Here is a 72089-nt window from a genome sequence, read left to right as displayed (position 1 = left end):
AGGAAGCCAGGCCAAGTCCTGAGGAAAGACTGTCCACACAGGGGGAACAGGCAGCAAGTGCAAAGGTCCTGAGGCAGGGCCAGGCTTGGTGTGTTGGAGGAACTGAAAGAAACAGGGAGGTGGTGCTTGGGAAGCCAGATGCAAGAGGAAACTGTAGGTAAAGGTAACACAAGTGCAATGGGAAGCTTTCAGAGGGTTAAGCAGGTTTTAAGCATGATCTGACATGATTTTAAAGGAGCAATGTGGGTGCTATGTTAAGAAATGACTGTGGGGGGCAGGGACAAAGGGAGTAGCAGGGAGCCAGTGAGGAGGCTTTCTTGGTTGTCCAGGTAAGAAGCAATGGTGGTTTGAGAAAGAGCAGTGGTGGCAGGAGTCGAAGGAAGTGTGGATTGGGATATAATTTGGAAGAGGAGGCGATAGGGCATTGCGAGCATACCAGGTAATCAAGCGGCCCCAGCTGCTCGAGTACTCGGGCCCGAGGGGTGGCTATTTTCTCTCCAGCTCTACCCCGGCTTGGCCCTGAGCTGCCCACGCTCTGAGGCCTGCTGCCAGTGTGTCCGCCGTTCACCCCGCAGCTGGCCACCAACAGTGGGCGGACACCTCCTGCCCTGGAACAGTCTTCCTCCCTTCCCCACCTGCTGTAGCTAACACCTGCTTGCACAGTTCTTTATCTCCATTCTCTTCCCTAAGGATTTCTGCCTCTGTCTGAAGACACCTTCTATTAATATAAAGGAAATAACAATGGCCAGCCCCAGCTCTGCCCAGTGTTCTGTCATCTGCAAAGAAACTTTGTGTGTCGTGTCTCCTATGAGGCTCAGAAGTCATAATGGCTAATATCGATTGAGCACTTACGAGGCACTGGACCAAGCTAAGTGCTTTCCTTACTGCTATGGGTTTAATTGTGTCCCCACAAAAGACATGTGGAACCCCCAGTACCTGTGAATGTGCCCTTATTGAGGGTCTTTGCAGGTGTCATCAAGTTAAGATGACGTCATTAGGGCGGTCCTAATCCAGTCTGACTGGTGACCTTATAATGAGAGAAGGGACAGAGAGACGTGCAGGATTTCAAGCCTCGTCCTCTCCGCCTCGCCCCAGAGCCCCGCCCCTGCCGTTTGAGGGTTGTCACCTTGTGGCAGAGCTCGGTGCCCACCTGGCTCTAGGAAGGGTGCACCGCTGGATTCCGTCCAGGTGTGCCGGCCTGCGGAGCTCTGCCCGTCACCACTTTCCCACCCCAGTCATACCCGCTCCCGTGTTGTTCTTGCCCCAGAGTGTGACACGGCTCATTCGGCAGCCCAGCACGACGCAGGGGATTGAGGACCGGCCACCGGTGATTGAAAAACCCATTTTCAGTATCACGGTATTCCAGATTTTGGAAAAATACAAAATTTGAATCATTTACATCTTGAGACATACCGGAAAGTTATACGCTGAATAAAAAAATCAAAATGAACCAAAGTGACTGCTTCAGAAAGCATTCCTATCCCATCCCTCCCTCATATAAAACAATTTCCAGGTTGTCATCTATATTCCCAGGACTTCCCTGGTGGTCCAGTGGTTAAGACTCCACGCTTCCACCTCAGGGGGCACGGGTTCGAGCCTTGGTTGGGGAACTAAGATCCCACATGCCGCGAGACGTGGCCAAAATAATAAATAAATAAAAAATTTTAAAATTAATTCTCATCTCCCGGGTTATTGATGAGATGTAGCCCTTCTCCTTATGTTAATAATCGTTTAGTAATCTTAAAATGTTAATAATAATCAATGCCATTTCCTCCAGAGTCTGTTTGAACCCCGAGACTATTTCCCAGAGTCTTCATGGAGGAGTCATGTTAGCCTAGGGTGGGGAGATTGGAGGGCGATGAGAAGGGAAACTGAGGAAGTTATCATATGGGGAATGAGGAAAGAGGGAGGGAGGGAGGCAAGGGAGGTCCCAAGTCCAGTGCAGCCTCTGAATCCTGACCACTTCCCTTCCTGTGGGGCGAATCCCTCTGCCCCCCTCTCCACCCCCATCACCACCACCATCAGGGCCCTGACTACCTGTGATTGTCTAGGTTGTACCTACACACGAACTCCAGCTGGGAGGGCTGGGAGACCCCAGCTCTCACTGTTTACCGGGTTCTACCCCCTCCCTCATCTGCCCCAAGGAGAGCATCTTCATAACTGGCCCCAGGCCCTGTACTGGCCGACAGCAGCTCTGGCACTACAGAGGATGGAGGGTGCAAGGGGGCCCAGATTTCCTTTCTTCAGCCAAAGACCCTACTCAATGCATCTAGACCAAAAGGATGCTGTTGACCCTCAACCATCTAGGGAGACGGAAGGGAGAGAAAGGAGGTCTCCCAGCCTACACACACTGACTATGAGATGTGTGTGGCCCCCCTCTCCAATGATTCCTGGATGTGCCAAAAATATCGTCCACTCCATCAGCCTCCAGGCCGGGAGGTGGCCGGCCGGAGCTGGGCAGAGGCCTGCGTGGGCTCAGGCACAGAGAGATGATCCTCTGCTTTATTTCCTATTAGCCTTGTAATACACTGAGTGTGACTGGTGCGTGAATCAATAGACACACTCCCTTTTATGTTCTCTGTGGAAACCGCCCTGTGTCCCTCTGCCTCACTCTGGCACTGTCCAGCCGGTCACCCTGACATTTCTGGAGCTGGCAGAGAAGATACTTTGTTGCAGCCCCTAAACTGGGGAGTGACACATTCTCAGGCTCTTGTAAGTGGCAGCTATCACATCATGGGAGGACCAGCCTCCCGTTTCATTCCTGGAGAAAGAGTTTGTTTCCAAATATAAGGAATTGGTGAGGCCAGATGGCAGCCAGTGGGAACCGATGCTGGTGAGCGGGCCCCGCCATGTTTGTCCAGGGCTACAGCTTCCTGCAAGCCCTGCTTCTCACTTCCTGCCACCACTGCCACCCTGGCTACCTCCCAGCCCAATTCTGCCAGCGATCCCCAAGGTCCCCCGCACAGCTAATCTTTCTGGACTAGCAAGGAGGCAGTGCCATGGGAAAAGTCTGGCTTTGGGAGACCCACAAACCCAAAATTGAATCCAGATCTGAGTATCCAGGCCAGGTGACTTCACCTCCCCGTGCCTCGGTTTCTTCATCTGTAAAATGGGCAGGTCGTACCTTTCTCCCTGGCTTTTGGGAAGGATTCATTAAATCTCCCAGAAGCTCTAGCACAGCATTGGTGTCCAACAAATGTTAGTCTGAAGCTCCCTTATATCCTGCCTCCAGTCCTGCCTCCCCTATCAGATTGTCATGAAGGGCTTTTCATTATGCCAAAGAAGGAATCCAGGAAATAGTGTGGGGAAGGCCCAGGCTCTTCACTCTAAACACACAGCTGCAGGTTTAATTATCCCTAGAGCAGTTCTCATGCAGTTCCTTCCGTGGCCAAACATAAACATCATCAATGAACTGGCCACTTATATACACATCCTTGCTTGAATGTCCCACCCCATTTTAACACCAGTGTCCCTGGTGGCTCATCACACCATCTGGTCAGTGGTGAGTCAACCTCACAGACTGACCTTGGCATCCCATGATGCTGTGCCCATGAAATTCAGATTAATTTCATTTGAAAATGCAAATCTCACAAACGAGGCAGGATTTCACGAGCTCAATGAAAGTGACATCAGAGCATGGTTCCAATCACACACAAAGCCTTTGACCAGTGAGCAGCTAAGAAGCAGCCTTGTGGAGTAAGCCCCTCCTCCTCCCCTTACTCAGTGCACACCCCCAAGCAAGTTGCTTAACCCCTCCACGTTTCAATTTCCCTGTAAAACACACCGAACATGTCCTACCATGTAGAGCTGCGGTAAAAATAAATCCATTAATATACACAAAGAGCCCGGCACATGGTAAGCACTCAGAAAATGCTGGTTATCAGTACAATGTAGAAGGGTGAGACCAGTTAATAATTAACAAGGAGGAAATCAATGAGGATAATGAATAAGTACGTCCAAAGAGAGTAATTTAAATATCAAAGTACTAAGAGAGGCCCTTAGGAAAACTTGGGAAGCCCTCAAGCATTTTTGCAAAAAAAGACCCTCTTTACAGTGGTGCTGTGAAAATCTAATAACAAGTGAAGGTTGTCCTAACACACAGTTAGACTGTCTTGTCAGAAAAATTCCACCAAAAGGAGAAAAATGTGATTCATTCTTTGTTCATTCTAAAAATTCGAGGGACTCGTTTAATTATAGTACAATAGTGTTTGACGTAACTTACAATTTACTTACTTTCATAAATTTTGCTTTATGTTTAGTGACAAGTTGGTCTCATCCAAAGAGATGGCACACGGGCTGACACTGGGCCGACATGACACTGATGCCCTTGCCCTTGTGTGACATAAATACTTGTGTGGCCGGAGAGAGGGTTCAAGCCAGAGGAAATGGAAACAGGAGATTGTCTTCCTTTCTTTGGATCAGTAAGTATTTACTGTGCCAGTTACTGTTCTAGATCCTTGGGATACAGTCATGAACAAATAGACAAAAGTCCCAGCCCTCAATTATAATCTAACTGGCAATCCCATTGGCAAGAGGGACAGAGAGTAAGCTCTGAGCCATAGACACACACTTACCTAAGTTACTTAAATAAGTAACTTATATAGCGCGTAAGTGCTGTAGAAAAGGAAAGGAGGATCGGGGTACCAGAGCGGGGGTAAGCAGGGAGGGCCTGGCTGAGAAGGTGGTGCTTGAGCAGAATAGAAGGAATGAAAGAGTGAGCCATGGGATTGCACAGGGAAAAGCATTTCAGGCAGAGGGAACAGCAAATACAAAGAGGCAAGCGTGTCTGGTGTGTTCAAAGGAGCTGCCAGGAGGTCTGTGTAACTGGAGCACACAGAGGCCACGGGTCAGATTTCACAAGGCCTCATAGGCTGTTGGTTCTCCTCCGGATTCAGGGAAGGGGCTTGAGCAGAAGAGGCCAGATATGTCAGCTGTATGGAGCAGAGACTAGAGGGGAAAGGAGAAAAACGGGGAACCAAATGCAGCTGTCCAAGGTGGGGACCCAGCTGGCTCACCCCAGGGGCAGGGGAGGTGGGGTGGGAAGTGGTGGGATTCCAGACACATCCGAAAGATGCAACCAACACGAGTTGCTGATGGATTAGATGTAGGATGAGAGGAAAAGGTGTGGGATAATTCCTAGGTTTTTGATTTTGGCCCATGTGGGCCTAGGCCTGGGACCTAGGTCAGCTCCCCATCCAGCAGTTCAAGGCTGCAGTGAGGGGTGGAGAGTCAGACACAGCATCCCACAATACAGCCACCGCCATGTGCAGCCTTGGAAATGATAATAACGGCACGCATCAAGTGGGGACTTACTGGGTGCAAGGCACGGTGCTCTGCTCCTATCGTCTCATTTAAGGCTCACAACAAGCCTGTGACATGGGCATCATTAGTTCCGCTTAAGAAATGAAGGGCCCTGAGCCCTGAGACGGCACTAAAGTTCACAAAGGTAGGAAGTGACACGACTGAGACATGAACCTGGGATTGTCTGACTTGATAGCTTGGTTCCCTAACCACTGTGTGACCCTGCCCCACCCCCAGGCCAGGCAGGTCATTTCCCCTCCCTGACCATCTCGCACATGGGAGGGATGACCTCTAGCGGTCTTCCAGCTCTGGTATATTTTGTGCTACAAAATCAGGAGTCAAGAGACCCACATGCCATCTGTCTTGGCTTTCCCACTAACCGAACCTGCGACCCTGGGAAAGTGGCTCCCCTGATGAGTCTCACCTGGGCTTGATGATCCCTCCAAACCTTTTCTGCTCAAAAACCCTCTGTCTATATGAATACCACCATTTCCAGAAAGTTCTGGTGGGCACCAGTGGACCTTTTTAGAATGAGTGATGGATTATACTGCCCTCTACACAGAAGGCTTCCCAGAGAAGCCCTGTCAAGCTGCCCATCACCCCGGCCTCGCCTGTCAGCATCCCCGCTCTGGCCGGCTGCCCCTCCGAGAAGGTGGCGGATGGAGCGGGCAGCTGGGGTCCTGCCCAGGCCCGGTCCCTCAGAGCTCCATCCACACCCGCCTTCCTCCTGAGCTCCCGACCTTCCACCTGTCCTCCCTTTCTCTCTTTCATTCCCTTGATCAAAACAAGAACTGTTCAAAGTCAGGGCTTCGTTTCAACTGAGATAAGGGCTCTAAATGCAAGTCAACATTCACTGCACCCCGGAGACACTGACGCTGTCAACAACCAGGGAGGGAGACAGTTTTATCCTCACCTGTGTTAGTGAGGCGGGGGCCTGACACAGGAGGGTGGGTCCTCGCCTCCCTCCACCCCGTCCCCTGCTCTGGGCAAACCCTGCCGCGACTCTTCTCTGGGCAAGTCCCACCCACTAGGTTAACATCCCCATCTCCACAGCACCTCCTCCTCCCCTTCCTCTCAGAGATGCCTCGAGTGCCACCTCCTTCAAGAAGTCCTCCGTGGTTCCCGCTGCCCACACCCCCCCACCCTCCGCCCTGGGTGTGTGGGTGATCAACCTGCCAGTGAAACTGCATAGACAGTTTCATCTTCTTTCTTCCATTTTATTTTTTAATTAAAATTGTATATATTCAAGGTGTACAACGTGATTTGATATACATATACACAGTGAAATGATTACTACAGTCAAGCTAATTAACATATCACCTCCTCACACAGTTACCGTGTGTGTGAGATGAGAGCACCTGAAATCTACTCTTAGCAGATTTCCAGTATTCATTACGCTGCCCCTAACCATGGTCCTCATGCTACATGTTAGATCCCTAGACTTCTTTATCCTCTATAACTGCAAGATTGTTCCCTCCACCAGCGAAACTCCACTTCCCCACCCCCCTGCCCCTGGTGACCACCATTCTACTCTCTGCTTCTACGGAGACAATTTTTGGAGATTCCATATAGAAGCGAGATCACGCAGTTTTTTCCTTTCTGTGTCTGTTGAACGTGACTTCTTGGTTATTAGGATGAGAGCTGGAAAATAAAGTGCTTTCTGAGTGTAGAGGCTCTAGGGGAGGACAGATCTGAGTTCAAATTCCACTCCTCCTGTTTCTTCCCTCGGCAGCCTTGGGCAAGATACTCTCTGGGCCCCCCTTTCCCCATGAGGCTTCTAGGATATTTCAACTGAATGATCAATTTTAGGCACAGGACTGATAGCAGTACTTTCTGCAGACCGGGCACTGTTCGAAGCCCTTTATGGTCAATTCTCACAGCAGCCCTGTGACATGGGTTCTATCAATAAACCCATTTTACAGAAGAGACTGAAGCACAGTGTTGAAGTAACTTTGCCCAAAGTTCCCTGGCTCCTCTCCTTCTCTGCTGTGTGGCTTTGGGCAAATCACTTCACCTCTCTCATCTTAGACAAGTTATTTTACTGCTTGTGTGCCCCGGTTACCTTCTCTGGAAAATGGGGTATCTGGCATGTATTAATACTCAAAGACAGATGGGGTGTTTTTTTAAAATCCTTACCACCTTCATCATCACTACTGATACAGTTACAGGTTTACCCAAAGAGATACTCAGGAAATATTCAACAAAGGGAGGAGGGAAGGCGGGCAAGAAGGAAGGAGTAAGTGAATGAACGTATGAATGAATGAATGTTATCACCCACCCAGAGAAAGCTCTGGAATGCAGAAGGGGGGCAAGAGGGTGTGAAGCATATTTAAGTGATACACCTGTGAATTGATGGACCCTGTGGGTGCAGAACAAACAAGGACCCACATCACTGTAGCTAAGTAACCCTCCACCCCTCAGCTGATATCTCCCTTCAACCCCCAGGGCACGAGTCGTGAAGCATTTGCACCCTGATGGATGGTGATACAGACGGAAACATCAATTGATCATAACTGGTCCATAAATAGACCCCACAACCCAAGTTATCGGTTTAAGACCCCAGGGATGCTTTATTAATATTTCTAATTTATAGGCTCATTTGAGAAGTCATTAGGGACGACAAACCTAATAAATCATGGGTTAAAAGGACTCCAGACAGCAGCATACAGGGTCTTCCACACCGCACATGGTGGGTGGTAGCCATTGAACTTTTGAGACAGTCATAGCAACTGTCACCAGGGAAACGGGCTGCCAAAGGGAGTCTGGAGCTGGCGGTGGTGACAGCTGGAAGCAGATTATCAAGAAGACAGCATTTTCTGGTCCAGCAGGGTAGGCAGGGGAAGAAACTGCTATCAATTGTTCAGCGCTTTGTGCAGGCACTGTATTTGCATTGCCTCGTTTAAGCCTCCTCGAGTCACATCTGTGTAATTGCTGCCCTGATTCCCACCTACAGGCGAAGAAACCGAGGCTCAGGGAGACTAGGTCACTGGCTCAGTTAAGAGTTAAGCTGGGATTTAAAGGCAGGAGGCACCCACCCAATGATCCATGCTCTTAATCACTGAACTTTTCTGGCCACCAGTCCAACGTCCCCATTCTACAGAGCTGGAGCCTGAGACCCAGGGATGTAGACACACACACAAGTCAACAGCAGAGCTGGGATGAGGACTCAAGCATCTCGACATCTATTGTCTCATTCTTTCTGGAGTTCTTCCCTGACTCTCTGTCATTCTCGTCTCCTTACTCTGCTGTTTTTTGTTTGTCTGTTTTCTTTCCTTCATAGTATTTATCACCTGCCATGTTATAGATTTATTTCTTTGGATCCCAGCATGCTCATTTGTGAGGGGAGGGTTTGGGCTGTTTAATCTTATAACAACTTGTACCCCAAGTGTTACAACTGGTTGCACACCCATCTCAAGCATAGGATCTTCCCGGTGGTACCAACATAACCAAAGTCCACTTTCTAAAGTTCTCCCTTTGGTTACACTCCGTGCTGCCAATGGTCAGGAAGAAATGGGGCCTCCTACGTCTGCCCCTTTGAGGGTTTTCTCTGTGCCCTGGGGAGTGGACCAGCCCCTTTCACATTGACACGTTTCTTCACAGGTTACAGCTTTTGTGTCTCCTTAAGTTGCCTTTACACTTCTCTGTTTCAGCGTTTTATTTGTTCATGATTAAGTTTGTCACCAAAAAGGCCATCTCACTTCCTTTTCTAAGTTTTTAAGGGATTTGTTCCTTGTAGCTCCAAACTACAAGCTGTAGTCAGGCAATATTCTTGCTTCCCTTCTTGTTAACAATAGAACCCCAATCTTATTCATGGTGGCAGTGTTCCCAGGTTCTAGATTACATTCCCTAGTCCCACCTTCAGCTAAGAGAGGAGGCTTAATGAGATGAAAGAGAAAGTCACTGGATGAGTTTCCTTCCAGAAAGCCTCTTGACAGGGGGCTGACCAAGCTAAGAGACTGGTCCTTCTTCCCTTCTACCTGGAATGTGAACTTGATGTCCGGAGCCCCAGCAGCCAGCTTGGACTGTGGGGCAAGCTCGAGGACGGAAGCTGACACTAAGGTAGGTAGACCCTAACGATAGTGAATCTGCCAGCCCAGCCCTGACCTGACACTCCTGGCTCCATTTACACGACAGAAAAAATAAATAAATATGCTATGATCCCTCTTGTGTGTGAAATTTGTGGTTATTTTTATCCAGGATTTCCACCGGTTGGAGCAGGAATGGGTTGCTTCCACAAAAGCTAAATTCTTCTTGTTAAACTCATGTGCCCAGATCATGGTCTGACAGGAGAACACCAGTGAGGCAGTCAGGAGACCTGGGATCCAGTCCTCAATACTCAGGAGTTGTTCTAGGATGACAGATGGATTGTTCCATCCTTCACACTAGTGTTTATTTACATCTCTGCCTCATTGTGGAAAAGAGTTGAGAAGGTTTATTTGAGGATGGAACAACCCAGCACATATTTTCAAGGAATGAATTGATGAAGAAACCAGGGTGAAGAAAAGGAAGTCCAACACACTCTAAGGTCCAAGAGGTCAAATGAGGTAACTTAGCTTCCTAGGAGCCACAGAGAAAACAGAAACACGGCTACCTACAAGTGGTCAGGATGACAGTGATTCTGAAAATTAGATAGCTGCTCAGGTGCTCGAGAGAAGCAGACTTTTCTCCTGGCTCGGTGGTCTGAGAAGAATGTAACTGTGTGTTCTCATTAAGGAAACATCATGTGAGCCTCAGCCAGAGCCAGTTCCTCCGGGGAATTCCCAGGACTTCTCCCTCCATCTCTGTAGAGATGAAATGTGGATAGCAGACAAGTTTGAAGTTACAATCTGGAGTAAGAACTGGCCTGTGGCACGGGCATACTGTGCTACCAGTTAAGGGAAGATCTATGTGCATTAACAATCAAGTGGACCTACCTCTACACGGAGAGAGGCCAAAGGAATACCTGTGGGAATACCTGAGAATACTTGTGGGAATACCTGTGGAAATACCTACAGAAATACCTGTGAGAGTACATGTGGGAATACCAATAAGAAAGTTTTGGGGGATGCCTGTGGGGATACCTATGGAAATACCTGTGGGAATATTTGTGGGACTACCTATGGGAATACATATGGGAACACTCTGGTAATCCCTGGGAGAGTACCCGTTGTAATACCTGTGGGAATACTTGTGGGAATACCTGGGAGAATACATGTGGGAATACCCAAAGGAAAGCTTGTGGGGATGCCTGTGGAAAGCTGTAATCCTTAGGAGAACAGCTCTGGATCTATTCCCACACCAAGAAATAATGTCCAAGTTCATCAAGTTGAGCCATAATAACTTTAGCTTAAGTTTTTTTTCAAAGTACATTTTACAAATCACCCAAGAAGGCATTAGAGAAATCCTAACACTGCACCCACAGACACCTAATGTTAAGCAAGTGTCACCTCCTGGTGAGTCCCGTACACGGCTGAGTACGAAAATGTAGCCCTCAGTGACTACATGAGTGAATGCAATTCACAGGTTGTTGAATAAAAGCCAACTCGATGTTGGAGGACATCTGCCAACAGTGACAATTGGGGGTTGGAGCAGTTCATCCCGAGCCAGTTTTTTCTGACAGTAATGAGGCCATTCCTGGTTTCTGACAATAAAACCATGTCATTTGCATAGAAAAGACTTTCAACTTTCTGTTCCTCATAGCAAAGGGCAACTCATTCAGCTCATCCAAAAATTCTTTCAAGTCATAAAGCACCCGTTAGAGGGAGCGGGGACCAGAGCACAGGGCTCTTGTGCTCTGTTTGAAATCGTGGTCTGCTTCGTCAGGACACGATTCCTCCCAACGCCAGCCCTCGGGCGGTGCTAAGGGGCACATTCTGTCTCAGTGCCCGTGGCAGGGTGGGGATGAATACCAGCACTTCTAGGTTAGCCCATAATTGGTTTCTCTCCACATAATTAGTTTCTCTCCACTGAGTCAAAGGTCAAAATCAGTCATTGCTCCTGCAATTCTTATATTGTTCCTGACAGATTTTTGCACCAGTGGCATAAAAAAAAGTCAATCGTGTGGAATAAATAGGCTGAAAACCCAAGGGCTTCTTCATACAAAGTATCAGCCAGAGAAACCCAGACTTGCCATTTCTAAAAGGGGAAATTGACAGGTGATTTTGTTAGAATAGCAAGTAAACCAATAGGTCTGTCATCTGGGGGGAAATAGAGGATGAGCCTTTACAAAGTGGGATAATCTACCCTCTGGGTCCATCCAGACAAGGCTACCTGAAGAATTAAGGAAAATAAGCGACACTCGGCTAATGAATGCTTGAAACAGGGCAAGTCCTAATAGAGATAAGCTGTAAATGTAAAGTATACATCAGAATTCAAACTTAGTATAAAAAAGAATGCAAAATAATTTTATATTGATATTATCATAATATTTGGATATGTTGGGCAAACAAAACGTATCATTAAAATTAATGCCACCTTTTCTTTTTTTAATTTTTTTTTGTGACTGCTAAAACGTTTTAAATTACTTGCACGCGCACTGTGGTAGCCGTCTGCAAGATGACCCCCAGTGATTCCCTCTTCCTGATAAGTCACACCCTCTTGTGACCCCCTCCCACACTGTATCAGGGCTGGTCTGTGTGACCCACAGAATATTTTTGTTTAAGTCCATTTATCATTATGATGTCAATGTTTATGTAACTTTTTGTGTGCATCTCTAAATGTGAACACCATATGATTGTCTATGACCAGTTTACAGAATGCGAGGCATCTTCTGGGTTCAAGTGATTCACAAGTTGGTGAATGTCACCTTACCACATGCCCTGTATGGCTTCCTTAAAGAAACACTACAGTATTATTTTAGTAGAATATATCAGAAGCAATGGTATGTCACTCAAAATTAGGTTACAAAAGACACTGCTGCTTCTGCCTTGGTCTCTTTCTCAATCTCTCCATCTCTCTCTCTCTCTCTTTCTCTCTCGTCACTTACTCTAAAGGAAGTTAGCTGCTAATGTGTGAGCAGCCTTATGGAGGATCCTGCATAGTGAGAAACCAAGGCCTCCAGGCAACACCCATGTGGATGAACCTCCTTAGAAGCAGGTCCTCTGGCCACAGTCCAACCTTCATATAACAGCAGCCAAATCGACATCTTGGCTACAGCCTCATGAAAGACCCTGTATTAGAATCACCCAGCTAAGCCACTCCTGGATTTCTGGTCCTCAGTAACCATGTGACATCATAAACATTGTCTAGGGTAACTTATTGCACAGCAATAGATAACTAACATGCACGCATTTTATTTCTATTAAGTGGCACCTCCCTGGTGGTCCTGTGGTTAAGACACCGTGCTTCCACTGTAAGGGGCACGGACTGAATCCCTGGTCGGGGAACTAAGATCCCGCATGCCGTGCACGGCCAAAAAAAAAAAAGAGAATCCTCTAGAGCAGAGGCTCCTACACCTAGCTGTACATTAAAATCACTTGGAAAACATTTAAAAATAGCTGATGCCCAGGCCCATCCCCCAACAGTTGAATGATTCTCTAGGGGAAGAGCCCCAGCATGGGTATTTTATAAAACTCACCCAGGTGACATGAATATTCAGCCAAGGTTGAGAGCCCTGCTCTAAGGAAATGCTTCTCCAGTGTCATGGTGCTTAATTCCACATATCATCGAGGGCTTGGCTACCCCAGGTGTGCATCCGAATCCACCTGGGAGCTGTTAGAAAGGCCAAGTCTTGGGCTCCAGCTCAGGTGGAACAAATCAGAATCTGCATTTTAATAAGATTCCCAGGGAATGTGGACGCACACTGAGCTTTGAGAAGCACTGATTTAGAGCATCAATTCAGAACTGGTCTTCAGAACCCACACTCCAGATCCCTGCTAAGGGGAACCGTATCCCAGCATCTCTTCTCCCATAAGCATTTATTAAGATTGAATTGTAGGGGCTTCCATGGTGGCCCAGTGGTTAAGAATCCACCTGCCAATGCAGGGAACACAGGTTCAAGCCCTGGTCCGGGAAGATCCCACATGCTGCGGAGCAACTAAGCCCGTGCGCCACAACTACTGAGCCTGCAAGCCACAACCACTGAAGCCCGTGCCTAGAGCCCATGCTCCACAACAAGAGAAGCCACCGCAATGAGAAGCCTGTGCACCGCAACGAAGAGTAACCCCTGCTCGCCACAACTAGAGAAAGCTTGCGCACAGCAACGAAGACCCAACACAGGCAAAAATAAATTAATAAATTAATAAATAAGATTGAGTTGTACACGATCTTCCTCGCCAAGGGATTCTGACATACTGGTGTGGGTGGGGCTGAGCCATGGAGAATTTTGTGAAAGCTCCCCCCAGGGCGTTCTAAGCTGTAGCCTGGGTGGTGAGATGGGTCTCAATCTGTCCCTTCCCTGAGTCTTTCATCTCACCACGACAGTGGGAGTCAAGAGTTTAAAGATGTCTTATTTCCATACAACATAAACCCTACAAGCCAACCGCCCCATCTAGAACTTACCTAAAGAAACAGTCATTTTGGGCTTCCCTGGTGGCGCAGTGGTTGAGAGTCCGCCTGCCGATGCAGGGGACATGGGTTCGTGCCCCAATCCGGGAAGATCCCGCCTGCCGCGGAGCGGCTGGGCCCATGAGCCATGGCCGCTGAGCCTGCGCTCCGCGGCACGAGAAGCCGCGGCAGTGAGAGGCCCGCGTACCGCCAAAAAAAAAAAAAAAAAAGAAACAGTCATTTCTTCCAATTCTAGAGAGGGAAAACTTGCCACATAGGATTTACCCAGTGCTAACATGTTCATCTCAATGCTGAGGACCAGTCATCATCCCCTGAATCACATCCTTGGGGACGAAGCCCCAGCAAGATGCACCACCATGGCATAGCAAGGTTTAAATTTTATTATAACTCTAATAAGCCTCCAAACTCCTCTTCATACATCAACTCACTTCTTTGGTCACAGTTTAAGAACTGTTTTTATTTCTTAGTTCATTTATTTTCTTTTTCCTTTCTGACAGCCTTTATCAAACCAAGAACTACAATGACAAAATCCACATTGAGCCAGCAAAGCCAGTTTTCATTTATCATTTATCACTCCGTTGATAATGGGTGAGGGGTAAAACCCGAGGCATGTCACGGCATTTCGAGAGATTCTCAGAAAAGCAACTTCAACCAATTTGAAAATTCCATTCCTCTGTTTGAAATGTCCCCATCCTTTGAGGTATAACCATGAGTTCTAACGGGCCTGGCCATACCTGTGGTTGAGGTGGGATGGATATTATCACTTTGTCCCTGTCTGAACATCACCTTCCTAAACATCGTAAAAAAATAACACCGGCTTACTGTAATACAATTGACAGCACTCTCTCCTTCAGACTGTTTACCATAATTTGCAATATCTATTTGGCTGCTTGCTTATTATGTCCCCTCTCTGATCATAACCCTATCTGGACAGGAGTCACGTTGGTCTTAATATATTCCTCCTCCTTAGCCTAGTATCTGACACATAGTAGGTACCAAATGAATGTTTGCTGAATGAAGCACTGAGTGGAAGAGTTCCCAGATCCATGCCATGCACTAATACTCAGAAACACTAGACCCTATAAATCCGTTGGTGACGAACTGCCTCTCGGCTTGATATAGCTGTCTACAGGAGATATGATCTATAGGTAATCAAGGTGGTTCAAGCTGACCCCTGCAAGCCCTGTGCCGATATTGATATACTGGTCTTCTGAGGTTGTGATGACTGATTCTATTTTTTCTTCAGTATAGAAAATTTATATTTTAATATATATGAACAACAAACACTTGGAAAATGAAATTAACAAAACAATTCCACTTACAGTGGAGGCTAAAAGTAACATAGACCACTTAGAAATAAATACAACAAAAGATGTGGGAAAACCTCTACCCTGAAAACTATAATACCTGACTAAAGGTAATGAAAGAAGATTTTTTTTAATTTTTATTTTATATTGGGATATAGTTGATTTACAGTGTTGTGTTAGTTTCAGGTGTACAGCAAAGGGATTCAGTTATACATATACAGGTATCTATTCTTTTTCAAATTCTTTTCCAATTTAGGTGATTACAGAACACTGAGCAGAGTTCTCTGTGCTATACAGTAGGTCCTTGTTGGTTATCTATTTTAAATATAGTAGTATGTATATGTCAATCCCAAACTCCCAATTTTTCCCTCCCCTCCACCTTTCCCCTTTGGTACCCATAAGCTTGTTTTCTGTGTATGACTGACTTTAAATACATGATGGAAATAGAGGATTTTGACCATCACACACAACCCAAGGTCCAAGCAGACTGCACATACCTGACCAGAGAGATATGAATCAACTTTAAACCAGGTCCAGCCCCTCTGGTTACCAAATGCAGAAAGGAAAGAGCCTTGTGTTCTGTCCTGTGCACTGAGTATCTCCACTCTCCATTTTAAGGCACCTATAGCATATGCCCAGCCTGCCTGGAAGGACAAGTTCTCATTCCCAAGTAAGGGAACATAAAGACCCGGCAGACTACCGAAGGGCTTTGAATGCTCTCAACAGAATCCAGGGTGAAAAAGAATCAAACACAAGCTCAAAATGTCAGTTCTAAGCCTCTCAGTTCCCCCAAGAGACCACGTCAAACGCCAAGTCTCAAGTACAAATAGTGCAAGGACAGGGGTCCACTGAGAACTCCTGATCTTCTCACCAGGCCATCCCATGATGGGCCATCTTTATATTCTTGTCCCGATCCCTCAGCCTATATAAAGTAGCCCACAGAATCCCTGATGCACAGAAGTCTAGACCCTGAAAAATTGCTCTGGAGAGAATAGAATGGGAACCCCCCACCTCCAACCTCAAACCTCTCAGCCACCAACCCATTGAGGTCTCCATACAGAAACTTTCTGGGGAGTTCCTTCTTAAAACCCAGAATTTTGAAATAACTCAAAGAGGCAGCATGGGGGTGCAGGGGTCAAACAGGTTAGGATGGGTCATAGAAAGACTGGATTCAAGCTGGGGACTCTGCCTCGCTGGTCAGACCTTGGGTGAGTCCCTTCCCTCCTCAGGCTTCAGTCCCTTTGACTGAACAACAGGGAGAGTAACTTCCACTTTCTGTGGAGGCTGCAAACATCAGACACACCAATATGAAAGGACTTAGGAAATGGTCCAGCTATGAGCAGTGTGAGTACATTCTAAGGGTAACCAGGAGGGGAGGACTGGAGGAGTGCTGTTTCCTCCTGCTTTCCTTCCTCTCTTCCTTCTTTCCCCACATCTTAGGAGGGAATTAGTCAACATGCACGTTGCTGAGAACAGCCCCCATCCCCAGAACACGTGGTCACACACCTTTCCGGACACAACATCCCAAAGCAAAACCCACTAGATCTGCCACACACGCACTGCGGCTCATCCCCGCTACAGCGATAAATGACCTGCCTTCTTGCTGCCCAACGGGCCCCCGGTTTTATCCAGAAACGGAGCAGCAGAGGGATGACGGCAGGCGGCCCCACTGCAGCGTCCCAGGGAGCGAACGGTGAATAATGAGATCCCCATGGCTGGTTCACTCTTTCTGCTAGCGATGGGTTTAAGAGTGATCACGTGTCACAGTCCTGGCCAAGGGGAATAAAGGAAATCCACTTGGAGGTTTCTGGAAAATGTCTTCCTCTGTGATGAAAAGAGTGAGAAAAGGCCAGTCTTCCCCTGCAGCCTTGGGATGAGTGTGTGAAGCCATAAAGCCTGGAGCTGCAGAGACCATCCCCAGCCACGCGGGGACAAGCTCAAAGACAAAACCAATGCACTGGGGATGGCAGAGGAGAAAGATGGAAAGTGCCCGCCCTCGGCATTGTTACCGCGCCCAAAGGAACAAGCTCTGGAGCCTCCTACCTACAAATATTCTCCTGTGAGCTAACAGACCCCTACCGTTTAAGCCGCTTCAAGTTGGGTGTTTGGTTACTTGCAACGGAGCCCATCCTGATACACACTTCCCCCCAGACACCAACACACACAGCCTGTAACTCATCTCTGACTTATTCAAATCCCCAGTGGATGCTCCCCTTAGCCCTACAGTCGGGTTCATGAACCATCGCTCACAAAAACACCCACGGCTCTGTGTCACCTGTGGGATAAAAGTCAAATCTGAAAAAACTAAAGTACCTTCCCTCACCTGGTTGCTCTCCAGCTCATCATCCTGTTTTGTTTTCTTTATAACATGGTCCCAAATGGAAAATGCATCATTGGACATTTATTCATTACCTGTTTATTATCTACTTCCAGTGTAAGCTCCATGAAAAGAGGGGGGCTTGTCTGTTTTGATCACAGCTGTCTTTCCAGCACTGCAATCTCAGTGTGGTACATCACTGTGGGTCCTTTAAAAACATTTTTTTATTGAGTTATAGTCGATGTACAATATTATATGCTTCACAGTGATTCACAATGTTTTAAAGTTCTATTCCATTTATAGTTATTATTAAATACTGGCAGTATCCCCGTGTTGTACAATACATCCTTGTAGCTTATTTATTTTATACGTAGTAGTTTGTACCTCTTAATCCCTTTCCCCTATCTTGCCCCTCTCCCCTGCCCTCTCCCTACTGGTAACCTTTAGTTTGTTCTCTATATCTGTGAGCCTGTTTCTTTTTTGTTATATTCACTAGTTAGTTTTATTTTGTAGATTCTGCCTATAAGTGATAATCATACAGTATTTGACTTTCTCTGATTTATTTCGCTTCACGTACTACCCTCCAAGACCAGCCTTGTTGTTGAAAATGGCACATGGATGGACATATAAATGAACAGATGGCTCCAACATACCTCTCCAGCATGTTCTTCCTAAATGCCTCTGCATAACATAAAATCTCTCTCCCATCAATGAACTAGTAACAGTGCACCATGCAGCCAAGTGTCGTTCCTTGCTTGCGTGTTTTAGACTGAGGGAACTTGTGCGACGGCTCCCCTTCTCTCCTTCCTCCGCGTCAAAGCTTTCTTTGATCCAAAGAGCTGCACAGTTACTCCTCTGAACTCCTCTGACACTGACCACTGACCGCTTTCCACCAAAGTGACCACTTTGCCACTCACTGGCCTGTCTGCCGCCATCTTCTCCCCTCCCCGACACACTCCCCAACCTAGAGTGTGTGTCCCTCAGGGCAGGGTCTGTGGCTCATTCATCTGCATCTCTATGTGCCATCTAGTGAGTGGCACATAGTAGATACTCAAGAAACATCTGTGGTAATGAACACACGTGGGAATGCCCAGGCTGTGGCTCACCATGGGGGTGATGGTCTGGAAGGAGAGAGAGTGTCCAGGTCCACACCACAAGAGCCCAGGGTGAGGCTCACCCCAGAGAGAGAGAGAGAGAATACAAGGAACTCAAATGAGGTGCCGAAAAGAACAGGTGTGACTCTGGAAACTTCTGTCTCTGAGATGTGGTTCTTCATCTGCATGGTGAGAAGTTTGGACCGGATGGTCTCTGGGGATTATGGCCAAGGGAGCTGAGTGTGGGTTTCAGAGCTGGACTCACCTGGGTCTGACTGCTGCTTCTTCTACGGGTTAGTTGCGTAGCCCTGTAAGCCGCCACTCACCTCTGGGCGCATCTCCTCAGCTGTAAAATGGCGTGAGTGACCGCAGTTCATAGGGCTGTTGGGTGGATTAGATGAGGCAGTGTGTGCACAGCGCCTGACTCCAGGCCCTCCCTCCCCTCTGCTGCTTCAGCCCCTGGAGTCCCTGTCCCCCCTCCTCACCGGCCGCCGCAAGTGTCCATCACACCTTCTCTGCCCCAAGCAGAAGGAGACCCACCCTCCCAATGCAACAACTCCTTTGGCCGCCAACAGGGGGCTTCACTCCTGTGGGACTCTGGCCACCTGGCCGTAAAGGAGGCATTTCCCTGTGCACCAACCCAGCTGGGCTACTTTCCTCCTGGCCCAGACGAGGAGTCCCCTTCCCAGCACCTAGACAAGGCCTTATGACTCATTCTGGTCACAGAATATGAACAGAAGTCATTTAACTGCTTCCACTGTTGACTCGTTACCATTCCCTCCTCTGCTCTCTCCACTTGCCTGGAAATCCTGAATCTGGGTAGCATCACAGTCTGGAAGGAGCCTGGGTTCCCAAAGGGATGTTCAACTACACTGACTGTGACACGAGTAAGCAGTGAAGCTCCCAAGATTTGGGCGTTTACCTGTGACTGCAGCGGTGGCAGTCTCGCCGAGCTAGACCAGCAGCGGTGGCAGTCTCCCCAAGCTAGACCAGACCACCTGAGCCTTCCCAAGGCCACGGCTCCTGAAACAGGACAGATGCTCTTTGCTCTGACTCGCCCTCCTCAGGGAGTAAGGATCGGCCTTCCCCTTCCCCCTCCCTCCGAGAGAAGGTCTGGATTCTAATGCCCCATTCACGCTCCCAGTCTCTCCCAGGGTATCTGTCACCCTCATGCAGATGGCACCTTGTGGCCAGCCTGGCACCCTGGAGCTCCCCAAAGGCCTGCTTAGATGAGACTGTGCGGTGGTCTGGGCCTCAGTTTCCCCACACACCCCATAAGGACCTCAGGAGACCCCTCTCACTCTGATATTTGCAAGCCCAGGACAGCACATCTTAGAGGGACTGCCCTCGGCCAACACCAAGCAGACCACACCCCTCCAGCCTACGTGTGACCCATAAATTCTCCCTGCTGAGTAAACATATGTTATGGGGCCTGGGGACACTTCCTGGCCATGCTGTTCCCACCTTCCCTTGTCCTGCTCCGGCCTGGCCAGCTCCCCTGCACACACCTCCCCGGGACCCCCATTCCCCACCCTTCAGTTTCCCTCTGCTTCTTACCCCTTTCCCCCAACACCTGCATCCCCGGCCGTAAAGAGGGTGGAGAGTTTCCTCTCTTATCAGCCGTCTTCTCCTCCTTCCTGGTTACACAGTAATTGCGAACAGAACTCCTGGCAAGGACGGGTCGGTGCCTATCAGCTCCCAGGGGACAGTTTCCTGGACAAAGAGAAGGTGCCCCTTCAGTGCAGTCTCAGGAGGCAAGTAAGAGGCATGCAAATAGGAGCGGGCGCAGAAAGGACCCCAAAAGGAAGGGAGAGGCACCCCGGGCCCGGAGCCCATAGAGAGGCTTGTGCAGTGAAGTCAGGGAGAGAACGGAAGAAAGCGATGGTCGGACCAGAGACGCCAGGGGAGACTCAGACACCAGTACTCAGCGCAGCCCCGTCACAGAGAGCCAGCCTGGCAGTGGTGACCCAGTGACCCCCTTCCAAAGCCTCCATCTGCAGGGCAGCCAAAGCACGGCTACTCTGGAAGGTCTACTCTGGAGTCTGGCAGCAGCGGAAGCAAGAGAAAGCCAGGAGGGTTTCTGGGAGCGCCCCTCCAGCTGCACTGTGGCCCAGGACTGAGTTGGGCACCTGGGGCCCGCCGGTGGCACCCCAGTCTTCCAGAGGCCTGGCTGGAGCCAGCGGAAAGGGCCACCAGCCAGAGAAAGGGCAAAGGTGGACACCCTACCTCCAGATCTCCCTGGGGCAGGCTCCCTCCTCCCTCCAGCTCTTTGCCGTGTTCCCCACTGTCCGTGACCTCGGGGTCCCCGGCCTACACTGGGGATTGTGCAGGTGACCACCCTGGAGAAGACTCGCTGCAGTAGGACTGAACCCAGTTTGGCAATGGTGACTCCCTTGACATGGAGCTGGCGAGGGCTCTGAGCCCCTGGGCACGGGGTTCAGCCCCTTCCAGTGTTCCCGACGTGACCTGCCTCCTTGGTCCCAGGGTGTTTTGAGGTGACCCATGGAAGTCCCCACGGAGACATAACCCTGCTTGGATAATCCCACACGAGGACCCACCTCTGCTCACCCTCTTGATTGCAGGAGCTTCGGGAAAGGAAGAGCGCCACCCTCCACTGGCATAGGCCCCTCTGCCCCCCTTGCAGCCGCCCGCGGAGGGTGCCAAGGCTGGCCCGGCTCTCCATGGGGGGATGGAGAGGAAGAGCTCGGGGTGCTGTGAGGCCCCAGAGAAGCGGGGCCTGTCCTTCTCCATCGAGGAGATCTTAAAGAGGCCGGCTCAGAGGAGTGATGCAGTCAGGCCAGAAGGGGCAGGTGGACAGGGCACCGGGCAAGCAGCAGCTGCAGACTCTGGGCCGGAGAGACCCCCGCACGACCAGCCCCAGGGTAAGTGTCTCCTGGCCATTTCTTATCTGTTCCTGGGTCTCCAAGACCCAGCTGCACTCGGGCAGAGAGAAAGCTGCTCCATATCAACAGAAGAGAAGCCTTCAAAATTCAAAAAGATGTTAGGCACTGGGCTGTTAGCCTTAAATACTTTTCTACCCAGCCCGGCACTGTGGTTGTTCCAATGTGGACCAAGCCTCGGTCCATTGCAGGATGCAGGGACCTGGGGCTCGTTCCTGTAACCAGGCCACAGCTAAGAGTTATCATTCATTTATTCAGCATTTACAATGTGGTCGGCACTGCCCCAGAGGCTGTGCATGTCTCTTCTTTAACTTCAGTAGAAAAGCATAATTATCATAACTTGACAGATGTGGAAACTCATCTGTAAAGGGAAGAGGTGGGTGATGCCCCCAAGTCACAAAGCAGAGGACCCGAGACCCAGCCGCCCCCAAACACCTGCTCGGTCTGTCGTGTTCTTTCCCTACGTAAGCAGAGTTCAGCCTGCATGGCCTCTAGTGGCTGAAGCTGTGCCCCGGATCTGCCCACCCTGATCACACCCCAGGCCAGTGCCCACCCCAGGGCTTGCCCCCAAATAACAATGACCAGATCCCAGGCCCCTGCTTGAGAGCCAGCTGGAGGAGGGCTGGAGGAGGGCACACACACGCTAAGAGTCAGGAGTCAGCAGTCAGTGTCACCTCTCCCCCGGCCTGCTGAGCCACCTTGGCAAAGTGCCTTTCCACTCTGGCCTCAGCTTCACCCTCGGTGAGACGGCTGAGTGACGGAGGAAATGGAGCTGGTGATGTCTCGAGGGCCCACTGGAGTCTGATAGGACATGAGCCTGGAGTGTCTCACAAAAGGGTCCCAGTCCTCTTTCCTTTCCACCCCTTTAATCCAAGGAAAGGAAGCTCAGGGGGGGCCCGTGATGTCTTCTCCTACCAAGCATGGAGCTCCAATTCCTCCAACCAAGTCAAGTCTCCCGAGATGGAGATTGTGCTCGGAGGCGGGCCAAGGGAAAGACCCTGGCGGGCAACACGTCCCCGGGGAGCTGGCAGCTTTCCCAGTAGCTCAGCCTATCAATAGGAAAGGGCCCCAGCTTAATGTTGAGAAGTTCATTAGTATCTTCCAGTGAATTGAATGAGCAGTGAGCATTCACAGAAACCATTCTTCTAAGGGTCTAACCAGAGTCTCTCCTGCTGCAGCTACATAAAATCCATGTCTGTCCTCTCTGCTGTGGAGAAAGAGAGAGATCTTACTTCCCCTCCCAGAGCAGCTTGCCTTCTCCTAGCCTGACATTGGCTGATGGCAAAAAGGAGGCCAGTCATTCTAAACCTCCCCCGAAGCTGCTGGCATGTTTCACGCCAGCTATCCCGCTGGACCCAGAGGAGACCCCCCAGCGAGTGCTTACGAAAATAGCAGTCGTAAGATTGGACGGTACTCCACGGCTCTCATGGCAATCTCACGGCCATTGTTCTATCCATATCCGGTTGTGAGCCCTACCTTAGAGCTGATGAAACCAAGGAGACAAATCACCTGCAAAAACCGCAGAGTAGGTAGCATTAGAACTGAACCCTGGTGGTCTGAGACCATCCACTCTAGAGTATTCCTGAATGTGGCCTAAATCCATCCGTCTCCCCGCTGGGCTGGAATTCAGCATGTCCAAGGCTCATAAGGGTCGTCATGGTGGTTTTCAAGATGACTTCGAGGGGCAGGCAGACAAAGATTTTTTTTTTTTAACATCTTTATTGGAGTATAATTGCTTTACAGTGGTGTGTTAGTTTCTGCTGTATAACAAAGTGAGTCAGCGATATGTATACATGTAACCCCTTATCCTCTCCCTCTTGCATCTCCCTCCCACCCTCCCTATCCCACCCCTCTAGGTGGTCACAAAGCACCGAGCTGATCTCCCTGTGCTATGCGGCTGCTTCCCACTAGCTATCTATTTTACATTTGGTAGTGTATATATATATGTCCATGCCACTCTCTCACTTCGTCCCAGCTTACCCTTCCCCCTCCCCGTGTCCTCAAGTCCATTCTCTACATCTGCATCTTTATTCCCGTCTACAAAGATTATTTATGTCAATCGTTCTGTAATGATTTCTACACTAACCTTCTATTTATGACACGTGATACCATTTACCCACTTATGGTCATGATGTGAGGTTTTCTTTTAAAATAAATGTATTTATTTAGGTAAACCAAAAAAAAAGTCTGTTGAAATGTGAAGTAAATAATATTGCAGGTGAGATGCCACCATGTCAGAAACTATAAAGGTAACTTGCACAAACTGCAAAGAGCTGGAGTCTGTGAGATGCTAGGCTGGGTGGGGAGGGCAGGAAGCTGGGATTCCAGAAACCTGGCCTCTGAGACCTGGTCTGGCACCGATGCACTGGAGGACCTCAGGCAAGCCGCTGCCCTGGCTGGGCCTTCGTTTCCTCATCTGGAACACGAAAGAGCAGAGCTAGAAAATTCCTAAGGGCCCTCCCCGTTCCGACATGCCACGACCGGTTCCACAAGAAGCTGCTTGCGCAAAAGCCTCGGTGGTGTCACTCGTGGGCGTTTTCCATGGCAGAAGCTTCCTCCCTGCAGAGGGGTGTCCGTGCCAGGCAGGGCAGGACCTACTCACCACCTCCACCTCTCACTGCCCCCCAGGAGGCCCCACCCCCGCCAGTGCTGGTGGCCCAGCTGATGCCTCTCCACCTCTGTCCTGTTCCCCACCAAACACACACACACACACACACACACACACACACTCACAGATACACACACACACAGCATGCAGGAGCCCTCAGGGAATGGGCAACAGGACAGAAGAGGTGCATCCAGGGCCCTCCCCTGTCCCAATAATAACAACAGAGGAATAAACTCCTCTTTGTCTCCACTTAAAGGGCTTCACAGAGGGGCTCCTGGAGGTTGACTGCAAAGCGTTACCTCAGGATCCCAACCCCCTAGGGAGCTTGTGAAGAGGCACCATTCCAGGCCTGGCACCTAAGACTCTGCCTCCAGTCTAGGGTGGAGGCCAGGAATCTATTCTAGCAAGCTCTCCCAAGTGAGTCTGACGCAGGTGGTCCAAGGATCATTTTTTTGAGGAGGCTGGAGTCCAGAGAGGCAAACTGGCTTGTTCGGTGCTACAGAGCAATACGGGCCAGATCCGGGGCCAGGTCGGTGATCCAGACCAAGGCCAGTGCTGGGCCTCCCTCATTTCTCATGGCAGAGACCCAGGTCCCTCCCCACAGCTTCCCACTCTCACAGGGACCTTCCCCAGCCTCAGTGGAAAAATCCAAGAGGGTCTCCCAATTTGAAGGGATGCTAAGCCCAGATGCCCGCTCACTCCTCCTGAGAGAGGAAAGCCCCCCAGAGTTCGGGGGTCCTCAAAGTCCAGGGAGACTCAGTCAGGAGGAAGTCACTTTGTACTGGAGGATCAGACCCTGGAAAGAAAGAGATCATCTCTGCACCTGTCCCACTGATGACCCTCTGCAGGGAAACTGCGAGTCCCGGCGGGGAAAGGGGAGAGGAAGATGGGCAAAGAAGGGACCACTTCAGTGGGTAAACCAGTGTGGATCTTCTGGCCTGGGAGGGACACAGATACCTTCCCTTGTCCATTCATGGGCCATTCAGTCCCTCAGTGAATCATTGCTGAGTGCTTACTCTGGGCCAGGCGGCAGGCTGGGGAGGCAAAGGTGAATAAAACCAGAAGTAGTGGTCACCCACCTGGAGCAGAAATGGGGTCAGCAATTAGAGTCCTGGCAACACCACCTTGGGGCGGTGCTGACTTCCGCCCCTCTTATCTGGTGGGGGTGGCCGGGGGCACCGTGGAATTCTTGAGACTGGAAGAATATCTTCTTGCCGTGGTCAGCAGCGTTTCTACAAAGGGCCACACATTAAGTTTTGATAGCTAGATGGTCTCTGTGGCAATTACTCAACTCTACCATCACAGCTGAAAAGGAGACAAGGTATAAATGAATGGGTATGTCTATCTTCCAATAAAACCTTATTTACAATAACAGGCAGAGGGCCAGATCCAGCCTCAGGCTGTAGTTCATCAACCCCTAACCCACTGGTGTGACATTCAAAGTCCTTCACAGACTGGCCCTGCCGATCCCCAGGTTCATCCCCCATCACGGCCTCCTGTCCCTCACTTTCCAGGCACATGGAGCATCTCTCCCACTTCAATCTTTCTTGCCCTTTCAATGCCTCTAGACTTTGCCCTTTAGAAGCCTCTGCGGCCCTCCCCCTTCTCCTTCCTCCTTTTCCTCTTCTTTCCCTCATCCTCTCCCTCTGTCTGAGCTTCCTGTGGCCATTGTACCAAATTACCACGAACTGAATGGCTTAAAACAACAGAAATATATTATCTTAGAAGTTCAGAACCAGAATTCCAAAACCAAGGTGTTGGTAGGGTTGATTCCTTCCAGAGGCCCTGAGGGAAAACCTGCTCAAATGGCTCTCTCCCAGCTTCCAGTGGTTGCTGACCATCCAGAGCCGTCTTCGGCTTGTAGACGCGTCTACAGGCCTCTGGGTCTGTGTGGAACCCTCCTCTCCTTTCTCTCATAAAGACACCTGCCATCGGATTTAGGGCCCACCCTAAATCCAGGAGAATTGCATCTCAAGATCCTTAGCAGGGCTTTCCCTGGTGGCGCAGTGGTGGAGAGTCTGTCTGCCGATGCAGGGGACACGGCTTTGTGCCCCAGTCCGGGAAGATCCCACATGCCGTGGAGCGGCTGGACTCGTGAGCCATGGCCGCTGAGCCTGCGCGTCCGGAGCCTGTGATCCGCAACGGGAGAGGCCACAACAGTGAGAGGCCCGTGTACAGAAAAAAAAAAAAATCTTTAGCCTAATCATATCTGCAAAGACCCTATTTCCACATAAGGTCACATTCACAGGGACCAGGGATTAGAACTTAGACATTTCTTCTTGAGGGGAACACAGTTCAACCCACTCCCCCTTTCCTCACTTCTTCATCCCCCTCATTTTCCTCTTTCCCCCCTCTCTTCCCTGTCCCCTTCCTCTTTATTTTCTCTTCTCCCCCTCCCCTCCCTCCTTCCCCTGCCCTCCCTCCTCAGCCCCCAGTTGCCTAGAACTAAAGGCAGTGGCTCTGCTCTGCTCTGGGCCCTGGGAGGGGGAGCCCTGGCTCAGGGCTGGGGCCAAGCCTTCTTCTCGCTGTTCCTCTTCTTGTCCTCACACTCTTCCACACTGGGTTGATGGTTTCTTATTCCTTATGACTCCTCATAGGTCACTTTCGGTCTCCATATATAGAACTCTCAAAGTTCCTTTTTTCCTTTCTTTTAATCAATGCTTGTTGCCACAGAGGTTTACTCCTCCAAATACTCCTTGTACTGTAGCAGTTGTTAATCATTTTTTTGGCCAGAAATGGCTCTTCTCCCTGTTTACAGGGCCTGGGGCTTTGGGTGCCTCTAATCTGGGTACTCTGCATACCTGCACTTGGGCTGGCCTTCTGTATGTATTTTCACAGAGATAAGAGCTGGTTAACTTCCTCCTCAGTTCTCGGCAGGAAGGGTAACTGAATATGGATTCCCGCATTGAATAGAAACAAGTTCTGTGACACTTCCTGTGTCACATCAGGAAACATCCTCTAGCTTCACAGCTTGTGTCATCTGTCTGTTCCCCTGCATTGTCACAAGTATAGAGTGGAAAGGAATAAGGGCAGGAGGGAAGCAAACACACACACACACACACACACACACACACACCTTCTCAGCGAGGAAAACAGTTATACCTGTTGAAATATGATGGCACCTTGAAAGCACATGTAATCAGCCCATGTTCCAGTACCCTGTGCCCAAATCCAAGCACACTGTCTCGAGAGCCATACTGTAACAACACAGAGAAACATACAAACCTGACCCAGGGCTTTGAGAACGCAGAGGAGACAGCAACAAACTCTGCTTGAAGGAAGACTTCAGAAGGAGGTGGCATCTGAGATAGCAGTCAGGCAAAGGAGGGGAGAGAGCACGCCAGGCAGAGGGAAGCAGGTGAAGCAGCCCAGAGGAATAAAATGGAATATTCCTTTTGAGAAACAAAGAAACTCAGGGTGGCTGGAGTTGAGAAATCATGGACCAATGTCGGCGGAGATGAGAGGCATGAGGTAGGCACCTTGGCCTTTATCTATGTCCATCAGCATCTTTAAAACCTACGTTTGGGGAATTTCAGGCTTCCGCTGAGTTACACAGTCAGAGAGACCTTGGATGAATGGGGGACGGAGCAGGCTACACTCTGGTGCCCTCACAAGGTGTCAAGAGAGGAGCCCTCAGGCTATTTGTTTTGTAGCTTTCCCCCGCACAAAATCCTTTAAACAAAGGTACAACTTCTATTTTAAAAAGAAAAAACACATATGAAAAGCGTGGTAGAGTATGAGGGGACATATATGCTGAGAGCCATATATAAAAAATATTATGAAAGGGAGACCATACATGTGGAAAATAACCATCTTCACGCTGCTGAGGGGTGGATGGGCACTGACCCAGTCACCCCTGGGAACAGGGTGCAAATCCGTGGCTGGTGAGCTTTCCAATGGTCTCTCAGCTGTTTCTTTTAGCAATTTCTTTATCCTCATCTCTTTCCACTCTAGCTGTATTCGCTGGGTTGTTGTTTATTTATACAAGTAATCCACGTTTATTATAGAAAAATTAAAAATACAGATAAACAGAAAGAAGATAAAAGAAAATGTAGCTATAACTTCTCCTATGCAGTAGTAAGTACCGTTAACACTTTGATACATGGATACATAAAGATTGAGAGAGATTTTTTTGTACAAATATGGAGGCTGGTTTCTTGCACACTGAAATTTAGCACTCTTTACTTATCGATTAAACAAAAAATCTGTTGTGTTTCCACATGGAGATTCACAACAGACCTTGGAGAGAAGGAAATCTTTGACTGATCTGGGTTTTGATGGATGAGTAAGAGTTTACTAGGCAAAGGAGGAGGACAGGCTTGCAGATGTAGGGGTTAGTGAGAGCAAGTCCCTGGAGCATAAAAAGGCATGGCTGATTTGGGGAATCTAGAAGCCATCAGGTGGTGCAGAAATAATGGAAGTGATGATTGGGTAGAAAGCAGATGACCCTGGGAAGCGGGGAGCCTGAAGAGCTTGAATGCTGGGCCAAGGAGCGTGCCTTGCACGTTGTGGGCACAGGGAAATGTAGAAGTCCAGGACCACACCCGGAGGGAAGAGGCCAGAGCATCTCTGCCCTGGGAGGCACCTCCCTGCACCCCACCTGTCCTGTTCAGGTGTCCTCACCCTGCAGGAGGGCCCCAAAGGGAGCCTGGATCTCCATCCTGCCGAACCTGCTGCCTTGGGAAGACAAGGACAAGGCCCGTTTCTGGAGTCTCGGCCCAGCTGCAAAGCCCCTGGGGCCTTAGCTGAGCGGCCAATTAGCAGACCGCAGAGAAGAGCAATCAGGGGAGGGAGCCATGCACGGAAAACCATCAGTTTATAATTAGGTGACCTAATCACTTGTGTAAATTGTGTATTTCTTATGATCTATGTGCTAAACGTCTCAGGTTTAATTAAGTTCTGCTGACTCGTTCTCTTTGAAGACCCGCTGAAGTGGGATTCACAGCTCCAACAATTAATAACCAGGTGAGGGGCAACTTGAAAGGGGCGGCAGTTCCCTGCCCGCTTCCTGCCCCGTCTCCCCACCCTCTCCCGGGTGCCCTTGGATGGGGCTCCACACTCCCCATCGTCCTCTCTGAGCTGGGGCCCAGAACATCCCAGCCCTTCCCCATGATTAAGAATCATCCCATGCAATGGGCGCTCCAACCATGAACTGGTACTTCCAGCTTCCTGTTTAATGAGGTTCCTTCTGGTTCCAAAATTCTACCTGCAGAGTCCTGTGTTCTGTCTTCTTCTCGGTTCCACATTCCATTTATGCTGTTCTGCCTCCCTCCCCTGCTTCATCTCTCTCATCACCTACTGTGGTCTGTAACCCAAGCATCAGGCTTCCTGGCCCCCTCACTCCTTTCCTAGAGCAGCCTCTTCCTGCATTTGATGGGAAAACTGAAGTGTTGACCTTCATACCTCCTGAGCCAGCCCCTCAGATTCTGCTCTCCCCCATCCTCCCTGCCCTGTGGACCACGGGCAGGTCATTGTGCTCTGAGTCACCACCCGGAGCTCCAGGGCACCATCCTCTCCACTGGACACGTTCCTTCTCCCCAGTCATCAGCAGAGAGATGGGCCTGGGCCAGTCTTCCCTTCCTCTCACTTTCCCTGTACTTCCAGTTTTCCCAGCACCATCAAAGTCAGCTCTATGACTGACGGATACTCTCCTTCCTAGACATATGTGGCAATTAGAGGAAGCTGCAACACAAGAAGGACGTAAAGTGAGACCCAGAGTATGACTTGTTCAAGAACCCAATGAGAAAACCAGTAAGGTAGCACTCACTATCCAATAGAACTCACTATCCAAACCAGTAAGGCAGCACTCACTATCCAACAGAACTCACTATCCAAACCAGTAAGGCAGCACTCACTGTCCAATAGAACTTTCTCTGATAATGGAAATGTTCTACATCTGTGCTGTCCAATATGGTAGCCACTGGCCACATGTGGCTATTGACCTATGCCTAGTGTGACTAAGGAACTGTATATTTTATTTTATTTTAACAGCCCCAGGTAGATAGTGGCTACCATACTGAACAAGGCAGACCTAAGGAGTTAAACTTTTAACAAGGTCCAGCCTTAGATCCTAACCTTGTTTCCCTAGCTCCAGGTCCAAGTCTATCTGTCTCCCAAAATGGCTCTCCTGGTGGGGTGTCACTAGTCATATTTCAGGGACCCCCCACTCACTGGGGGTGATCTCAACTCCAGGACCCCTCTCCCTACCACTCCTTTTTATAGTTCTCCAATTTAGGGATATTCAGTCTCAAATAACATCCCAAGAAGAGTTGGACGGGGACAATCAGTGTTTGACTATTGACACCCCAAGAACCCATGCTCAGTCTTAGGGGAGGGGCTTTGGCCCTTGAGTCCTGCAGCCCGGTCCACTTGGGGCTCAGCCTCCATCTCGCCAACCATGTGAATTTTAGACACCCCTCTTTCTTCACAGGAGAAGTCACTACAGCTGTTGGGCACATACACATAGATCCCATCACCATCATTATCATCATCTCTCAAGAATAAACATTTATCCTGAGAATGTATAGTTCAAAGCTAATGAGAACAATATTTTTCTTACTGACCCATAACTCGCCAAGCAGCCCCTCCCCAATTATTTTGCAGGGTAGAGTTCAGATCTTTTCCTCTTCACCTTATCTCCAAAGGATGCCCTTCTGGTCCTACAGGAAATACGGGAAAGCCATATATATCCTAATAGCTGCTCCCTTGATTACACAAATGGAAACTTGAAATAATCATTTTATTAAGGCTCATGCTTAGTCATGAGCCCTTGTTTGCCTAACTTTCCTTCTGGGCAAAAAGGAGGAGATGGCTTATTTCTACTACAATCTACATTCTGTTTCTAATCCTCTGTTCTCCACATTGCCTACTTTCCTGTATTCCGGTTCAGCACCCTGCGTTTTCTGTTCAGTATCCTCTATTCCAAAGCTCTGTATTCCCAGAAGAATCCCAGATCCATGCTGTCCTTGACCTCACTTTGTCCGTCCAACCTGGAATCTTCCCTTCTGTGAAATTTTTTTGCAATTTTCTATAGAACTGCACTGCATCACTAATATCATCTAACATGCTGACCTCGTGAATGAATGAATGGATGAGATACTTTCAGCATGGCTTGCCATTTCTCTCTACATCAGTTCTGGCTGGGTTTGGCTCTATCCCTTAAATACACCACCAGCTCTAAACATAGAGTAAATATCTCTTTTTTGTAATTTAAAAAGTAGGGTGGACTTGAGGAGGGAAAAGGGGATAGAGAAGGAGAGAAATCAGATCACATCAGCTGGTTCACAATCCAATAGCTTACTCTAGGGGGTAATCATGTCAGTGAGTCCCCTCACTGTCCGGGACTCCCAAGAAGCTTCCAAGAGTCAGAAAAATGAGTAAAAGTACTTTGAGGGGAAAAAAGAAATGGACTAACAAAAATGAGGGGTAGTCAGGAGGGGTGAGACCAAAGGCAGACTAGGAAATGCACTTGTTGATTCTCAGAGACACAGGAGCAATTCAGCCGGGAGAGTTATCCTCAGCAGAAATCTCTCCTCTCTGGCCCTCTCCTTTCACCCACCAGGCAAGCCCGAGGCCAGGCCTTTTAAGCCATTCAGCCTCCAATTGAAGAGAAAAAGAATTACAGCATGTCAGGGCCTTAGCGATTTGATCATTCAAACCCACTCTCCTCCCCCATTTCTACAGATGGAGAGACTGAGGCCCAGAGAGTAAATAAAACATGGCCCAAGCTGTAGACTGGAAGCAGGAACAGAGCTCAGGGCTTCTGGCATCCAGCTTAGTGGGTTTTCTACTGTCCAATGATAGCAGGACAGATAATAAGCACACACACACACATAAAAGTTAATTGATCTCTTCAGCTGTGAAACCATCACAAGTGAAATCCATTTTTCACTGTGTCTACTCCAGCTCATAGTTTGTGGTGGTTTTACCTCTTTTGGGGGGAAAAAGAAAGCGGACTGAGCGGAAGTAAGGAGACCTCAACAAGAGTTTAGATCCCCACCCCTCCTTTCCAGGTAATTCTGCTCTCTCCCGACCTGTGACATCTGACAGTACACAAGAGTCCAGACAAATCATTCCGCGTTGTTTCTTGGGACAGCATCTTATCTGCCGAATGGGTTGAGAACAGAGCCTAAACTTCACCTTTATTCATTTAGAGCAAATAATTATGAAGCTCCCAATAGATGCCAGTTACTCAGCAAGTCCAATGTATAGTCTCTGCCCTCCAGGAGCTCACAGTGGAGAGAGACACAGAGACACAGAGAGACAGAGAACAGCAGGCTTCTTTCCCCAGAGGGTTTGAGTCTTGCCAATGTGCGTGAGGGATGCTAGGACAGGACGTACCTAGATTCACCATCATTTCTGAGAGCAGACTTTTCTTACAGGAGTGAGAAAGAAATCAGGAGCCATGGTGGTCAACTAGAATGGTAGGAATTGGCCCCAAAAGTGAAGGTGATCTGTGTGTGCGGTGGTGTGTGTGTGGGGGGGGTGTGTACCTTTCCTACTATTCCTAAAATTGCATCATGTGGTCTTTGTTGCAAGTCAGACTAGAACTGTAACCCTGGCCTCAGAAGTCCATGGTCAGAGAGACAAACCTGCCCCACCTGGTTTGGTGCTTCCTCCAATGTTCACCGTCCCTTAGTTTCATCAGGAGGTACAGCAAGGCTGGTTGAATCCCCATCCTCCCTACTCTCCTGGCTTCTCTCGTCCTTCTCCAGAGCAGCTTTCCAAATCCCTTCTTCATTCCTCCAGCCTCTAATCCCTCCCACCTCCTTCACTCTCTGCTGATGACCTGAGCTCCCATTGACCTGTCCTGAACAACTCAATGCCAGGTATAATGAGCACCTCTGACCAGCCTGCCCCGCAGCCCTGCTCCATCAAGCATCCGCCAAAGCCCTCACTCTTCTTCCTCAGTCTCTCCTCCTGAGAGGCTTTAGATATATGCTCCAGGCCGCACTCCAGACTTTTCCCCAACCTCCCTCTAGCCTTTTTCGCACCTTCTCGACATAAAAGTTCCTCTCTTCCTCACCGCCTAGACTTCACCCCGACCACTCACACCGCATCCAATTTAATACAACATATACTTGTTGAAGTTTCTACCCAGTATCAGAGACACTGTATTTAGTGTGTTTGTGGATAACACAAAATTGTTCTTTTTCGCTTGGCTTTGACCATCCTAATTCAACCCAAGTAGTCTTCCTGTGTACCTCAATGACGTCCTGAAGGCCAAATTCAGGACCACATGCCTCACAAATCCATGCTGGAACAAGGCAAGCTAAATACACATACACACAGGCCAAGGTCAGGGTCTAGCACTATACCTGGTACTTAACAGGTGTTGAATAAACACACTGATTGTTTCTTATTTTTCTTCCCCTTCATCCTCTCTAATTTAAAGTCTGTGATCACTCCCTTCTTTCCAAACCTCTCTTCCCCCACGTTTTCTATGGAATTTTGTGGATCTGAGCTCCCTCTGTCTTAGGTAGGGTTCCCCCAAAAATAGACTGAGAGAGAGATTGGCTGGAGAGATTACATGATGTTATACTGTTAATTTGTTTTAAATCCCTGGGACCACATGAACATGGTCTCTCCAGCTGTCAACTGCAATATTTCCTCCACATCCCAGCAAACCTTTCTGAAGATGTGCACCGTTGTTGTCTCCTCCAATTCCCCTCCCCTTCTCTCCTCTGCCCACTGCCCCTGAGCCCTTGCTGCCCCTATTCTGTGGGAACTGCTAACGTTAGGGTCCTCATGCAGCCAGGTTCAAGGACCCCCTTTCTGTCCTCATTGCAATTAATCCAGTCACAGCATGGACACAGCTGAGCCTTCTTTCTTAAAAGAGTTTCTTCGCTAGGTGTCCATGTCACTGCACTTGTCGCCTACCACAGAGACCTGTCCTTCTTGGCCTCCCTCATTGATTTCTCCTGGGTCCCCCGTTGGTTCCTGAGCCTCTAAATGGTGGACAGACCCAGGCTCACTCCCAGACCCTCCACTTTTCTCCTCCTGCCTAAGTGATCTCACCCACTCTCATGAGATCAAAGGCCAAATATACGCTGGTGAACCTCAGTCCCGAGATCCCCTTTGAGCTCCAGACACATAAGCATCTGTCCATTTGATCATGTGCTCTGAAGAGCCAACAGGCATCTCAAGTGTAACACGTCCAGACTGAACACCTGATTTCCCGTCTCTCTCTCTCTCTCTCTCACACACACACACACACACACACACACACACGGGCACGCAGGCCTAGCTTCATGGGCCGTGTGTGACCAGTGTAGTTGCACAGGGCCCTGCGCTCAGAAGGAGGCCTAGCACTTGCGGGTTAAAGCTCATGGTCACCCTCTTGAAATTCTTAATGATTTTATGTTTGAATCTGTGTTTCGTAAGCGCAATCCAGTGGAACCACGAAGCACATACCAGGGGCCTGGGGCCTCGGCTCAGGCTCGGTGCCCCTCTCACCGCCTCCCTGCTTCCCTGGGATGGGCTCTCAGTCACCTGTTTCCCCGCCCCTACCCAGTGACTGCTGCCTCCTCTGTCATCTGTGTTGGGGGCATCGGGGAGGGAAGGGCACGGATGTGAGGAGGGTCAGGGTCAGGCACAGGCACCCCAGCACCAAGTTGAAGGGTGGGCCCTGTGAGGGTCCACACTCATGCTATTAGTATCCCTGTGCCCAAGGGAGCAGGGCCTTAAGTAGCAAATAAAAAACCACCCTGACAAGTCAAGAGAGAGAGAGGAAGAAAGGAAAAAGCTTTCTTTCTGAACCCACATTTTCCGTTTGCACTAGGACCCCACCTATGATGCAGCGGCTCTGAGTGGGCATAAGACTAGTTACGTGGTTGGAAACGGGCTGTCAGGGGCTGACTGCTGTGCTTTTTCTGTAAAGGCTGGATGGTAATTACTTTAGCTTTTGCAATCTCTGTTTCGACGACTCATCTCTGCCATATAGAGTCACCTATGGCTGCCCAAAGCAGTCATAGACAATACATAAACCCATGGGTCAGGCTGTGTTCCAATAAAACTTTACTTCTAAAAACAAACAGTGGACCAGATGTGGCCCCCAAGCTGTGGTTTACCATTTCTTGTTACAGACAAGGGAAACTTGTCTGAAGGCATCTGAGCAGCAGAAAGGACAATCAAAGAAGTTTCTAGAAGGTCATCTTGGCCACTCTGTCCAGGATGGATGGGAGAGTGGGGTCAGCCTAAGAGCAGAGTTTCTAGGAAAGAGAACCTTGTATAACTCCAAACCTAAGGAGCTAGAGGCCAAGTAGTGGCAACGGGGGTTGAACAGGTAGAACAAGACAGCACAAAAGTTTCACTGAGACCAAGGTCACTAACCCAACTCGGACCCTCTTCCATCCAGAGGAGAGGAAGGGCAAGCGGAGGATCCGAACCACCTTCACCACAGAGCAGCTGCATGAGCTGGAGAAGATCTTCCACTTTACCCACTACCCTGATGCCTACGTCCGCAACCAGCTGGCAGCCAGGATCAACCTCCCAGAAGCTCGGGTACAGGTACAGCCATCCCCGCCCTCGGCCCCCCACCTCAGTGCACTTGGGGCCATGGGTAAGATCCCGTGTATCCTGCACCCTCTAGGGCTGCCCCATCAGAAATTTTCCATTGGCTTTATCCCATGAGTGCAGTTATACTGGCCAAATATCTTCTTCCAGGAAATGAGGCCACCACAGTTATAAGATGGTTTCTCACCTTGGGGGATGGACACAGAGGTAGCATAGATATCTGCTTCCACTCCCTCCTTCTGTACTTGGCTGTAGCTCCAGAACATCGTTCACCACACAGCCTCATTCACAAAATAGGTCTTGACAACCTAGACCAGGGCTCAACAGACTTTTTCTGTAAGGGACAAGATGCTAATTAAGTTAAGCTTTGGGGGGCCATAACGTCACTGTCACAACTATTCAACTCTACCCTTGTAGCACAAAAGCAGCCGTAGTTTACAGTATGTAACAAATGAGCATGTTCCAATACAACTGTACTGGTGAACACTAAAATTTGAATTTTGTATCATTTGCATGTGTTACCAAATATTATTCTCATTTAGATTTTTTTCCCAACCATTTAAAAATGTGTAAACCATTCTTAGCACAAGGGTTGTACAAATACAGGTAGGAGGCCAGAGAAAGCCCAAGGCTCTAGTTTGCCAACCCCTGACCTAGAACACATGGGCATCACTTTGGAGGCAGCACAGAGAGGTGGCAAGGACCCTCCATGGTCAGAGACCTAATCTGTAATCTGTTATTTTGTCCCCCCAAGTGTCTATGGCTTCCTCTGTGGTTAGAGATACAGTAGCCCCTTGTCACTCACTAGGGGTATGCCTCGCCCTCTGCATATCCCCAGTCCTGCAAGAACCGCTCTAGCAAATCCAATTGTTACATGTTGGCACTCTCTCTAAAACAGTTTTCTAAATCACTCTTCATTTTTTTTTAACAAATATAATGGAGGAACTATACTCAATATCTTTTTTTTTATAATTTCACTTTTAATGAATAAACAAAAAAGCAATCCTTGAAAAACAGAACAATATAATTTTTTAAATTTTATATTGGAGTATATTTGATCTACAATGTTGTGTTAGTTTCAGGTGTACAGCAAAGTGGTTTAATTGTACATAAACATATATCTATTCTTTTTTCAGATTCCTTTCCCATATAGGTTATTACAGAGTATTGAGTAGAGTTCCCTGCGCTACACAGTAGGCCCTTGTTGAGTATCTATTTTATACATAGTAGTGTGTATATGTTAATCACAGCCTCCTAATTTATCCCTCCCCCCGTCCACCTTTCAATATCTTATAACCTATAATGGAAGAGAACGTTAAAAAAGAATATATATATTTATATGTATAACTGAATCACTTTGCTGTACATCTGAAACTAACACAACATTGTAAATCAACTACATTTCAATAAAAATTTAAAAAAATATATGATGGACTCATTCGAATTCAAAATCTGCTCCAGGGTCCATGTCAACATTCCACCCTTCATTTCACTGGAACCTACTGTTCTTCTGGTGAACGACCACCCCTGTCTGGACTTCTCCCCTTTTTCTTCCTATTTGAAAACAGTCACCAGCTAGGTGGGTAGCATCTGCATCCAGTGTAAGGCCCAGAATTCAGCATCTGCCTCGGCAGTACGACCAAGTGCAGACGGCAGCATGTCATGGACAATCAGGGCACTTGTGAACACAGGGAACCGCCAACATTCAACCAACCTACAGATGCCACGGGGCCCAACGGGGCTGCAAACCGGTGGCCCACCAGCAGGAAAGAACTTAGATGGGTTTTATTTGAACTGCACGGTATCTTAAATCTCAGCGCTTTCACATAAAAATCAAGATTTCTGCCTTAGAAGTTGGATGAGCTTGCAACGCTGGCCTCACATTTCCACATGGTGACTGTTGGCTAAAGCTGAGAAGCTGCCCCCTTTAGCCACTGCTCACCGCAGACTCTACCACTCCCAGTTACATGGCACCCAGCTGCTTCACCCCATCCCATGAGCCCACACCCCTGCAGGTATTGAAGGTTGTGATCCCCGGCCCCCTCTCTCAAGGCAGATCAGATCCAAAGAAATCCTGGATGCCATGGAGCTTCCTACTGTAAAGGGTTGGTCCCTTGGAAGGCGCCGTCATTATGCATTTTGCGGGGAGGAACTAGATGGAGAAAATCCCTTTTGCTTATCTCCATCCTCTCTCGCCTTCATCTCAGATCTGGTTCCAGAATCAGAGAGCCAAATGGCGGAAGCAGAAGACCAGCAGCCTTGGGGCTTCGCCGCAGCCGAGCGAGGCCGACTTGGCCCCGCCCACAAACCCAGACGTGGTCGTGAGTGGCTGAGGCGGAGGGCGGGGGGCGGTCGCGGGCGGGAGAGGGGGTGTGGCTGGGGACCTCCGGAGCTCTGTCTACAGTACAAAGTGCAACAATTCTTTTAGAAAGATAGTAGGCCCGGATGCTGGGGAGGTCGCTGCCTCTGTCCCCGTGTCCTCCTCCACTGAGTGCCAATCACACTCCTCTCCCTCCTCCGGGGACCCACGTGTGTTACTTATGCAAAACTTCCCAGTTTATGGAGCAGGATCACAGAGTAAAGGGCGGTGCGTGGAGGTCGAGCCCACTGGCTGGGGAGTCAGGAGGCCCTGGTTCGAATCCCAGCTCTGCGCTTAGCAGCAGTGTGGCCTGGAAGAGTCACTGTGCCCCTCAGAGGACAGTCATAGATTTGATGAGGATGAAACGACCGCTCATCACCTAGGAAATGCTCCCTAAGGTTTAGCTGTCCACTGAGTCAACACAGATTTGGAATGTGTACCAGAAGCCAAACAGGGGCGGCAGCAGTACACGAATAGACACTCCTATGGGTAACGGTTTGTACAAAGCCATGAGTGACCCTATGAGGTAAGATTTTTAATTTATCCATTTTTTGCTAATGCAGAAACTCGACTCTGAGAAGCAAAGTGACTTTTCCACAACAAACAGTTGCTGTAAATGACGGGATGGGGAGGATGTTTCCTGGCCCCCCTGGGCACACATTTCTCCCCAAGTTGGTCCCCCTACCCACTCCGAGCTGCCCGAGAGGAACGGGGAAAGGTTGGGAAGCCGAGGGACAGCCCAGGGTAAAGTTCAGGGCTCACTTCTCTCTCCTGGCCTCTCCTTGTGACAGGGCCCCATGCTGCTGCCCCCTGCACGGCCCAGGCTGGCTCCTCCCACAGGTTGCTATTTATCGGCTCAAGGTCAGCTGGCCTCTGCCTGGCTCCCCACCCGGATCGCCCTCCTGCCATGCCACCCGTGGGAGACACAGCCTCTCCCGGGCCCTCTCATCATCCAGCAGACCTGCATCCCTGCACTTTGCTTTTTTTGCACCTCCGCACCCCAAATGGGGCGACATCTGTGCCACTTCCACACAGGGACCAGACATCCTCTCCTTAGTGGAGCTGCTCTCTTCTCCAGGTGAAGGCAGGTGGCGGGAAGGTGCCCAGGTCTCTGGGGGAATCAATCTCACGATCCAAAGACAACCCACAGCCCAGGAAGCCACCCTGAGGTTGTCCCTTGGGAGGGTGCATCGGACTTAGCAGCAAGGTGACCAATAAAGGAAGCTCTCATCTCTCCTGGCCAATGTCACCCTCCTGCTTCAGGCAACAGACACTGTGGGAGGTCTCAGGATGATCTCTGGAAGGAAGAGGTTGTCCTCTTGCACCTGTACTTCCTCTAATTTGCTGTGTGACCTCCAGCCAGTCGCTCACCCACTCTGGGCCTCATTTGTAAAACAGGCAGTTGGACAAGGTGACTTCTGAGGGTCCTTCTGGCCCTTACTTTGGTGAGATGAACTATGGTGAGAACAGAGGCACAGAGTAGACTAAGGAGAGGTTTGTTCATTCATTCATAAGCGCTCACCTACTGAGCACTTCATAAATGGAACTGGATATTGACATGAACAGCTGAGGCTCTGTGCCCTGAAGCTCAGTCCAGGTTGGTGGAAGGAATGGTACTGACCTCCCCCTGCAAGCAGAACATTCGCTCAATGACCTTGCAAGAGGCCCATGTCTAACACATTCTGTTTGGCTTTGATATGAATGTCCTAAAGAGGGAAGGAAATATAGAAACATTTCTTTAAAAATTTAAACAGAATTTAGTGTCTTTGGTTATTCTGCTGGCTTGGGGAGGGATGTTGTCATTTCTGGTTTGAATGAAGGGTAAGAGAGTAAGCTCTTTTCAGAGTTTAACTTCCCAGGATTTGTGAAAGGGGCCTAGTTAGAAGGCCAGCCTCACTCTGTGCTGAAAAGCCTAAGAAAGAGGGAGGGAGAGAGAAACTGGGGTGGTTAACTTTTATGGGCTGGGTAATTTCATAGGCTAATGAGTGGAAGGATTATTCCAACTACTTTGGAGAAGGGGTGGAGATTTCCAGGAATTGGGCCACTGCCCACTTTTTGGCCTTCTATGTAATGGCACTGGTGGGAGTCTCGTTTAGTGTATGCTAATGTATGACAATGAGCGTATAATGAGGCTCAAGGTCTACTGGAAGTTGAATCTTCCACCACTTTGGACCTAATTGGTTCTAACCAGTTTATGTCCTATCCTCAACGGCTATCTCATTCTTTTAAAGGTTGTGCCCTGCCCCCTACCCCCCTGGTTTCAGTACGATCATATAAATATAAAATGAACACGTGCCAACGTTTTATCTAACTCACTAATTAATGGGGGAACCAGTAAGACATCATAACAGTTCAAAGGAGAATTCAAAGAACAGACACAAGCAGAGGCAATCAGGAATGCTGAAATGAATTACAAACAGAGACAAAAAGGGTCAATGGCCACAGGGAAGTAATCAATGTCATTTCCACCAGGCACAATTCATTTGCATTTCTATAGACAAGTATCATTTGCATTAGTACCAGTTTCCAACAATTATACAGAGTGGAAAAATAGCTCACAGACAATGAAAGGGGCAGAAATTCTGGAAGAGTGCGCTAGACAGAACAATCTTTTTATGCTTATTTCAAAGTCTTTCACAATTTTTCCTGACCTAAAAGTTACTTAATCTCTCTGGGGATACCAGGACCTGCCTCAGAAGTTAGCTATGAAATTATATTAGATGATATAACCAAGTGTTTTGTACTTGTAAAACACCATGATGTTAGGAAATGATTATTTATTGCCTTTCAAGTTTAAAAGCCTACATCTAGAAAGTGTTTAGAAATACAGTAACATTTCTTTAATATTCATTGACCTTTGATGGTTCAGTTTTTTAAAAGGCTAAACAAGACACAAAATGGGCAAAGAGCAGAAATAAGAGATTCCCAGGAAAAACATATAAATAGATACTAAACCTACAAAAATAGTCTCAACCTCATCCATCATTTAAAAATGTAAGTAGGGCTTCCCTGGTGGCGCAGTGGTTGAGAGTTTGCCTGCCGATGCAGGGGACATGGGTTCGTGCCCCAGTCTGGGAAGATCCCACATGCCCTGGAGCGGCTGGGTCCCTGAGCCATGGCCACTGAGCCTGCGCGTCCGGAGCCCGTGCTCCGCAACGGGAGAGGTCACAACAGTGAGAGGCCCACGTACCACAAAAAAAAAAGTAAGTAAAACAGTAATGCAATACATTTTTTTTACCTTTCAGGCTGGCAAATATTTCAAAGTGTTGGTAAGGGCTTGATGAAAGTCACTCTCATATAGAAGGAAGTATAAATTAATAAATTATTTTGGACGATAACTTCACAACTACTCATATTCTAAATGCACATCTCTTTGACTCAGTAATTGTTTTTGCAAGAACTTATCTGATAAATACACATGGATATAAATACTGTCTATAAGAATGTTCACCAAGGCTTTGTGACAGCAAACCCTAGAAACCACCAAAATAAGACACTGGTTGATATGACTGATTATAGCATATTCATCCAGCTGTTAAAAATAACGAGAGAGGGGCTTCCCTGGTGGCGCAGTGGTTGAGAATCTGCCTGCTAATGCAGGGGACACGGGTTCGAGCCCTGGTCTGGGAGGATCCCACATGCCGCGGAGCAACTAGGCCCATGAGCCACAACTACTGAGCCTGTGCGTCTGGAGCCTGTGCTCCGCAACAAGAGAGGCCACGATAGTGAGAGGCCCACGCACTGCGATGAAGAGTGGCCCCCGCTTGCCACAACTAGAGAAAGCCCTCGCCCAGAAATGAAGACCCAACACAGCCCAAAATAGATAAATAAATAAGTTTTAAAAAAAAGAAAAACATAATGAGAGAGACTGAAATACACCTCATGGGAAACTGTCATTAGACACATCACTGAATGGAAAAGGCATGTTTCAGAACAATATCATGGGCTCAGCTGAGTAAGAAAAAGATCAGATATCCTGATATTTAAACACATCATCAGAATGTGATGGTTTCTGCACCGTAATAAATCCCACCAACACTTAGTTGCTTGAAATAATGATTTCTTTGGCTCAGGCTTGACCGGGCTCCTGGTCTAGTCCCTGCTGACTTAGCTGATCTCGGCTGGGCCTGCTCATGTGTCTGCGGTCAGCTAGTCGGTCAGTGGCCACCGGGGGAATCTCAGGTGGCCTTACTCACAGACAGGCCTGGGTCTGGTAGGCTGTTAGCTGAGGCCACAGGGTGACCGGGCCTCAGTAGGCTTCCTCGTAGTGTGGTCACAAGATTCCAACAGCACAAAGGCAGAAGGTACAAGGGCTGTTGAGGCTTGGCCTGAGAATTCACTTCTCACTTCCACTGCATCCACTGGTGAAAGCAAGTCACAAGCCCAGCCCGGATTCAAGGGGTGGGAAAACAATCCTCCTCTTGACAGGAAGAGCTACAAAGTGCATGTCATGCTTACCATCCACCATAACACCCAAATGAATTTCTCATCTAGACTTCTTCCTTGAGTGCTCCTGACACCTCTGCTTGACTGTCTAATGTCACCTTGAGGCAGGAGATAGGTGGGCCCCCGGGGCAAACAGTTGGAGTTCGTTCTCTGTGGACCGATACTCCAAGACGAAAACAGCCAGACAATCGAGGGAGGAGGCTGGGCCCTGCCCAGATAGAACATGAGACCACATATTCCTCATTCTCAAAGTCAGGAGACCTCCCCGACTACACATGCACAGAAAAGCTCCTTGGAGGTCAAACGGGAGGGGGCGTCACCCCATAGTAAGTGATGCTAACTACCCACAGGCCTCTTCAGTAGACTCCATCTTGGCTAAGAGATGCGCGCACACCCGGGAGGATCCTGAGATGTACCAAATACGGACTCTGAACCAGGCAAATCGAAATGATTGGCCAAAGAAAACCCAGATTTAAACTACCACGAGAGCGTGACTCTCTCCCTCTCTGAGCCCCCCCGTGTGTCTATCCCCACGTACTGTACTCTGTTTTCTTCTAATAAACACTTTACTTGTTTCACTACTTTCCATCTTTGTGGGAATTCTTTTCTGCAAAGCCGAAGGGCCAGGGCCTTGTCACTGGCCACTGGTCGAGTGGCTAGCATTTGGTGCTCTCACCGCTGCGACCCGACCTCAGTCTCTGGCTGGGAACCGAAACCCTGTTTCAGGCTGCTGCAGGCCGCGGCCACCTGACATCACTCTCAAATTTAACACGTCTAAAAACAAACTCTATTCGCTCCCCACCCCAAACGTGCTTCTTCCTCAGCCTTTCTCCTCAGCACATGGCAACGCCTTTCTTCCAGTTGCTCACGCTTAGATCTTTACAGCAATTTTGATGACTATCTTTTCTTTATAAATATATATTTTTAATTGACGTATAGTTGATTTACAAAGCTGTGTTAAGTTTCAGGTATATAGTAAAGTGATTCAGTTATAAATATATTTTCTTTTTCCGATTCTTTTCCATTATAGGTTATTATGAATATAGTTCCCTGTGCTAAACAGTGGGTCCTTGTTGTTTATCTATTTTATATATAGTAGTGTGTATATGTTAATCCCAAACTCCCAATTTATCCCTCCCCCTCCTTTCCCCTTTGGTAACCATAACTTTGTTTTCTGTGTCTGTGAGTCTATTTTTGTTTTGTAAATAAGTTCATTGGTATCATTTTTTTAGATTCCACATATAAGTGATATCATATGATATTTGTCTGATGACTATCTTTTCTAATCAAGTAGCAAACCCAGCATCCAACTCTATCTCCTTGATGCCAGCCACGAGCATCTCCCCACTGTTTCCTTGTGCTCGCCTCGCCCCACCTGGGCTCTATTCTTCACTCCGCAGCCAGAGGGATGCTGGGAGAATGTGAGTCAGATCATGACTCAAACCCTCAAGTTCTTCCCTGCCTCACATGGAATAAAGTCAAAAAGTCCTTCCCGTGGCCAACACGGAAGTTTCCGTGGCTCCCATCATCTTCCCCAGGGCTCCCTGCTCCGGCCTTGCTGGCCTCCTACCAGCTACTGCTCCACAGTGCTGAATACAATCCTACCCCAGGGCTTTTGCACTTCCTGTCACTGCCTGAAACATCCTTTTCTAGCTATTTGCCTGGCTCACTCCCTCAATCAAATAGTACTCAGACAGCCCCCCTCAGGCCATCCTTCCTAAGAGAGCACGCACATACACACCTTGTCATTCCCTACCCCTTACCCCATTTTTAAATTTTTACAGTACTTATCAATACCTGACATATTATGCATTTCTTTATTCATTGTCTATCTCCCAACAGTAGAATGAAAGTTCCATGAGGTCAAGGATATTATCTGATTTGTACACTGCCGTATTCCCAAAACAGGGCCTGGCACATAGTAGACACTCAATATTTGTTATGTGTGTGTGCGTACTCACATCTATATATCTAGAAAGTTCCTAGACAAATACAAAACAAACCCTGACAGCAATTACTTCCAGAGAGTGGGCTGATGGTCTCACAGAATGGAGAGAGGAATATTTGTTTTCCCTGATGCCTGGCAGTGTTTGAATTTTTTGCCCTAAGTATATACTTCTAGAAATTAAATGTTAACAAATAACAGGACAATGGTTGCTTTTTCTCACTTCTCTTGTGCTTTAAAATATGCCCTCTTGCTATCAAAGAAAATGCTTTTCTGCCTCTTCTGGTGCTGGAGGGGTCCCATGTGGGGACAGGGGGATCACCCAATGAGCCACTGCAGAGAATCATAGGAGGGGATGGAGGTCTGGAAAGCGTCCTCTGGAGGCGGGAAGGGCAGACACAGGGCACAAGGAGAAGTGGACCAGGAGCTCTGGGACAAAAACCAAGGGAGATCACGTTCATTCACAGAATAAAAGAACACACAGAGCAGGCAGGCTCGGAATCTGAGAAGAGAAGGTGCCGGGCCAAGAGCTCTTGGCTGTAGGATGGATTTTTAATGTAATCTCAGGTAAATAAATGCAGAAGATGGTCAGGTGGAAAAGACCTTTTATGGCCATTAGACCAAGAAGCTGATTTGCTGCATGGTGGTCTAATAAGAGGGCAGATCCGCACAGGAACAGCGGCGATGGCTTGAGAGAAATCCTCTAGTAAATTTCTGAGCAAGATGTTAACAGGGCAAATAAGGAAGAGGAGCCCGGGGACTGCGTTCTGGCTCGTAAGCAGATCATCTGCAGAATTCGGCAAAACATGGATTCACTTTCGACAAGGATTTGAGCCCCTGCTCTGGTGACAACTATTGTTTAAAGCTAAGTGGCCCCACCTCGTCACTAAGTCTGGACTCCTGAAATGGAAGAGTCAGCTCAAGTAACTGAAGAGTGTGAGTGGGGCTGCATCTAAAACTCAGTTATGTCTCCACCTCACTCCCATCTCTCCGCTCTGCTTTCCTCTGCGTCAGCCAGCCTCTCAGGTCTGAGGGGAAGAGTCTCCCTTTCCCAGGATTATCACAAAGGTCCTGGCATTGGGTGCCACTAGCCACACCCAAGGCACAAAGCATCTCTCAATCTGTCTATCCCGAAGGTTGAGGGGAGGGTGTGAACTGTTCTGACGGACCCTAGGGTACAACCAGAGGTGAAGTCAGCTCCACCCCAACCATGTGGATTGACAGTAGAGGAACAGGGGATCCCCTGGGAAAACTGGGATGCTGCTACCAGAAGAAAGGGAAATGGATTCTGGGTTGACAAATAATAGTCATTCACTAGAGATAACCTAAAATTTTATCTATTTTATACCACATAAGAATGCTTTCAGCTACAAGAAACCAACAGTAACTTATACCAATGTGAATTTGGGTTTCTCATCTAACAAGAAACCTGGAAGTATGGCCAGCATGTGTACGATTCACTTGACCTTTCTCCCACGGACACATAGCGTCTGCTTCGGTTCCAGCCATCACATCTGCACTCAATTAGGAGGAAGCAAAGAAAGCAGTGTCAGTGATGTCTGTCTCTTCTATCAGGAAAAACAAAAAGACTCACAGACATAGAGAACAAACTTGTGGTTGCCAAGGGGGAGGGGAGGTGGGAGTTTGGAGTTAGTAGATGCAAACTAGTATATATAGAATGGATAAACAACAAGGTCCTACTGTATAGCACAAGGAACTATATTCAATATCCTGGGATAAACCATAATGGAAAAGAATATTAAAAAGAATGTATATATGTGTATACCTGAGTCACTTTGCTGTACAGCAGAAATTAACACAACATTGTAAATCAACTATACTTCAATTTAAAAAAATAGATTAAAAAAAAGCCCTCCCAGAAACCCCCCAGCAGACTTCCACTTAAGACTGTGTAGCCAAAACTTTGTAAAAAGCCACACCTAGACGCGAGGGAAGTTGAGAGAACAAATATTTAGATTCTCCAAGCATGTTTGTTTGATGGAGGCTGGCAATGGAGGAGAAGGTTGGAAAGGGGTGTCTGATCATTCAAAACAACTGTGGCTACCACACAGGCAGTGACTTGCCAGGGTGACAAGGTCAGAAAGCACAGAGCTGGGTCCTGAACTCAGGCCTTCTGAATCCAGAACTATGGCCCTATCTCCTTTGCCATGATTTCTCTAAAAACCAGGCTGGGAGTCAAGAGCAACCAAATAAACAAATTCTTTTTCTTGTACACAAAGGAGGAGGATCATTTAGTTAAAAGATAACAAGCCCCCAAAGACGGAGACAAGGAGTGGCAGGTCATCTGCCTCTCCCTCCTTCTCCTCTCCCAGGGCGCTGGTTAGACTTAACATCTTCCACAGCGGGTCTCTAGGTGCTCTTTATTCAGACTTTCATGGTACAAAACAAACGTCTGACCTGGAATTCAGGAAGCCTCAGCTCTGGTCCCGTCCCCATCGTGTGCAGCAGTGGCCAATTTGCTCCCCGTCTCGACAGCTCAGCTTCCTCCACTCCAAAATAACATTGGTCAAGATGTGGCTCCTGGGGCCTCTTCCAGTTCTGATGGTCTTTGTTCCTCAGAAAGCCAAGGTCTGAGCCCAACTCGTCACCTGAGCTCCCAGGAGACATTGACTCACTTTCTCTCTGGTCCCGGGGGTTCTAGCCGGAAATTGGCTCGAATAAGCACTGACCCCTTCCCCTATCCCCACAAAGGTTCAGTGTTAACGAAAAGATCAGGGTTCATGAAAGTGTTTGCCATGAGCCTCAGGCTCTGCAAAGAAAGGTTCCAAATGGAAGCTATTACTAATCTTTCTCTGGGGTCTCAGCTAAAATAATTAGTCCCCCTCAGGGCTGAGTCACTCCAGCTAATTGTCTGGTTCCTTGACCTGGAGTTAAATGCAGTGGATGGGCAGAAAGAACTCGCTGCATCACACGAAAGGACTTTTCCACTTCTTACAACAGAGCCCTGCCCTTTGGTAGCACCTTGGGAAGCTGTGAATCTGTGTGTGTGTGTGTGTGTGTGTGTGTGTGTGTGTGTGTGTGTGTGTTTGTGTAGTAAAGACCTCTGACCACAGTTTACCTTCACTGTTTCTCCTCCATGCTGGGCGTGTTCCAGCTTTATCAAGCCAATAGTTGACCTTGAGTCTTACAAAGGAATGGGTAGTAGTCTCCAGGATTCGACAAGGGCTCATCCATCCCATAAACACTTACAGAGTCCTCTTCTGGGTCCTAGAGAAACAAAAACAAGAAGACACAGTCCCTGGCCTCAAGAGTGGATCTGGCAGGAGAGGACAGACACTTAGGTTAGACAGAACATTAGGATCTGGGGGGATATGAGTTAAATGGAGCAGTGTGGGAGCACCATATTGAGGTGATTCAATCTGCCTAGGGAAACCAGAGACTTCCAGAGAAGGGAACATTTTACTTATACTTCAAGTATTAGTAGGAGTTTGAGAGGTAAAGAAGTAGGAGAAAGAACACTTTGGCTGAAGGAATTGTTACATAAATGGGAGCAGAGATGGATTTACTGAAAAGCTATGAAACTTCATTTTGGAGGTTCCTCCTTTGTACGGGTCCCTTCCAAGATCTTGGACTGAAGTTGATACTTGGAATATTGCATTCTCCTGCTTTGAAAAGGTCCCCTGAATTGCATAAAACTTAGGCTCCATAAAATATGAATCAAGCTAGATTCCAAAATCTTCCTTGGTGTAATTAGAGAGAGGAGTCACCTACCCAATCCAGGTACCTGTTCAGACAGTACCTGAATGGATTCTGTAATCCCAGCATTACTGCATAAAGACAACAAAAGGATGGGCTGCAGATGGCTGAACCCACAAGCAACCTGGAAGGAGAACTCAGTCGAGCTTTCTCTGCAGACTTCAACTCAGCAAACTACCAAGGGCAGGCTCTCTTTCCTAATAGCAATGCCCAGCTATTTATACTAAAGCCCTCGTGAAGATCCTCAAAGCACTGTGACCAAGGAATGGATCTGGTTGTGGTTTTGAGCACCCTGTGTGTCCCACGCCATGCTCAAACCATGCTACTGCATCTGGGGTCTCTAGTCCTCACTTCCAGGCCCTCAAGAGCATGTCTTGATCTTTGTTGGTTCATTTGCTTGAAGTCGAGATTGAAGCCTTGAGTTTATACTTATATCATTAGGTATTTGAAGCTTTCAGATGCTCCAGAGAAGCTCAACCCTCTGCTGTCCTTCTTCATGGAGCAGCAGGTTGTGGACAGCTACCTGGGTGTCTCTCTAGCCCCATCACCCTGTGCTCTCAGCCACTGGAGGTCCCTCCCCATTGGCATCGCCAGAGTGACCCTTCCAAGAAGACAAGCACCAGTACCTAAGTGCTCACGGAGCCTCTGCTAACATTGCTTGCTAATGTCTCATTGGCCGGAGAGTCACAGGACCACTCCCCCATGTGGGCGGAGGCTACATAATCGAGTGACCACCCAGAAGTGTGGTTCAGCAGGGGTCACCAGCATAACTGTCTGCCCCATGGTGCATGACCCTGAGCAACTTAATTCAAGAAAGGGAATTTCTCTATACTTCATTTTCTTCATCTATAAAGTGAAGGAGCTAAAATCAAGGCTCTCAGCAGTCCCTTCTCCTATCAGCCTTCCTATAATGACAAAATCACAGTGGAAATGAACCTTGAAGAGTTGGCTGAGACAAAACAAAACTTCACTTTGAATAATATAATACATATATAAATGTTATATATGTATAAGATATATAAGGTTTATTTGTATAAATATAAGGTTTACTTCAGACCAAAAAACCAAATGGGAAAGTTCCTGAAGAAAGAGAGGTGGCTTATCAGTAACCCATGAAAAAGAGGCTTAGGGGATTTATTCAAAGTGCGCTTAGGGCTTCCCTGGTGGCGCAGTGATTAAGAATCTGCCTACCAGTGCAGGGGACACGGTTTCAAGCCCTGGTCCAGGAAGATCCCACATGCCGCGGAGCAACTAAGCCCGTGTGCCACAGCTACTGAGCCTGTGTTCTAGAGCCTGCGAGCCACAACTACTGAGCCCGCGTGCCACAACTACTGAAGCCCATGTGCCTAGAGCCCATGTTCTGCAACAAGAGAAGCCACCACAATGAGAAGCCTGAACACCGCAACTAAGAGTATCCTCTGCTCGCCACAACTAGAGAAAGCCCGTGCGCAGCAACAAAGACCCAACGCAGCCAACAGTGAATAAATAAATAGTTTTTTTTTTTAAAGTGAGCTTACTGGAAGTTAGCAGTGTGCTGCAGCCCCAGAATGAGTTCAGGGAGCCTTTGGCTGCATGAACAGAAGTGTGAGGTACAGAATAAGGGGTGTGGGTGATACTTCTTTTCTATAATCCAACAACAGCTGGAGTGATGCATCCCTTTCTTGGTGCTCTTTTTCTTTTTTAGATGTTGGGGGTAGGAGTTTATTAATTAATTTATTTATTTTTGGCTGTGTTGGGTCTTCATTTCTGTGCGAGGGCTTTCTCTAGTTGTGGCAAGCAGGGGCCACTCTTCATCGCGGTGCGCGGGCCTCTCACTATCACGGCCTCTCTTGTTGCGGAGCACAGGCTCCAGACGCACAGGCTCAGTAGTTGTGGCTCACGGGCCTAGCTGCTCCGCGGCATGTGGGATCCTCCCAGACCAGGGCTCGAACCCGTGTCCCCTGCATTAGCAGGCAGATTCTCAACCACTGCGCCACCAGGGAAGCCCCTCGGTGCTTCTTTTTAAGAGAGAAGGGTAGACAGAAGAGATGTCCAGAAGAGACGACCTCTAGAGAGATCAGACTGACACCATCTAAACCCCCATCAGTTTCCGCCTCATTTAACAGTGGAACAACACTCCTTGCGTGACTCCTAAACATTAGGCAGTGGGGACGCCACCATCTGTGAATTGTTCTCCCCTAAAAAAGAAAAAAAAAAGAACTTGACTCCAATTATGCTGTAGACTTAACTACCTATTTCAGGAAGTATAGACAATAGAAGAATAAATTAAATTAAATACCAGGAAGGAGCAATTAGTCATATTCAGAATATGGGATAGTCAACAGAACAAATGATTGTGTTTCTCCAACAAATCTGTAGCATGGAAGAGACAGGGGAGGAATTGTTAATGAGTAAAAGAAACAGGAGATATAATAAGCAAAGGCAATATATGAATCTTTTCTGGATCTTGATTTTTTTAATCATAAAATCTCGAATACAATCAAGGAACTCCGAACATGAGTAATAGAGGATATTGACATTTTCTGTTCATTGTGTTGACTGTCAAAATAACATGGTCAGGTTTTTAACATCCCTCTTTTGTTAGTGATGCATACTAAAATCTTATGTATGAAAAGATGTAATATTTGGGATTTGCTTCAAACTACTTCAGCAAACAAAACAGAGGAGGAGAGAACAGAGAAAACGACTGGCAAAAATGATCATAGTTGTGGAAAATTATTGATGAGCGTGCGGGAGTCCATAAGCTATCGTCTCTAGTTTTGTATATGCTAGAAATTTTTCCTAATAAAGGAATTTTAATCCGGAAGCCATTCATTTAAAAGAGGGAGTGCAGAGCAGAAAAAAAATGACCTGGAAGGCACAGGAGCACAGGTTCTAAAAGCCAGGTCTCCTGAAGGTCGCATGAAAGCACCGGGTATGTTTGGGACACAGGTGAGGGACTCCAGGAAATCTAAGGTTTGAAGGGCTTGTCAGGAGAAAGAGGGAGGACTCGCTCTGTGCAAGCACCCCAGAGGGCAGCATCAGGACCGATACAGGAATTACAGGAAGAGAAGTTTAAGGCCAATGCAAAGAACACAGGAACTAGGTTTTCCAAAGGTCCCTTCTCCCTCATCTCTCTGACTCCCTCTTCTCCTGCAGCCCTTGGTGAGCCCCGCATTCCAACCACACTAAATCATCTGAGGCTCCTGGAACACATCAGGTACGTTCCTATCTCACACCCTTTGCCCTGCATTTTCCTTGGCTAGGAATGCCCTCCCCCCTCCCCCCTCCCCAGCTATTGGAATTCTACACATGCTTCAAGGCCCCACTCAAACGCTGCCCTGCCCACCTTGCCCTTGATCTCTCTTCTGAAGTAATTGCTCAGAATCTGCTGGTGGCTGTTACATGCATATCTCTCTAGATAGATATCGAAGATAAGTTATAAATTACCCTTTAAAATGATTCCTCCGTTTCACTCCCACAACTCTGTGTACCTTTATTGTGATAATAGTGGCCTCCATGTATGGAGGGTCCTATATGAGCCAAATGCTTTAATTCTCACCCCAGTCCTATGACACAGGCACCATAAGTGTCAGAGGGGGATGCAACTGAATGTCACACAGCAAAGGTCTGATTTCAACTCAGACTTGCCGGATGTCAAAGCTTTAAACAAATGTATATGTTATATACGTTTATAACATATACAGTATATATATGTACATATATGTGCATATGTATATATTCTATTCTTTATACTATGAATGTATAAAGGGTGTGTGTGTATACACTACTCCCCTTATTCATAGAGTCTGTTTTCCTTTCTAGTACACTGTCTGGCATACGGTAAATGCCCCATAAATATTTGACGAAGGATGGATAGATGAATTAATAAATCCAGCATTATGACTAGTTATACAGACACTTGTCTTTTCCCTACAAAGCCCCACCGTGGTAAACTCTGGACAACAGAATAAATAAATGGGACTAGGCGCCAGGATTCCACACGGGATAGAAGGGCAGTCCAAGTGGCAAGAGTGGCAGGGGCCTGCCAAGGTCCCCAGGAAGTCGAGGGGGTGACACAGGCAGGGGAGTTGCCGACAGGGTCCCTGTGGGACCACCACCCGGGCTGTCATCAGCCCAGGCTGCTCCTAGCCGTTCCTGGAGCCAGCGGCGCGGGGTAGCGGGGGGGGGGGGGGGGGGGGGGGGGAGAAAGCCTCTCTCTTCTTCCCCAGCTGCCAGGGCCCTGACCGCTGTGTGACCCCTGGGGTGGGGACCTGTACTCCCCAGGGGAGGAAGGTTACAGCCCTGTTATCGGCAGGAGGCAATGAAGCCATTTCGTGATTAGAAATCCTAACCAACTTAATTCATTTACAGCTCTCAAACAATTCCTGGTGATTCTTATCTCCCCAAGAATCCTGAGATGTTATTCGAAAGGGGTTATAAACTAAGAACCTGGTTGGGGGTGGGGAATGAAGACAGAGGAGAAGGAGGAAAGATGGCCTCCCAAGGTGATGGGAAAAGAGGAAAATTTTTAGGGCCCCATTCGCGTGCCTGGTCCTTCATCCGATGTGGGCAAGGCAGGCCTATCCTTGTAGATTTTGTAAGAGAAAAGTGTTCTGTCTCTAGAAGGTTCCTCTCTAGAATCATGAGATCTTGGCTAGAAAAGCTGAAGAAACACCTACGAAAGTATTTCCCAAATCAGAAACCCTGGACATCTGTGGTTCGTGAGATGTTCACGGGTGTTGAATGAAAATATTCCTAGGGTGAATGGGTTTGGGCAATTCATAAACTGTGACTCCCCTGTAGAAACCACAGGCCCCACTGCATCTCAAAGATTCTGGCAAGAGTTATAGGAAAGAATCTAAGATCTACAGGAAAGTTTAACTCAGTGAAACCCAGTGTGTTCAGACTTTGACCACTGAACCTTTTCACCCCCACAGGAAATCTATTAATAACAACACAAGAAGCATCTAGAAATATGGATCTTTTTATCCTAGTTTCCTTCTCATTCTTGGACTGAAGTTAAACTGAGTGGCTTTCTGTTCTGTAACACACCCCTCGTTAGGACAAGTATTTGCATTCAACAGTGGGCAGTCAGCCATCTGTGGATACCTTTGGAAGATAATGGGGGACAACCTCCATTTTTTTTGGTCTTACCTGAGAGGCCATGTGAAAGAGGAAAAGGAAAGGAAAAAGAGAATCTTCTGACAAACCAAAAATCGGATCACCAACTGGCCTCACCTCCAAAGGTGATAGAAAGAGACTTAGTCTGTGCATACCAAAAGGGCAGAATTGATCCAGTTAAAGAAGGAACTTTCTAACAGTCAAAGCCGCAGACAGCAGAACAGATGGCCTCAGGAAGGAATGAGCTCCCTGACAACATGTGCATATGAGCCGAAGCTGAACAGCCCTTAGGGGTGTAGTACTCAGTCAATTAGTAAATACCTGAGAATCTGTATTGTTCAAAGCACTGACTGAAGGCAGAAAAATATTCTGATGGGAAGGGAAGAGAAACAGGTAAGAGCCAAGTAAACAAAAATAAATGTAATAATGACAGAGAACTATAAAGATCTTAAAACGGTGATGTCCTGGTAGTGGGAGAGAGGCTAGTGAAGTTATGGTGGCCAGGCAAAGCCTCCGTGGGATCCAGACACCTGAGCTGAGAGCTAAGCTCTAGGAGCAGTGAACCAAGCATACAGTTCAACGTGTCCAAAGGCTCTGCAATGGAAATACTTTGAGTGTATTCAAAGAACCAAAGGGAGGCCAGTGTGGTGAGTGGGGCTGGGAGAACACAGTGGATGAGGGAGGAATGGTACAGCACAGTCTAGCATCAGTGGCCTAGACAACCCCATGCATCCTGCTGGTTCTGAGAATCTTTGACGGCGCCCCTGACTGATCAGATTGAGATCATAGAGTCCCTCTCCCTTGACAAATGTCAACAATCTCAGGCTCAAGCCTCAATTTCCTCATCTGACAACTGGAAGCTGTAAACTTTGCAAAAATGCTACCCAGATAAGGGACTATGTACTTACTTAGCAAGCACAGAATCAGTAATATGTGCCATTCTAAACACTTTCTAATATTACTCATTGACCCCTCCTAATATCCCTAGGAGGTAGACACTGGTAGTATTCCTATTTTATCAAGGGGAAACTGAGGTACAGAGAGGCACTTGGCACATTTAATCCTAGTAGATGCTAAGAACATCATAGCTACTGTATGCTTAGATTTAAAAGTTTCCAGGAGGGCTTCCCTGGTGGCGCAGTGGTTGAGAGTCCGCCTGCCGATGCAGGGGACGTGGGTTCATGCCCCGGTCCGGGAAGATCCCACATGCCACGGAGTGGCTGGGCCTGTGAGCCATGGCCGCTGAGCCTGCGCGTCCAGAGCCTGTGCTCCGCAACGGGAGAGGCCACGACAGTGAGAGGCCCGCGTAACGCAAAAAAAAAAAAAAAAAAGTTTCCAGGAGATGTAAATAAAATATTTTCCATGGTCTTTGTGCCTCCCCACCCCCACTTTCGGAGCTCCCAATCTGGAGCATATACATGTCCTTATAGATTCTCAGTAAAGAATTATTCAATTGAGTCATGTGGCACCAATAAATACAACCCACCTCCAGAGCGTGAGGATAACTAAGAGTCTTGCAGTCATCCCTATCAAAATTCTAACAGCATATTTCACAGAAATAGAAAAAGCAATCCCCAAATTCTTATAAAACCACAAAAGACCGAGATAGCTAAAGGAATCTTGAGAAAGAAGATTGTAAACTATATTACAAAGCTATGGTAATCAAAACAGTATAGTACTGGCATAAAAACAGACACATAGACCAATGGAATAGAATAGAGTACCCAGATAAAACCCAAATAAAATCACACATATATGGTCAACTAATCTAATCCTTGACAAGGATACCAAGAATACACAATGGCGAAGGGATAAATAAATGGTGTTTGAAAAATTGGCTATCCAATGCAAAAGAATAAAACTGAACTCTTACACCGCTCACAGAAATCAACTCAAAATGGATTAAAGACAAATATAAGACCTGAAACCATAAAACTCCTAGAAGAAAACATAGGGGAAAGCTCCCTGGCATTGATCTTGGCATTGATTTTTTTGGATATAACACCAAAAGCACAGGCAACAAAAGCAAAAATAAACAAATGGGATTACATCAAACCAAAAGGCTTCTGCACAGCAAAGGAAACCATCAACAAAACTAAAAGGCAACCTGCAGAATGTGAGAAAATATTTGCAAACCATATATCCAATAAATGGTTAACATTCAAAATATACAAGGAACTTTCACAACTCTATAGCAAAAACATAAACAAACAATAACAAAACCTCCAAATAACCCATTTTTAAAATGGGCAAAGGACCTCAAAAGACATTTTTCCAAAGACAACATACAAATGGCCAACAAGTACATGAAAAGGGGCTTAACATCACTAATCATCAGGGAAATGCAAGTCAAAAGCAGAATGAGATATCACCTCACACCTGTTAGGATGGCTATTGTCAAAATGACAACAGAGAAGTATTGACAAGGGTGTAGAGAAAAGGGAACTCTTGTGCACTGTTGGTGGGAATGTAAATTGGTACAGCCATTATGGAAAACATCATGGGGGGTTCCTCAAAAAACTAAAAAGTAGGGCTTCCCTGGTGGCGCAGTGGTTGAGAGTCCGCCTGCCGATGCAGGGGACACGGGTTCGTGCCCCGGTCTGGGAAGATCCCACATGCCGCGGAGCGGCTGGGCCCGTGAGCCATGGCCGCTGAGCCTGCGCGTCCGGAGCCTGTCCTCCGCAACGGGAGAGGCCACAACAGTGAGAGGCCCGCGTAATGCATAAAAAAAAAAAAAAAAAAAAAAAAAAAAAAAAAACTAAAAAGTAGAACTACCATGTGATCCAACAATCCCACTACCAGGTATATATCCAAATGAAATGAAATCAGTATCTCAAAGAGATATCTGCACTCCATGTTCATTGCAGTGTTATTCATAATAGCCAAGATATGGAAACAACATAAAAGTCCCTCTATAGATGGATGGATAAAGAAGATACGGTATGTACATACACATAATGGAATATTGTTCAGCCATAGAAAAAGAAGGATTACCTGCCATTTGGAACAACATGGATGAATCTGGCGGACATTATGCTAAGTGAAATTAGCCAGACAGAGAAAGACAAATACTGTATGATCTCACTTACATGTGAAATATTAAAAAGTTGAACTCATAGAACCAGAGAGTAGACCCATGATTACCAGGGGCTGGGGGCTGGGGGAAATGGGGGGAGGTTGGTCAAAGGGCACAAACTTTCAGTTACAAGATGAATAAGTTCTGGGGATGTAATGTGCAGCTTTGGCAACTATAGTTAATAATACTCTACTGCAGTCTTGAAATCTGCTAAGAGAATAGACCCTCAGTGTTCTCACCACATGGAAGAAAGAAATAACTATGTGAGGTGATAGACGTGCCAATTAATTTGACTGTGGTAATCACTTCACAATGTATACGTATATCAAACCATCACGTTGTACACGTTAAATACATACAACTTTTAGTTGCCAATTATACCTTGGTAAAGCTGGGGGTCGGGGGGAGTCTTGCAGTGAAAGGAGAGGGTACTGCACAACTACAGGACCACAAGGGAACTCGGATTTGTCTAGCCTCTACTCCGCATCACATCCCCGTGGGGTTTGGATTACAATCCCCACTCTATAGCTTGTGAAAAATGAGGCTCAAGTAAAATCTGTGGTCACCCATAATAAGTAGTAGAGCTTCATACTCCAAAGAGTTTCCCCCAGACCCAGTCCACGTGGACTCTGGGTGGGGGGAGGAGCATCTAGCCCTCAAGAGATCATTTCCTTATTGGGGGGGTGGGTGTCTCTCCCACCTGGGATACAATAGGTCCAATTCATGAGAACCAAACAGTACACTTACACCTCAGCTGTGGCTTAACAGAGGGAAAAATAAGTATAAATTCCCTCCTATGCTGAAAAAATAAAATAAAAAGGGGGCTTCCCTGGTGGCACAGTGGTTGAGAGTCTGCCTGCCGATGCAGGGGACACGGGTTCGTGCCCCGGTCCGGGAAGATCCCACGTGCTGCGGAGCGGCTGGGCCCGTGAGCCGTGGCCGCTGAGCCTGCGCGTCCGGAGCCTGTGCTCCGCAATGGAAGAGGCCACAGCGGTGAGAGGCCTGCGTACCGCAAAAAAAAATTTTTAATAAAAATAAATAAATAAAAACGTATCTTTATTACAAACTATATATTTAACACATTTTACCGTGTTAAAACGTTTTTAAAAGACTGAGAAAAAAAGATCTCATAAAGCAAACAAGGGTATTATTTATCTTTCCATTTAACCTTACTGCAATCAATTTATTCAAAACACTAACCTTTTCTGAGACTTTGGCTCAGACTATTTTCTTATTATACATCCACCTCCGTGGGCGTGTGCGTCTGTATTTTCATGAACCTCTAACTAAGATGCAGCATTTCCTTCCATTAAGACTGCAGACAAAAAATTACACGGTGGTGTATTCACAGTACCTATGACCTGCAGATACCTCAAAATAGCTAATGTATTAATAAAGAAGCACATGTATGCCACAGTATCACAACTGTTTTACTATTTTGACAGCTGGATTTCAGTATAATTAATTACCTTTAAAATCTGTATTTTATGTCATCAATTCATTATTCAGAGAAACGGTCATGAGTTTTGCCAGACAGCCAGAAGATTCTACAGTTTCAAAAAGCTAAGAACCCCACCTCCACATGAAGTCTTCCTTCTCTGCCAGGGGCTTCCAAAGAGGAGACCCCAAAAGACTTTTGTGACTTATTTTTTTTAACATCTTTATTGGAGTATAATTGCTTTACAATGTTGTGTTAGTTTCTGCTGTATAACAAAGTGAATCAGCTATACATATACATTTATCCCCATATCCCCTCCCTCTTGCGTCTCCCTCCCACCCTCCCTATCCCACCCCTCTAGGTGGTCACAAAGCACCAAGCTGATCTCCCTGTGCTATGCGGCTGCTTCCCACGAGCTATCTATTTTACATTTGCTAGTATATATATGTGTCAATGTTACTCTCTCACTTCGTCCCAGCTTATCCTTCCCCCTCCCCGTGTCCTCAAGTCCATTCTCTGTGTCTGTGTCTTTATTCCTGTCCTGCTCCTAGGTTCTTCAGAACCATTTTTTTTTTTAGATTCCATATATATGCTTTAGTATATTGTATTTGTCTTTCTCTTTCTGACTTACTTCACTCTGTATGACAGACTCTAGATCCATCCAAAACAAATAACTCAATTTTGTTTCTTTTTATGGCTGAGTAATATTCCATTGTATATATGTGCCACATCTTCTTTATCCATTCATCTGTCGATGGACACTTAGGTTGCTTCCATGTCCTGGCTATTGTAAATAGCGCTGCAATGAGCATTGTGGTACATGACTCTTTTTGAATTATGGTTTTCTCAGGGTATATGCCCAGTAGTGGGATTGCTGGGTCGTATGGTAGTTCTATTTGTAGTTTTTTAAGGAACCTCCATACTGTTCTCCATAGTGGCTGTATCAATTTACATTCCCACCAACAGTGCACGAGGGTTCCCTTTTCTCCACACCCTCTCCAGCATTTATTGTTTATAGATTTTTTTCATGATGGCCATTCTGACTGGTGTGAGGTGACACCGCATTGTGGTTTTGATTTGCATTTCTCTAACGATTAGTGATGTTGAGCATCCTTTCATGTGTTTGTTGGCAATCTGTATCAAATCGGAAAAGAAGTAAAACTGTCACTGTTTGTAGATGACATGATACTATACACAGAGAATCCTAGAAATGCTACCAGAAAACTCCTAGCGCTAATCAATGAAGTTGGTAAAGTAGCAGGATACAAAATTAATGCACAGAAATCTCTGGCATTCCTATACACTAATGACGAAAAATCTGAAAGAGAAATTAAGGAAACACTCCCATTTACCATTGCATCAAAAAGAATAAAATACCTAGGAATAAACCTACCTAAGGAGACAAAAGACCTGTATGCAGAAAACTTTTGTGACTCTTTAGGCTAATCGGAGGCCCAGCGTCTCTCAGCTTCTGTCCTGCCCCCTCTCCACCTGCATCATTCATGCTGAAAGAAATTGCAGTCGCGCTGGGCTTGCATCCTGCCCACCACATTAACCTCCGGAACCAATTTTCCCCCATCAGACTTGCTCCACCCACTTACCTTTTGAAGACCAGGGAAAGCACCGGGCTCTTCAGTCTTTCAAAGGGAGGCTTTGAGTTGATGAACTGGAATTTTATACTCAAAGGGAAGATCAGATTTCATCTGCAGAGTCCCTGGGCGGCAAGGAGCACAGCTCACGTAGATGGGCTCACATTCCCCTCCATATAGCAGTGGGAAATGCCACCCCAGCACACTTCTGATGAGTTTAAACCCAGACTTAAAGTTCGTTCCATCACAGGCAAGGAAATCTTCCTTCCTTGAATCACTTGACCCAGATCTACGAGCACCCTGCCCTCCAGGGAACTTTGGTGTGATGCTTGCACAACCTGGGATGCTCGCTAGGGGCTGGAGGGTCACAAGACTCAGGGTGGGGGGCGGGGGGTGGGCAACCACTTAGCCAGTTTTGTTCTCTATGTCACCACCCCCACGGCTCATTCTCCAGGGTGTTTCCAAAGCCCTCTGGGAAGATGCAACCCAGGGCAGAGGACAGAGGGTCCTGGGTTAGCAATGGGAAGATTCTGGTTCAAGTCCAAGCTTTCCTCACGGCTGGATGCATCTGGACAGCGGCCCCAACACCTCTGGGTCTCAGTGTCCCCATCTGTAGAAGGAGGAGGGAAGATTGGATAATCCGTCTCTGGAGGCCTTGGGTACCACATCAACACCACTCAGTGAATGATGCCCCTGGGAGGTGCCGCCCACCACCAGTGCTGCCTGGCCCCATTTCTGGCTTTGCTTGATGAGACAGGTAGCCCCATTTGGGCCCCAGAGTCCACAGCCTTCTGCCGTGAAAAGGAGCCCCTCCATGGAGGCAGGATGTCCAGGGGTCCTCAGCCAAAAGGGCCAGGAAGTGCTGGGGGTCCAGGGCTATGCTCAGTGACAGGCGTTGCTTCTTGCTGGTGTCTTAAACTCCCTCATCAACATGCCTCCTTCAGGGTCCTTCTGAGTCAAGGCCATGCTGCCCCAGGCAAAGAAGTCTGGCCCAGAAGCCCTCTGAGAGCAGCACATGGGGGAGGGTAGCATGTTAGTCCTGCCTCCCCGGGGAGGATCCTGGGACTAAGCACACTGGGATACCCTTTGAGGATAACAGTATATGGGGAATCATTGCCCTTAGAGATCCCTCATGCAAATGCCTTAGTTTTCATCAGAGAAGGAGGCAGAGAGGCGAAGGGCCTTGCACGGGGTCACATGGTACTGTCAATAGGACAAGAACCTAGTCTTTCTCTCCCTTCCTTTTTTTTTTTTTTTTTTGCGGTACGCGGGCCTCTCACCACTGTGGCCTCTCCCGTTGCGGAGCACAGGCTCCGGACGCGCAGGCTCAGCGGCCATGGCTCACGGGCCCAGCCGCTCCATGGCATGTGGGATCTTCCCGGACCGGGGCATGAACCCGTGTCCCTTGCATCGGCAGGCAGACTCTCAACCACTGCACCACCAGGGAAGCCCTGCACCAGCTCTTAGTTGCAGCACCTGGGATCTTTTAGTTGCAGTATGCGGATTCTTTAGTTGCGGCATGTATGTAGGATCTAGTTCCCCAACCAGGGATCGAACCCAGGCCCCCTGCATTGGGAGTATGGAGTCTTACCCACTGGACCACAGGAAAGTCTTTATTTATTTATTTATTTATTCTTTTTCTGATTCTTTTTCATTATAGGCTATCACAGTATATTGAATTTAGTTCCCTGTGCTATACAGTAGGTCCTTGTTGTTTATCTATTTTATACACTGTAGTGTGTATCTATTAATCCCAAACTCCAAATTTATCCCTCTCCCCCTCTTTCCCCTTTGGTAACCGTAAGTTTGTTTTCTATGTCTATGAGTCTGTTTCTGTTTTGTAAATAACTTCATTTATATCATTTTTTTAATTCCACATACAAGTGATATCATATATTTGTCTTTCTCTGTCTGACTTACTTCACTTAGTATGATAAACTCTAGGTCCATCCATGTTGCTGCAAATGGCATTATTTCATTCTTTTTATGGCTGAGTAGTATTCCATTGTGTATATATATATATATATATATATGTATATGTGTATGTGTGTGTGTGTATATATATATATATATATATATATATATATATATATATATAATCTTTTCAAATTAGAGTTTTCATCTTTTCTAGACTTATGCCCAGGAGTGGGATTGCTGGATCATATGGTAACTCTATTTTTAGTTTTTTAAGTAACCTCCATACTGTTCTTCTTAGTGGCTGTACCAGTTTACATTCCCACCAACAGTGTAGTAGGGCTCCCTTTTCTCCACACCCTCTCCAGCATTTATTATTTGTAGACTTTTTAATGATGGCCGTTCTGACTGATGGGTGTCGTCACTATTTTTAATTTTAGCCACTATGATAGGTATGTAGTGATATCTCGTTGTGATTTAAATTTGCATTTCTCTAATGGCCGATGATGTTGAATCTATTTTCATGTGTTTATTTTTCCATCTTTCTATCTTTTTCAGTGAAATCTCTCCAAGTTTTTTTCAGTTTTTCCTGAAAACTCTGATTGGAATAGGGACGTTTATTCAAAAAGTCTCTGTGACGCTTGGATCGCCCTTTTCTGGCCCTTTGGCTAGAAAGAGCAGGCTTCTGTGGGGCTTTTTGTCTATTTTCTTGGTGGGTCCAGGTTTCTAGCTTCAACTCCAATTCTTGGAAATATGAGGCAAAGAGAAAACCCTGGGAATGCCCCACCAGTCCTTCCTTGGGTCCCAAGATCCCAAGCCAGTCTCCTTCTTCTCTCCACCTTTCAGAGTCTTTTCGTGTTTGTTTTACATACCATGTCCAGGGTGTTTAATTGTACTTAGTGGAAGTCACTGGGAAAATGCAACAACTAATCTACTTTCCAGAAGCAGACGCTTTTCTGGATTATGCTTTTCACATCTCTGTGCCTTTGCATATGCTGTTCCCTCTGTCAAGAACAACCCTTCCCTTCCTTTCTTTGAATAGTTATCTCCAACTTCACAGCTCAGCTCCTGCCCTCTCCACCAGGGTCCCTGACGCCACAGACCAGGTGAGGTGACCAATAGCATCCCTGTGCCTGGAGCACCGTAGTGACCAGACTATGTTAAGATTTTCTTTTTGTCCTTCTTGCTTTCTAGGCCCTCAGCCCCTGGAGGGAAGGACTAAGTCCTGATGGACTGTGTGCCTCTAGCTCACACCACAGTGCCTGGTGCATAGTAGGCACTTGATAAATGTTTGTTGAGTGAATGAATAACATTCACTGAGGTCTTCCCTTTTGCCTTTGGGTGGTGCACAGGAATGAAGGCAATGCACTTGACGCCAACCCCGCCTAGACTTTTCTGGGTGATCTTGGGCAAATAGCTTGACCTCTTCTGACATGTTTCTTCCACATTGACTAATTAGCATGAAAATGGGAATAACTATTATTATCAAAACCAACTATTTTTATCACTCAGTATGTGCTAGGCACTATGTTAATTGCTTCATCTTCATTATCTCATTTAAGTCTTAAAATAACTCAATGAATGCTAAGTGTAGTAAGTCAGAGAGACAAATACCGTATGTTCTCACTTATAGGTGAAACCTTAAAAAACGGAAGTCAGAGAAACAGAGAGTAGAATGGTGGTTGCTAGGAGCTGAGGGTGAAGGAATTAGGGAGATGTTGGTCAAAGGGTACAAACTACCAGTCATAAGATAAATAAGTTCTGGGGATGTAATATACAGCATAATGACTATAGCTAACAAAGCTGTAATACATACTGAAAGTCCCTAAGAGTAAATCTTCTTTTTAATGTATACTTATTATAGTTGATTTACCATGTTGTGTTAATTTCTGCTATACAGCAAAGTGATTCAGTTACACACATATATATATACATTCTTTCTCATATTCTCTTCCATTATGGTTTATCACAGGATATTGAATATAGTTCCCTGTGCTCTACAGTAGGACCTTGTTGTTTATCCATTCTCTATATAATAGTTTGCATCTGCTGACCCCAAACCCCCAGTCCATCCCTCCCCCACCCCCTCTCCCACTTGGCAACCGCAAGTCTGTCCTCTATGTCTGCGAGTCTGTTTCTGTTTCGTAGAGAGGTTCATTTGTGTTGTATTTCAGATTTCACACATAAGTGATATCATATGGTGTTTGTCTTTCTCTTTCTGACTTACTTCACTTAGTATGATAATCTCTAGGTCCATCCATGTAGCTGTAAATGGCATTATTTCATTCTTTTTTTATGGCTGAGTACTATTCCATTACACACACACACACACACACACACACACACACTCACACACACCCCACATCTTCTTTATCTATTCATCTGTCCGTGGACACTTAGGTTGCTTCCATGTCTTGGCTATTGTGAATAGTGCTGCAATGAACATAGGAGTGCATGTATATTTTTGAATTATAATTTTGTCTGGATATATGCCCAGGAGTGGGCTTGCTGGATCATATGGCAACTCTATTTTTGGTTTTTTGAGGAAGCTCCATACTGTTTTCCATAGTGGCTGCACCAGTTTACATTCCCACCAACGGTGTTAGAGGGTTCTCTTTACGAGAGTGAATCTTAAACATTCTCAACGCAAGAAAAAAGATGGTAATTATGTGAGGTGATGAAAGTGTTAACTAACTTTATCATGGCGACCATTTTGCAATATATGTATGTGTCCAGTCATCCTGTTGTACACCTTAAGCTTACACGATGTTATATGTCAATTATATCTCCATAAAGCTGGGGGGAAATAAAGAAAGATAGGGGAAAAGATAAGCCAAGGAGTTGAGTCCTAGTACCTCCACTGCGCGTGTAAAGAGCCCAAGGCTCCGTGAGGCTGATGAACCGCCCTTAGGTACAGAGTAAGTGTAAGAAAAATGTAGGCTAGGAGTCAAACCTGGATCTCTCGGCCTCTGTCGCCCTGTGTTCAGATGAAATTCCACAAGATGTTTCTCCTGAATGTAAATTGGATCAATTCACACACAATCGTAGGATGCTTGCCATATGCTAGGAGATTTGCTTAAATCTCCAAAGTTACAAAGATTGCAATCAAAATCAGATAAAGATGTCAGAGGTGCTTAAAGCATTAAAAGGGAGGGGAGGGGAAGGAGAATAACTGCCTCTCATAGAGTGTCTCCCTCTCGATCCTCTCCACAGCCCTGCGGGGGTGTTCTTGCTGTCTTCACTCTCCAGAAGAGGAACTGTGCTCTTAGGGAGGGGAAACAGCAGGCCAGAGGCCAAAGGATGGTAAGGAATGCAGCCAGGTCGGGAACCCAGGACCATCTGTCTCCAACAGATACATGTACCATATTGTGACAGTGGCCTTAGTCCAAGAAATGAAGAAACCAGAGGTCAGGCCTCATCCTGAGGCCGCCGTAGATTTAAACCTATGGAGTGTGATGAGTTAAGTATCCAGATTCTGGAAGTCCTGGGCTTGTGTCCCAGCTCTACAGGCTGTGCTAGCTTCTGTAATGTCCCAATGTCCTCATCTGTACGATGCGATGACAAGAGAACCGGTGGCTCAAGAAGGCAATGTGTGAGGCCATCTGGCATATCTCTGGCACACAGCAAGCTGTCCGTCAGTGGTACTGAGGGTATCCTGCTCAGCCCCATTGGGCCCAGTGCTGTGCCATAGCCCTCTCAGTCTAGAAGGCGTGACACGTGGCCTCCAGGAAAGATGGCATCTGGTTGGAGAAATAGGCAATGAAACAGCTAAATTCCAAGGTAAGGTTCAAAACTGTGGCAAAATTAATTCTGCCAAAGGAGTTCAGTAAAGGATGGGAGATGAGTGAATGCTTTGAGGGGTCTGAAAAGGCTTCAAGAAGGTGGGGTGGATTCCTAACTGCCAAGAGAAAGACAGAGACAGAGACACAGGCAGAGATAGAGAGACACGGAGGTCTAGTTCTCCAGAAGGGGAAACAGCATGAACAAAATCCCGGAGGCAGGAAGAGAAGGCCGGTGGGAAAGCAGCAGGTGACCTTGACTGGAACAAAGAATCGAGAAGCCCTTGGGTATGAAATCCCAGGAACTCTGATTCTCCAGGCGTGGGTCCTTCCTTGAACATTCCTTGATGCAATCAAGCCCAGGACAAAGTTGTCTTCTTATCCAGCATGTGATCTCTGAAATTGCATTTATGGCCCTAAAGCAAAGTTCAGTTTCAACTTTCAAATGACCAGCAGGAAACAGATGTTCATTCATTCAGCAGCGTTTGCTGAGCACCTACTATGTGCCAGGGAGCTGCACTGGTGCTGGGGATTCAGGAGCAAACAAGTCGGACACGCTCTCTGAGTTTGCTTTCCAGGAGGGCAGTCAGATCATAAGCAATTTCCTACACAGTTCTAGTAATTCCTTTACTGTCATTGTGCTGTGTGCACACAGGTAGAGGTGTGACAGGGGATGACCCTCCCTGGCGGCTCAGGGCAATCAGATGGGCTATGAAGCCTCTGGCAAAAGCAGGGCAGAATTGACAGCAGGGAGCTGATCTTCACCCCAAGGGGCTGAATGCCTTTTTAAAGGTCAAGGACAGGACAGCAGGACATTCCTCCGACATCCAGGGGTCACCGTCTCTCATAGGAACCAGTAACAGAAGCCAGATCAGGTCTGATTTGACAGGTTATAAATGCAGGCCTTCTTGGGGATGACAGGGTTTTGGAAAGGAAAGCTCACAGGCCCAGGAGCTTCTGCAAGGGTGTGGGTTTCAGTGTGACGCGGATCACCAACTTAAATAGGTCATGTAACCGCAGCTTGGACATGTAGAGCCTGCCCAAGAGGTGGGAATTCTCCTAGACCCGTGTTTTTAGAGTATTTTCTGTTGAACACTGTTGCCCGGCAATATCTGAATAGGGACGGACTCTAAAAACAAAACAAAATTAAAGTTCCTTGGCTATTTTTTTTTTTCTCAGAGCCTTGAATTTGCTGATGTGAATGTGATTTTTTAAGATGGGCCATAGTATACAGCACTTTCCAACTTCATTTAACTAAGAACATCTTTTAGGGACAGCTTAATATGTTCCCTCAAACGTTTAGGAAAACACCCTCCTAGGGTTAACGTCTATGGCTGCACAAGATGACAAGCCTTAGGAGGCTCATTTTCAAGCTGGAAGTTACTTTGGGTATGGTCTAGTGCAGCCTCCTCTCACTAACGGGTTTCTTTCATTTCATCCTGAGAAACGATCCCTCAGCCCCTGCTTGAATGCCTCCATTCACAGGGCACTCATTACCTGATGGGGCAGCCCACCCCCACGGTTGGAAGTGGAATTCCATCCAGAGCCCTTCATTAAGCTGAACTGAAATTCACCTCCTTGACCTATTCATCTATTGATACAAGTAATAATTATGGCTACCGTTTATTGAACACCTACTATGTGCCTGGCTCTGTGCTAAGTATTTTCCATATGTGATCTCAAAGAAACCTCTCAAGCTCTCTGAAATCAGCATCTGACTCTTCTACAGCTGAGGAATCTGATTTAAGAGAAGTTCCGTTACTTTTCCATGCTTATCCAGCTAGGGAGGCACAGATCAAGGACTCAAACTCTGACGGTCCGACCCAAAGGCCAAGAACATCAATATACCTAACCACTGTACTTCCCTGCCCTCCACTCAAAGCTCTGCCCTTGGAACCCTAGAACAATAACACCCACATCCGTGGGCCATTCCCACATACCAGGCTCCATTCTGACGGCTGAATGCATCTAATCCTGACGGCACCCGTGAAGTAGGGTCTGTGACTATCCCTGGTGCACAGACGAGACCCTGGTCAATCACCCGCATGGAGTGCACAGACCCAGGTGGCAGGTGGGAGTTTGGAACCCAAGCCATCGGGCACTAGAGCCCACCATGTTGGCCACCACTCTGGCCCTGTCTCTGACCTTTTCCAGACCCCCTCCTGCACACTGGCTGAAGGGACTGGGTCCACGTGAGCCTCATCTTCCCCATCTCATTGGTCCCTGATCCCTCCCAGGGCAGGGTGTCTAGACCCCTGTCCATCCTCGCCATTCTCCCACAGCCCCATCCTGCATTCTGTGCAAACAGCCAGGTCATTTCCATGGCCCCAGAGAAGCGAAAGGTCAAGAAGCCAGGACTGAAGCCGAGAACAAGAAGAATACAAATGGCCATCCCAGGGGGCCTTGCTGGGTCCCTGTCCTTCAGGGCAATTACTGCGTTTAACCCACGTGGCAGCTGCTGGGATCTGGAAGGAACTCTTGTACACATCAGCTGAATCAACGGAGGAATCCTCACTGTCTTCATTTACAGATGCAGAAAGGGGTGCCCAGAGGTCTTAGAACAGGCTCAAAACCACACAGCTAGTGACCAATTCAGAATTCAAACCCAAGTCCATCAGGCTCCGTAGCTTTTGCCCTCTCTTCTGCCCGACACTGTAACCCTGCTCCACAGAGGGAGTCCAGAGAAAGGGACGCTCACTCCAGCTGTGTCTTGGACCCCTTTGCTGGCCTCGGGGCATCCAGGAGATCTCCAAGCGCCCCCCCCACCCGCCAACCCAGGACAAGGAGCCTCCTGAGTCTGGTGGGCATGGGAGGAAGGAGGGAGAGATTCCACCACCCGAAGCTCCAGATCACGCAGCCAGCGCCGGCACGCCACCAACACAACTTTCTGACAGGAAAACACTCTCTCAAATGACTCACTCAAAGAGGTGTCTCTAAAGAGTCCTGTAAAGCTCTGCATTTCGGTGTATGCCTAGTGGATTAAGCCAGTGTGGGCATGATGGGCCTACAACATAAACAGGGGGGAATGTCAGGCAGAGAGCTTGGGGTGGTGGATTAGATTACGGGCTGGGGTCCTGAGCATTTTCCGACGTGCTCAGCTGGCCCTGGCCTGTGTCTCCAATGCAGAGGGATGCTGAAGGCTCTGAACTTAACAGACGAGCCAGGCAGGAGCAGGCAGGGCTCTGAGTTCAGAATCTGCCGATGCTGGTCATGGGAATTTCAATGATCCCTCTAAAACATACAAGGATTCCCTTGTATATTCATTCATTTCCACTGTCCTCAGTGTGACCCCTGGGTGAGAACGGGACTGAGCTCGCCACATTGTACTCTGACCCTCAGAGGCCATCCCACCATCGCACGGCATTGGACAAGTCACTGACCTTCAGCTTCCTCTCCTGTAAAATGAAGGGTGGGCAGCGGATTCAAGCACAGATCCCAGCCTCAGATCCCCAGCTGCCAGGGTGAGGGTTGCAAATGTGTTCTATAAAGGGCCAGGTAGCAAGTATTTTAGGTTTTACAAGCCTTATGGTCTCTGTAGCAGCTACTTAACTCTGCACTTGTAGCTCATAAGCAGCCAGAGGCAATATGCAAATATATGGGTGTGGCTGTGTTCCAATAAAACTTTATTTACAAAACAGTCAATGGGCCGGATTTTTCCCACAAGCCATCACTTTCTAACTCCTGCCCTAAAGGGTCCCCAAAATGCTGCTGGACTCTTGTGGAGATAAAGATTTGAACACTAAGGTTTCTGTGGCCAGCCACATTGACCACTTCACCAAATCTGTCTTGCCATTGACACGAGACTCTGTCTTTTAAAACCTGAGTAACCCCAAGTAGGACATGTAAGAAGCACCTTCCTTCTTCTGATGCTGGGAAGTCCCCCCACCTCCCTGGGCCCCTAAAAATGTATATATTGAAGGCTCTTCTAGGACAGATTCAGCAGCCAGTGGGGTGTCCATATGAACAGCCTCAGAACATCAGTACCAAAATCTGCTTCCTATGAAGGTAGAAACTGGGACTCAGAGAGGTTAAGAAACTTGCCTGAGGTCACAGAGCTAGGAAGGATCCAGGCTGGAACCAGAATTTAGTTCTTTGGGCTTCTGACTCTACCTCTAACCTCTTCCCGGGAATGATTCCAAGGCCCCTTCAGGTCCACTTCTCTGAGTCCTAGGAAGGTGGAGGGCCCCACAGGAAAGAAGAGAAGGACGGCAAAGGGAAGACCAAGGAGCTTCTTCCATCACCCAACTGTGTGCCAGGCTATGACCTCAGTTACAGGTGTTGCCCTCCCTGTGGACAGATGAGGAATCAGGCCCAGAGAGGTGGAGGGACTTGCTCAAGGTCACACAGCCAGTAAGTGGGAGTCAGGAGAGGAACCTAGGCCTGTCAGACCCCGTATGGCAGGGCATGGTTGATTTCTCTGGCCATGCTCTGCCCCTCCATTTACATGCTCAGAGTAGGGCAGGAGCCCTACTGACGTCTCCCCAGGTGGCATACAGGTGTAAGATGGGGAAGATGGCACCCCACCCCCAGTGCCTGTCTTGGGGCACCACCTGAGCCAACAGGTGTCTATCAGTCCAAGCCCAGAACCATGAACACTGACCCCCCTTATTCAGTCTTCAAGAAACCTCTGTGTCTGGGACACCAGATGGTTTCAGCGCCCAGGGAGCGTTATCAGTCGCCAGGAAATGCCTTGAGGTCTTGAACTTTTGAACCCCTCACTCACCTCCACTTGAACCCAACGAAATAGCCTCTCTGCTGTTATTACTTTATAGCCCTGATTGTAAATCCTTCCCCAATCCTACTTTATGGCTGCAGGATAAAAACCTGTACCTGGGGTGTAGCTTTGGTGGAGGGTGGCCGCAGGCTTTATAAAGTGGTGCTGCCACAGCCAGGAGGAGGGGTGTGGCTCGGTGGGCCCAGGCCAGAGCATCCCAGGGCTCACTCAGGCAGGAACCCTCTGGGCTCCAAGGAGGGAAAGCCGACCAGATGACCAGATGCTGCCACAGCAGCGAGCGGGGCAGTGCAGAGCCCTAAAATCTAAGCAGCAGCCCCGAACCCTTCCTGAGGATTGCAGCATCCGTGGCAAGTCCCCCGCCATTGGTTCATGCATCCCTGGGATCATATATTATGATTATCTTCATCCTGCAGATGAGGGGACAGAGGCTCAGAGAGGTGGCACGTCCAAGGCCACACACAAAGCCCAGCTAGGACCAGAACACAGGTCCAGAGCTCTGTCCCCACAAACTCTCCTAATAAAGTGTCTGCAGGGCAGCGTATTTTAGCCGAATTGGTTCAGCCTCCGGGAATCCTCAGCCAGCGTAGGAGAGCAAGCATCACCCTCCCCGATTTGCAGACACACTCTCATCACACAGATGTTTACTAAGCGCTCCACACGCTCTGTTAATGAAGGACGCATTAGCCTCACCTCACTCCTGCTACTGACTTCCACGTGGGAGACACAGATCAGCACCCACCAGCCCCCGCTGCCCCTCATGCCTGCGGACAGGTGGGCCTGTGCAGCCAGGCCCCTCCTCTTCCCAGTTTCTCGGGAGCCACAAGCTCACAAGCCCCCTCCATGGGGACCCCTGCCCGTGGAGGGATGCAGGGAAGGAAGGAGACAGCACCCCTTGTGGGCTGTCAGATTCTGGCCCCCGGATCTAAGCCACATCCTCTATGTCCTGCTCCATCAGTAATAAAGATGCTATTTCGGCCCCCATTTACCTTCCTCCTTTGTCTCACTTCAAGGTACAGGCAAAGGCTGGCAGGTGGCAAATGCTGGTGTGTTTGGGGGACAGTAGGGCCCCCCTCACTGCGATGACTGTCCCTCCCTGTGCCTCTTTTTGCCACTGGGAATGGAGCCACGATAAGACAAAGGAACCTGTGGCTGAGACTGACTAATTGTTCAGCGTGGCTGGACATAAATACATCCTCTTGGAGTTCTTTTTCCCTTTCCTCACAAATCAATAACTGCTCACCTTGGAGGAGTTTTCATTAGTTAATGCCTGCTGAGAGTACTCTGCTGATAAACTAGCCTGCTAATAATGCCTTGCGGTTGCTACTTTCATTATTATATATTGTTGCTGTTTTGAAATCCTCATTTCCTGAGCCACACAGCTGGCTTTTACTCAAAAGACCTGGGGCTTGAGCCGCCTGCCCTCAATCCTGAGGAAAGGGGCGCTTGTGGACAGCCCAGTTCGTCCCTCCCTCCTCAACCTCTTTATACCCTCAACACGACAGTCTCAAAAGAAGCTTCCTTGAGTCCCAGAAAACCACCACTGCACTGGGCCTCTGGCTTCTGAAGCAATGGAGTCGTCTGCACTCTCTGAGCCCCACCCCCTGAAATCAGCCACCAGCGGGAAGAGCGGTAGAGCACATTTATTAAGCACCGACCGTGTACCAGCAATGGCGCCATGTGCTCACGGCTGGGACCTCATCTGGTCTTCAGCACCCCTGCCCCCCAGGTGCCGACGCAGGCCCTGCTTCCCAATGAAGTGACTGGGACTCAGGTTAGGCCGCTTGTTCAAGGTCACAGCATCAGCAAATAGGGAGAGGTGGATCTAAGCGCGGGTCTGTCTTTCCGGCTCACACCTGATAAGCCCCTCGGGGATCTTTTCTAGCCTTGACCAACTTCTCTCGCTCTTTTTACACCCCTTGTCACAGGCTCCAGCACCCCAGCCTGCCTACTTGTCTTGCCTTCTTTCAGATTGCCCCCACCTACTCCAACTTTTGGGTTTCTGGCCGGCTAAAGGGGTAGGATGGGGGCACAGGGCATGGCCTCTCCCTGACAAAGGCAAACGCCAGAGACCTTTGTGGTCATTACTTAAGGGATGAAAAGAGGGACACAAATAAGAAAAATAACTTCTTCTTGGAGGAAGAACCACTATCTGGGCTTCTGTGGCCCAGTGGTTCAGAACCTGGGCAGAGGAGCAAGGAGGCCTGGGTTCAAAGCATACATGTGCCTCCCGTTAGCTGTGTGACCCTGGGCAACTTATTGAAGCTCCAGTCTTCCCATCTGGGAAATGGCCATTCAGGTAGCATCTGCCTCCCAGATTGTTGTAAGGGGAGAGAAACCATGTGTAGGGCTTGACTGCTGCCCAAAGCAAGGTGGTTCTTTATATTGGTAGCGCTAATTATCGGTAACATATGACAAGAAAAGACTACACGTCAGGTGCTGTTCTAGGGAGTTGTTTTAGCTAAC

The 72089-nt window shown here is 47.8% G+C and overlaps 1 protein-coding gene across 1 annotated transcript; it reads left to right on the top strand.

The window, feature by feature from the left end:
- Positions 1-18856: 18856 nt before the first annotated feature.
- Positions 18857-39224, top strand: ISX (intestine specific homeobox). Its single transcript, XM_065888141.1, is given in 8 exon segments — positions 18857-18861; positions 19438-19573; positions 21148-21385; positions 35368-35519; positions 37733-37846; positions 38676-38864; positions 38866-38962; positions 39148-39224. Coding segments are annotated over 8 exon segments (1008 nt in total).
- The last annotated feature ends 32865 nt before the right edge of the window (positions 39225-72089 follow it).

The sequence above is a fragment of the Phocoena phocoena genome, chromosome 11 (assembly GCF_963924675.1).
Source record: "Phocoena phocoena chromosome 11, mPhoPho1.1, whole genome shotgun sequence".
Classification (NCBI taxonomy): Eukaryota; Metazoa; Chordata; class Mammalia; order Artiodactyla; family Phocoenidae; genus Phocoena; species Phocoena phocoena.
The sequence above is the reverse complement of the archived record's forward strand: the minus strand, read 5'-3'. Positions and strand labels throughout refer to the sequence as shown.